The sequence below is a fragment of the Syngnathus typhle genome, unplaced genomic scaffold (assembly GCF_033458585.1).
Source record: "Syngnathus typhle isolate RoL2023-S1 ecotype Sweden unplaced genomic scaffold, RoL_Styp_1.0 HiC_scaffold_34, whole genome shotgun sequence".
NCBI classification, from domain to species: Eukaryota; Metazoa; Chordata; class Actinopteri; order Syngnathiformes; family Syngnathidae; genus Syngnathus; species Syngnathus typhle.
Window position 1 is genome coordinate 59,796 of NW_026871940.1, and position 72,089 is coordinate 131,884.

A 72,089-nucleotide genomic window follows, 5' to 3' on the forward strand; every position below is an offset into this window, starting at 1 on the left:
TTCCAACGCAACAATTTAACCTCAAAATGTCCATTGATTTTTCAACATAGGATGCGTTGTTTGTCTACTAAACATCAACATTTATTTATATTACAGTATGCGTAATAGTGAAAACCATTGTGTAAGATATATTTGTTGCATCCAAGTAAACGCAACGTAATAAAACTACAATGTGACGTCATATTTGGTCGCCGATTTGTGGCCTACAAGTAAACACGAGGGTGGGGAAAACTACAATGTGACGTCATATCCGGTCACCGTGCGCCACCGTAAAAGTCCCGATGAAATAAAGACATTTATAAACATACTATTGTGATTATTGAGAGAATCAAAGTTTAATATAAAATATTTAATTCGACACAGCAACCGCCTGTTTACACCTATTGAACTCCGGAGCCGAGCTCGACCAAGGTAGTTGCTATTGGACGTTTCGCTAATGCTAGCTAGCTAGCGGCAATGCTTCACTGAGAAAATAAACCAAATAAACGACTTCTTATGTAAAGCATCGCCGAAGCCACCAACCAACTGGCGCACACACGAAACAATCCGGGAGCAGACAAACAGCACAACAGTAAACAATGTAACACTTAAATGTCTACACTTACTTTTTGGCAAACACGCACACAATCACAGCAACAGTCTCTGTCGATAACCGCCCTCTGTGACTGACCACTGCGCGCGGGCTGCAACAATCGCGATAAGCGGGTATAACTCACGCGAGACTTGGCGCGGTGACGTCACTTTCCAACGCAACAATTTAACCTCAAAATGTCCATTGATTTTTCAACATAGGATGCGTTGTTTGTCTACTAAACATCAACATTTATTTATATTACAGTATGCGTAATAGTGAAAACCATTGTGTAAGATATATTTGTTGCATCCAAGTAAACGCAACGTAATAAAACTACAATGTGACGTCATATTTGGTCGCCGATTTGTGGCCTACAAGTAAACACGAGGGTGGGGAAAACTACAATGTGACGTCATATCCGGTCACCGTGCGCCACCGTAAAAGTCCCGATGAAATAAAGACATTTATATACATACTATTGTGATTATTGAGAGAATCAAAGTTTAATATAAAATATTTAATTCGACACAGCAACCGCCTGTTTACGCCTATTGAACTCCGGAGCCGAGCTCGACCAAGGTAGTTGCTATTGGACGTTTCGCTAATGCTAGCTAGCTAGCGGCAATGCTTCACTGAGAAAATAAACCAAATAAACGACTTCTTATGTAAAGCATCGCCGAAGCCACCAACCAACTGGCGCACACACGAAACAATCCGGGAGCAGACAAACAGCACAACAGTAAACAATGTAACACTTAAATGTCTACACTTACTTTTTGGCAAACACGCACACAATCACAGCAACAGTCTCTGTCGATAACCGCCGTCTGTGACTGACCACTGCGCGCGGGCTGCAACAATCGCGATAAGCGGATGTATCTAATCACTGCTCACGTTAAAGCGTCTTAAGGCTGGAAGACGCAAGGACTATATCGGTCAACGTTTGAAGAATATATGTCGTTTACACGCGCGCTAACAAGCTAACAGTAACAACCGCAGATGCTAGCGTGCTAACAATAGCAAGAAGACGCACGGACCGTTTGAGGCTAAGTTGCCAACACGCGCGGACAGACAAACACAAGATGGACATAAACATAATAGTGCTGTGAATGTTACCTTAATGAAGTCCCAATTTGTTAGAAAACCCAAAGGGATATCTTAATATTAGAATTTGAATAGGACACATATTCAAAGGTTAGCGCAAATGTAGCTATTTGGGTCACTTTCGGTGTAGCAGAGGTCACTTCCGGTTTAGCTGAGGTCACTTCCGGTTTATTTGGGGTCATTTCCGGTCTAAAAAGGTCACTTCCGGTTCATTTTGGGTCACTTCCGGTTTGATTTGGGGTCACTTCCGGTTTACCAGAGGTCACTTCCGGTCTATTTGGGGTCACTTCCGGTCTATTTGGGGTCACTTCCGGTCTATTTGGGGTCACTTCCGGTTTATTTGGGTCACTTCCGGTTTAAAACAGGTCACTTCCGGTTTAGCTGAGGTCACTTCCGGTTTATTTGGGGTCATTTCCGGTCTAAAAAGGTCACTTCCGGTTCATTTGGGGTCACTTCCGGTTTGATTTGGGGTCACTTCCGGTTTACCAGAGGTCACTTCCGGTCTATTTGGGGTCACTTCCGGTCTATTTAGGGTCACTTCCGGTTTATTTGGGTCACTTCCGGTTTAATTTGGGTCACTTCCGGTTCGTCTGTGGTCACTTCCGGTTTATTAGGGGTCATTTCCGGTCTGAAAGGGTCACTTCCGGTTCATTTGGGGTCACTTCCGGTTTGCTTTGGGGTCACTTCCGGTTTACCAGAGATCACTTCCGGTCTATTTGGGGTCACTTCCGGTCTATTTGGGGTCACTTTCGGTTTATTTGGGTCACTTCCGGTTTAAAACAGGTCGCTTCCGGTTTAGCTGAGGTCACTTCCGGTTTATCAGGGGTCATTTCCGGTCTAAAAAGGTCACTTCCGGTACATTTGGGGTCACTTCCGGTTTGATTTGGGGTCACTTCCGGTTTACCAGAGGTCACTTCCGGTCTATTTGGGGTCACTTTCGGTTTGATTTGGGGCACTTCCGGTTCATTCTGGGTTCATTGGTGGCACTTCAGGGTCATCCAAGATGGCCGCCACACTGGAATTGGGGGTCAAGGGTTGAATTGTGTAAGCATAGTGGAAGTGGGGGTGAATGGGAGTGAATGTGGGAATCATAGTGGAAGTGGGGGTGAATGGGAGTGAATGTGGTAAGCATAAGGTGAATAAGGGGAATAAATGTGGAATGGGTTGAATCGGTCGAAAAATGTAGAAATTAGAGTAGAAAAACGAAATTTTAGAGAATTTTGGTTGAATTTCAAATTTGAGAATTTGGAATTTTTGGTAAGTGGGAAGTTGTGGAATAGGTAGGCAAAAGATGAACAGTTGAAAGTTGGAACGGGTTGAATCGGTTGAAAAATGTAGAAATTAGAGTGGAATAACGGAATTTGAGAGAATTTTGGTTGAATTTCAAATTTTAAAATTTGGAATTTTTGGTAAGTGGGAAGTTGTGGAATAGGTAGGCAAAAGATGAACAGTTGAAAGTTGGAATGGGTTGAATCGGTTGAAAAATGTAGAAGTTAGAGGTGAAAAACGAAATTTTGTGAAATGTCGAATGTGCCATTAAGAATGGATGGGGAAAAATTTGTCGGAATTTTGGGAATTTTGCGGAATCGGAAAATTTTCGGAATGAGAAAAATACAAGCACCCCTTTCCTGAATATTTGGAATACGTGAAAAGTGGAATGGAGTGAATCGGATGAATTATGTGAAAGATGAAACGGGACAAAAAAGTGAGGAGAATAAAATAGAAGAATAATAATAACTAGAATTTTGCAATTTCTGGAGAAATTGCGTGTGAAGGCGAAATGTATGAATAACTTTTTCGGGGAATGCTGCCGAACGATGTTGAAACGTGTTGAATTACTTGAGAAATGTAGAATATTTGGAGAATTTGTGGTGAATTTCAAAATTGAAAGTTTGGAATATTTGGTAAGTGGGAAGTTGTGGAATAGGTAGGCAAAAGATGAACAGTTGAAAGTTGGAATGGGTTGAGTCGGTAGAAAAATGTAGAAGTTAGAGTAGAAAAACGAAATTTTGGAGAATTTGGTTGAATTTTAAATTTGGAATTGTTGGTAAGTGGGAAGTTGTGGAATAGGTAGGCAAAAGATGAACAGTTGAAAGTTGGAACGGGTTGAATCAGTTAAAAAATGTAGAAGTTAGAGCAAATGTTGAATCCCCATAGAGAATGAATGGGAAAATAAAAAAAAGCAATTGCGCCAAAATCTTTCTAAATTTGGAACAAAACCAAAAAAAACGGCCTCAGGAGGTTAACTTTTGGGGTAAAAATGTTGAAACGGGTTAAATCGGACAAAAACCGAAGACGTTAGCGCAAATGTAGCTATTTGGGGCACTTAGTGTTGAAATAAGGTCACTTCTGGCTTGATTCGGGTCATTTCCGGTCTAATTTGGGTCACTTCCGGTTTATTTGGGTCACTTCCGGTTTAAAACAGGTCACTTCCGGTTTAGCTGAGGTCACTTCCGGTTTATTTGGGGTCATTTCCGGTCTAAAAAGGTCACTTCCGGTTCATTTTGGGTCACTTCCGGTTTGATTTGGGGTCACTTCCGGTTCATTTGGGGTCACTTCCGGTTTGATTTGGGGTCACTTCCGGTTTACCAGAGGTCACTTCCGGTCTATTTGGGGTCACTTCCGGTCTATTTGGGGTCACTTCCGGTTTAATTTGGGTCACTTCCGGTTCGTCTGAGGTCACTTCCGGTTTATTAGGGGTCATTTCCGGTCTAAAAAGGTCACTTCCGGTACATTTGGGGTCACTTCCGGTTTGATTTGGGGTCACTTCCGGTTTACCTGAGGTCACTTCCGGTCTATTTGGGGTCACTTTCGGTTTGATTTGGGCCACTTCCGGTTCATTCTGGGTTCATTGGTGGCACTTCAGGGTCATCCAAGATGGCCGCCACACTGGAATTGGGGGTCAAGGGTTGAATTGTGTAAGCATAGTGGAAGTGGGGGTGAATGGGAGTGAATGTGGGAAGAATAAGGTGAATTAAGTGAATAAATTTGGAATGGGTTGAATCTGTTGAAAAATGTAGAAATGAGAAGGGAAAAAGGAATTGGGTGTGAATTTCAAAATAAAAGATGTGAAGTTTTTGGTAAGTGGGAAGTTGTGGAATAGGTAGAAAAATGATGAACAGTTGAAAGTTGGAATGGGTTGAATCGGTTGAAAAATGTAGAAATGAGAAGGAGAAACGGAAATATTGGAGAATTGGGTGTGAATTTCAAAATAAAAGATGTGAAGTTTTTGGTAAGTGGGAAGTTGTGGAATAGGTAGAAAAATGATGAACAGTTGAAAGTTGGAATGGGTTGAATCGGTTGAAAAATGTAGAAATGAGAAGGGAAAAGGAATTGGGTGTGAATTTCAAAATAAAAGATGTGAAGCTTTTGGTAAGTGGGAAGTTGTGGAATCAGTAGAAAAATAATGAACAGTTGAAAGTTGGAATGGGTTGAATCGGTTGAAAAATGTAGAAATTAGAGTAGAAAAACGAAATTTTAGAGAATTTTGGTTGAATTTCAAAATAAAAGATGTGAAGTTTTTGGTAAGTGGGACGTTGTGGAATAGGTAGGCAAAAGATGAACAGTTGAAAGTTGGAACGAGTTGAATCGGTTGAAAAATGTAGAAGTTAGAGGTGAAAAACGAAATTTTGTGAAAATTTGTCGGAATTTTTAACGTGAAAACGTGAAATTTTCGAATTTGGGAATTTTGGGAATGTCGAGAATCCTTCCGAATGTGATTAGAATGTGCTGAATGATGTGAATTTCAAATTGGAACGACGTAAATGTGAAATGTCGAATGTGCCATTAAGAATGAATGGGGAAAAATTTGTCGGAATTTTGGGAATTTTGCGGAATCGGAAAATTTTCGGAACGAGCAAAATACAAGCGCTCGTCGCGTGAATATTTGGAATACGTGAAAAGTGGAATGGAGTGAATCGGATGAATTATGTGGAAGATGAAACGTGTCAAAAAAGTGTGGAGAAACGTAGAGAATAACTAGAATTTTGCAATTTCTGGAGAAATTGCGTGTGAAGGCGAAATGTATGAATAACTTTTTCGGGGAATGCTGCCGAACGATGTTGAAACGTGTTGAATTACTTGAGAAATGTAGAATATTTGGAGAATTTGTGGTGAATTTCAAAATTGGAAGTTTGGAATATTTGGTAAGTGGGAAGTTGTGGAATAGGTAGGCAAAATATGAACAGTTGAAAGTTGAAATGGGTTGAATCTGTTGAAAAATGCAGAAATTAGAGTAGAAAAACGAAATTTTGGAGAATTTGGTTGAATTTCGAATTTGGAATTTTTGGTAAGTGGGAAGTTGTGGAATAGGTAGGCAAAAGATGTACAGTTGAAAGTTGGAACGGGTTGAATCAGTTAAAAAATGTAGAAGTTAGAGCAAATGTTGAATCACCATAGAGAGAATGAATGGGAAAATAAAAAAAAGCAATTGCGCCAAAATCTTTCTAAATTTGGAACAAAACAAAAAAAACGGCCTCAGGAGGTTCACTTTTGGGGTAAAAATGTTGAAACGGGTTAAATCGGACAAAAAACGAAGACGTTAGCGCAAATGTAGCTATTTGGGGAACTTAGTGTTGAAATAAGGTCACTTCCGGCTTGATTCGGGTCATTTCCGGTCTAATTTGGGTCACTTCCGGTTTATTTGGGTCACTTCCGGTTTAAAACAGGTCACTTCCGGTTTAGCTGAGGTCACTTCCGGTTTATTTGGGGTCATTTCTGGTCTAAAAAGGTCACTTCCGGTTCATTTGGGGTCACTTCCGGTTTGATTTGGGGTCACTTCCGGTTTACCAGAGGTCACTTCCGGTCTATTTGGGGTCACTTCCGGTCTATTTGGGGTCACTTCCGGTTTATTTGGGTCACTTCCGGTTTAATTTGGGTCACTTCCGGTTCGTCTGAGGTCACTTCCGGTTTATTAGGGGTCATTTCCGGTCTAAAAAGGTCACTTCCGGTACATTTGGGGTCACTTCCGGTTTGATTTGGGGTCACTTCCGGTTTACCTGAGGTCACTTCCGGTCTATTTGGGGTCACTTTCGGTTGGATTTGGGCCACTTCCGGTTCATTCTGGGTTCATTGGTGGCACTTCAGGGTCATCCAAGATGGCCGCCACACTGGAATTGGGGGTCAAGGGTTGAATTGTGTAAGCATAGTGGAAGTGGGGGTGAATGGGAGTGAATGTGGGAAGAATAAGGTGAATTAAGTGAATAAATTTGGAATGGGTTGAATCTGTTGAAAAATGTAGAAATGAGAAGGGAAAAAGGAATTGGGTGTGAATTTCAAAATAAAAGATGTGAAGTTTTTGGTAAGTGGGAAGTTGTGGAATAGGTAGAAAAATGATGAACAGTTGAAAGTTGGAATGGGTTGAATCGGTTGAAAAATGTAGAAATGAGAAGGAGAAACGGAAATATTGGAGAATTGGGTGTGAATTTCAAAATAAAAGATGTGAAGTTTTTGGTAAGTGGGAAGTTGTGGAATAGGTAGAAAAATGATGAACAGTTGAAAGTTGGAATGGGTTGAATCGGTTGAAAAATGTAGAAATGAGAAGGGAAAAGGAATTGGGTGTGAATTTCAAAATAAAAGATGTGAAGCTTTTGGTAAGTGGGAAGTTGTGGAATCAGTAGAAAAATAATGAACAGTTGAAAGTTGGAATGGGTTGAATCGGTTGAAAAATGTAGAAATTAGAGTAGAAAAACGAAATTTTAGAGAATTTTGGTTGAATTTCAAAATAAAAGATGTGAAGTTTTTGGTAAGTGGGACGTTGTGGAATAGGTAGGCAAAAGATGAACAGTTGAAAGTTGGAACGAGTTGAATCGGTTGAAAAATGTAGAAGTTAGAGGTGAAAAACGAAATTTTGTGAAAATTTGTCGGAATTTTTAACGTGAAAACGTGAAATTTTCGAATTTGGGAATTTTGGGAATGTCGAGAATCCTTCCGAATGTGATTAGAATGTGCTGAATGATGTGAATTTCAAATTGGAACGACGTAAATGTGAAATGTCGAATGTGCCATTAAGAATGAATGGGGAAAAATTTGTCGGAATTTTGGGAATTTTGCGGAATCGGAAAATTTTCGGAACGAGCAAAATACAAGCGCTCGTCGCGTGAATATTTGGAATACGTGAAAAGTGGAATGGAGTGAATCGGATGAATTATGTGGAAGATGAAACGTGTCAAAAAAGTGTGGAGAAACGTAGAGAATAATAATAACTAGAATTTTGCAATTTCTGGAGAAATTGCGTGTGAAGGCGAAATGTATGAATAACTTTTTCGGGGAATGCTGCCGAACGATGTTGAAACGTGTTGAATTACTTGAGAAATGTAGAATATTTGGAGAATTTGTGGTGAATTTCAAAATTGGAAGTTTGGAATATTTGGTAAGTGGGAAGTTGTGGAATAGGTAGGCAAAATATGAACAGTTGAAAGTTGAAATGGGTTGAATCTGTTGAAAAATGCAGAAATTAGAGTAGAAAAACGAAATTTTGGAGAATTTGGTTGAATTTCGAATTTGGAATTTTTGGTAAGTGGGAAGTTGTGGAATAGGTAGGCAAAAGATGTACAGTTGAAAGTTGGAACGGGTTGAATCAGTTAAAAAATGTAGAAGTTAGAGCAAATGTTGAATCCCCATAGAGAGAATGAATGGGAAAATAAAAAAAAGCAATTGCGCCAAAATCTTTCTAAATTTGGAAAAAAACAAAAAAAACGGCCTCAGGAGGTTCACTTTTGGGGTAAAAATGTTGAAACGGGTTAAATCGGACAAAAAACGAAGACGTTAGCGCAAATGTAGCTATTTGGGGCACTTAGTGTTGAAATAAGGTCACTTCCGGCTTGATTCGGGTCATTTCCGGTCTAGTTTGGGTCACTTCCGGTTTATTTGGGTCACTTCCGGTTTAAAACAGGTCACTTCCGGTTTAGCTGAGGTCACTTCCGGTTTATTTGGGGTCACTTCCGGTCTAAAAAGGTCACTTCCGGTTCATTTGGGGTCACTTCCGGTCTATTTGGGGTCACTTCCGGTCTATTTGGGGTCACTTCCGGTCTATTTGGGGTCACTTCCGGTTTATTTGGGTCACTTCCGGTTTAATTTGGGTCACTTCCGGTTCGTCTGAGGTCACTTCCTGTTTATTAGGGGTCATTTCCGGTCTAAAAAGGTCACTTCCGGTACGTTTGGGGTCACTTCCGGTTTGATTTGGGGTCACTTCCGGTTTACCTGAGGTCACTTCCGGTCTATTTGGGGTCACTTTCGGTTTAATTTGGGTCACTTCCGGTTCGTCTGAGGTCACTTCCGGTTTATTAGGGGTCATTTCCGGTCTAAAAAGGTCACTTCCGGTACATTTGGGGTCACTTCCGGTTTGATTTGGGGTCACTTCCGGTTTACCTGAGGTCACTTCCGGTCTATTTGGGGTCACTTTCGGTTATATTTGGGCCACTTCCGGTTCATTCTGGGTTCATTGGTGGCACTTCAGGGTCATCCAAGATGGCCGCCACACTGGAATTGGGGGTCAAGGGTTGAATTGTGTAAGCATAGTGGAAGTGGGGGTGAATGGGAGTGAATGTGGGAAGAATAAGGTGAATTAAGTGAATAAATTTGGAATGGGTTGAATCTGTTGAAAAATGTAGAAATGAGAAGGGAAAAAGGAATTGGGTGTGAATTTCAAAATAAAAGATGTGAAGTTTTTGGTAAGTGGGAAGTTGTGGAATAGGTAGAAAAATGATGAACAGTTGAAAGTTGGAATGGGTTGAATCGGTTGAAAAATGTAGAAATGAGAAGGAGAAACGGAAATATTGGAGAATTGGGTGTGAATTTCAAAATAAAAGATGTGAAGTTTTTGGTAAGTGGGAAGTTGTGGAATAGGTAGAAAAATGATGAACAGTTGAAAGTTGGAATGGGTTGAATCGGTTGAAAAATGTAGAAATGAGAAGGGAAAAGGAATTGGGTGTGAATTTCAAAATAAAAGATGTGAAGCTTTTGGTAAGTGGGAAGTTGTGGAATCAGTAGAAAAATAATGAACAGTTGAAAGTTGGAATGGGTTGAATCGGTTGAAAAATGTAGAAATTAGAGTAGAAAAACGAAATTTTAGAGAATTTTGGTTGAATTTCAAAATAAAAGATGTGAAGTTTTTGGTAAGTGGGACGTTGTGGAATAGGTAGGCAAAAGATGAACAGTTGAAAGTTGGAACGAGTTGAATCGGTTGAAAAATGTAGAAGTTAGAGGTGAAAAACGAAATTTTGTGAAAATTTGTCGGAATTTTTAACGTGAAAACGTGAAATTTTCGAATTTGGGAATTTTGGGAATGTCGAGAATCCTTCCGAATGTGATTAGAATGTGCTGAATGATGTGAATTTCAAATTGGAACGACGTAAATGTGAAATGTCGAATGTGCCATTAAGAATGAATGGGGAAAAATTTGTCGGAATTTTGGGAATTTTGCGGAATCGGAAAATTTTCGGAACGAGCAAAATACAAGCGCTCGTCGCGTGAATATTTGGAATACGTGAAAAGTGGAATGGAGTGAATCGGATGAATTATGTGGAAGATGAAACGTGTCAAAAAAGTGTGGAGAAACGTAGAGAATAATAATAATAACTAGAATTTTGCAATTTCTGGAGAAATTGCGTGTGAAGGCGAAATGTATGAATAACTTTTTCGGGGAATGCTGCCGAACGATGTTGAAACGTGTTGAATTACTTGAGAAATGTAGAATATTTGGAGAATTTGTGGTGAATTTCAAAATTGAAAGTTTGGAATATTTGGTAAGTGGGAAGTTGTGGAATAGGTAGGCAAAAGATGAACAGTTGAAAGTTGGAATGGGTTGAATCGGTAGAAAAATTTAGAAGTTAGAGTAGAAAAACGAAATTTTGGAGAATTTGGTTGAATTTTAAATTTGGAATTGTTGGTAAGTGGGAAGTTGTGGAATAGGTAGGCAAAAGATGAACAGTTGAAAGTTGGAACGGGTTGAATCAGTTAAAAAATGTAGAAGTTAGAGCAAATGTTGAATCCCCATAGAGAATGAATGGGAAAATAAAAAAAAGCAATTGCGCCAAAATCTTTCTAGATTTGGAACAAAACCAAAAAAAACGGCCTCAGGAGGTTCACTTTTGGGGTAAAAATGTTGAAACGGGTTATATCGGACAAAAAACGAAGACGTAAGCGCAAATGTAGCTATTTGGGGCACTTAGTGTTGAAATAAGGTCACTTCCGGCTTGATTCGGGTCATTTCCGGTCTAATTTGGGTCACTTCCGGTTTATTTGGGTCACTTCCGGTTTAAAACAGGTCACTTCCGGTTTAGCTGAGGTCACTTCCGGTTTATTTGGGGTCATTTCCGGTCTAAAAAGGTCACTTCCGGTTCATTTTGGGTCACTTCCGGTTTGATTTGGGGTCACTTCCGGTTTACCAGAGGTCACTTCCGGTCTATTTGGGGTCACTTCCGGTTTATTTGGGTCACTTCCGGTTTAATTTGGGTCACTTCCGGTTCGTCTGAGGTCACTTCCGGTTTATAAGGGGTCATTTCCGGTCTAAAAAGGTCACTTCCGGTACATTTGGGGTCACTTCCGGTTTGATTTGGGGTCACTTCCGGTTTACCTGAGGTCACTTCCGGTCTATTTGGGGTCACTTCCGGTTTAATTTGGGTCACTTCCGGTTCGTCTGAGGTCACTTCCGGTTTATTAGGGGTCATTTCCGGTCTAAAAAGGTCACTTCCGGTACATTTGGGGTCACTTCCGGTTTGATTTGGGGTCACTTCCGGTTTACCTGAGGTCACTTCCGGTCTATTTGGGGTCACTTTCGGTTTGATTTGGGCCACTTCCGGTTCATTCTGGGTTCATTGGTGGCACTTCAGGGTCATCCAAGATGGCCGCCACACTGGAATTGGGGGTCAAGGGTTGAATTGTGTAAGCATAGTGGAAGTGGGGGTGAATGGGAGTGAATGTGGGAAGAATAAGGTGAATTAAGTGAATAAATTTGGAATGGGTTGAATCTGTTGAAAAATGTAGAAATGAGAAGGGAAAAAGGAATTGGGTGTGAATTTCAAAATAAAAGATGTGAAGTTTTTGGTAAGTGGGAAGTTGTGGAATAGGTAGAAAAATTATGAACAGTTGAAAGTTGGAATGGGTTGAATCGGTTGAAAAATGTAGAAATGAGAAGGAGAAACGGAAATATTGGAGAATTGGGTGTGAATTTCAAAATAAAAGATGTGAAGTTTTTGGTAAGTGGGAAGTTGTGGAATAGGTAGAAAAATGATGAACAGTTGAAAGTTGGAATGGGTTGAATCGGTTGAAAAATGTAGAAATGAGAAGGGAAAAGGAATTGGGTGTGAATTTCAAAATAAAAGATGTGAAGCTTTTGGTAAGTGGGAAGTTGTGGAATCAGTAGAAAAATAATGAACAGTTGAAAGTTGGAATGGGTTGAATCGGTTGAAAAATGTAGAAATTAGAGTAGAAAAACGAAATTTTAGAGAATTTTGGTTGAATTTCAAAATAAAAGATGTGAAGTTTTTGGTAAGTGGGACGTTGTGGAATAGGTAGGCAAAAGATGAACAGTTGAAAGTTGGAACGAGTTGAATCGGTTGAAAAATGTAGAAGTTAGAGGTGAAAAACGAAATTTTGTGAAAATTTGTCGGAATTTTTAACGTGAAAACGTGAAATTTTCGAATTTGGGAATTTTGGGAATGTCGAGAATCCTTCCGAATGTGATTAGAATGTGCTGAATGATGTGAATTTCAAATTGGAACGACGTAAATGTGAAATGTCGAATGTGCCATTAAGAATGAATGGGGAAAAATTTGTCGGAATTTTGGGAATTTTGCGGAATCGGAAAATTTTCGGAACGAGAAAAATACAAGCGCTCGTCGCGTGAATATTTGGAATACGTGAAAAGTGGAATGGAGTGAATCGGATGAATTATGTGGAAGATGAAACGTGTCAAAAAAGTGTGGAGAAACGTAGAGAATAATAATAATAACTAGAATTTTGCAATTTCTGGAGAAATTGCGTGTGAAGGCGAAATGTATGAATAACTTTTTCGGGGAATGCTGCCGAACGATGTTGAAACGTGTTGAATTACTTGAGAAATGTAGAATATTTGGAGAATTTGTGGTGAATTTCAAAATGAAAGTTTAGAATATTTGGTAAGTGGGAAGTTGTGGAATAGGTAGGCAAAAGATGAAGAGTTGAAAGTTGGAATGGGTTGAATCGGTTGAAAAATGTAGAAATTAGAGTAGAAAAACGAAATTTTGGAGAATTTGGTTGAATTTCAAATTTGGAATTTTTGGTAAGTGGGAAGTTGTGGAATAGGTAGGCAAAAGATGTTCCGTTGAAAGTTGGAACGGGTTGAATAAGTTAAAAAATGTAGAAGTTAAAGCAAATGTTGAATCCCCATAGAGAATGAATGGGAAAATAAAAAAAAGCAATCGCGCCAAAATCTTTCTAAATTTGAAACGAAACCAAAAAAAACGGCCTCAAGAGGTTCACTCTTGGGGTAAAAATGTTGAAACGGGTAAAATCGGACAAAAAACGAAAAGGTTAGCGCAAATGTAGCTATTTGGGGCACTTAGTGTGGAAATGAGGTCACTTCCGGTTTGATCCGGGTCATTTCCGGTCTAATTTGGGTCACTTCCGTTTTATTTGGGTCACTTCCGGTTTAAAACAGGTCACTTCCGGTTTAGCTGAGGTCACTTCCGGTTTAGCTGAGGTCACTTCCGGTTTATTCGGGGTAATTTCCGGTCTGAAAAGGTCACTTCCGGTTCATTTGGGGTCACTTCCGGTTTGATTTGGGGTCACTTCCGGTTTACCAGAGGTCACTTCCGGTCTATTTGGGGTCACTTCCGGTTTATTTGGGTCACTTCCGGTTTAATTAAGTCACTTCCGGTTCGTCTGAGGTCACTTCCGGTTTATTAGGGGTCATTTCCGGTCTAAAAAGGTCACTTCCGGTACATTTGGGGTCACTTCCGGTTTGATTTGGGGTCACTTCCGGTTTACCTGAGGTCACTTCCGGTCTATTTGGGGTCACTTTCGGTTTGATTTGGGCCACTTCCGGTTCATTCTGGGTTCATTGGTGGCACTTCAGGGTCATCCAAGATGGCCGCCACACTGGAATTGGGGGTCAAGGGTTGAATTGTGTAAGCATAGTGGAAGTGGGGGTGAATGGGAGTGAATGTGGGAAGAATAAGGTGAATTAAGTGAATAAATTTGGAATGGGTTGAATCTGTTGAAAAATGTAGAAATGAGAAGGGAAAAAGGAATTGGGTGTGAATTTCAAAATAAAAGATGTGAAGTTTTTGGTAAGTGGGAAGTTGTGGAATAGGTAGAAAAATGATGAACAGTTGAAAGTTGGAATGGGTTGAATCGGTTGAAAAATGTAGAAATGAGAAGGAGAAACGGAAATATTGGAGAATTGGGTGTGAATTTCAAAATAAAAGATGTGAAGTTTTTGGTAAGTGGGAAGTTGTGGAATAGGTAGAAAAATGATGAACAGTTGAAAGTTGGAATGGGTTGAATCGGTTGAAAAATGTAGAAATGAGAAGGGAAAAGGAATTGGGTGTGAATTTCAAAATAAAAGATGTGAAGCTTTTGGTAAGTGGGAAGTTGTGGAATCAGTAGAAAAATAATGAACAGTTGAAAGTTGGAATGGGTTGAATCGGTTGAAAAATGTAGAAATTAGAGTAGAAAAACGAAATTTTAGAGAATTTTGGTTGAATTTCAAAATAAAAGATGTGAAGTTTTTGGTAAGTGGGACGTTGTGGAATAGGTAGGCAAAAGATGAACAGTTGAAAGTTGGAACGAGTTGAATCGGTTGAAAAATGTAGAAGTTAGAGGTGAAAAACGAAATTTTGTGAAAATTTGTCGGAATTTTTAACGTGAAAACGTGAAATTTTCGAATTTGGGAATTTTGGGAATGTCGAGAATCCTTCCGAATGTGATTAGAATGTGCTGAATGATGTGAATTTCAAATTGGAACGACGTAAATGTGAAATGTCGAATGTGCCATTAAGAATGAATGGGGAAAAATTTGTCGGAATTTTGGGAATTTTGCGGAATCGGAAAATTTTCGGAACGAGCAAAATACAAGCGCTCGTCGCGTGAATATTTGGAATACGTGAAAAGTGGAATGGAGTGAATCGGATGAATTATGTGGAAGATGAAACGTGTCAAAAAAGTGTGGAGAAACGTAGAGAATAATAATAATAATAATAGAGAATGGTGTAGAATAACATATGTGTGAAGGCCTTCGCCTTCACACAATAATAATAGAGAATGGTGTAGAATAACATATGTGTGAAGGCCTTCGCCTTCACACAATAATAATAGAGAATGGTGTAGAATAACATATGTGTGAAGGCCTTCGCCTTCACACAATAATAATAATAGAGAATGGTGTAGAATAACATATGTGTGAAGGCCTTCGCCTTCACACAATAATAATAAAGTAAATGGAGTAGAATAACATATGTGTGAAGGCCTTCGCCTTCACACAATAATAAAGTAAATGGAGTAGAATAACATATGTGTGAAGGCCTTCGCCTTCACACAACTAGAATTTTGCAATTTCTGGAGAAATTGCGTGTGAAGGCGAAATGTATGAATAACTTTTTCGGGGAATGCTGCCGAACGATGTTGAAACGTGTTGAATTACTTGAGAAATGTAGAATATTTGGAGAATTTGTGGTGAATTTCAAAATTGAAAGTTTGGAATATTTGGTAAGTGGGAAGTTGTGGAATAGGTAGGCAAAAGATGAACAGTTGAAAGTTGGAATGGGTTGAATCGGTAGAAAAATGTAGAAGTTAGAGTAGAAAAACGAAATTTTGGAGAATTTGGTTGAATTTTAAATTTGGAATTGTTGGTAAGTGGGAAGTTGTGGAATAGGTAGGCAAAAGATGAACAGTTGAAAGTTGGAACGGGTTGAATCAGTTAAAAAATGTAGAAGTTAGAGCAAATGTTGAATCCCCATAGAGAATGAATGGGAAAATAAAAAAAAGCAATTGCGCCAAAATCTTTCTAAATTTGGAACAAAACCAAAAAAAACGGCCTCAGGAGGTTCACTTTTGGGGTAAAAATGTTGAAACGGGTTAAATCGGACAAAAAACGAAGACGTTAGCGCAAATGTAGCTATTTGGGGCACTTAGTATTGAAATAAGGTAACTTCTGGCTTGATTCGGGTCATTTCCGGTCTAATTTGGGTCACTTCCGGTTTATTTGGGTCACTTCCGGTTTAAAACAGGTCACTTCCGGTTTAGCTGAGGTCACTTCCGGTTTATTTGGGGTCATTTCCGGTCTAAAAAGGTAACTTCCGGTTCATTTTGGGTCACTTCCGGTTTGATTTGGGGTCACTTCCGGTTTACCAGAGGTCACTTCCGGTCTATTTGGGGTCACTTCCGGTCTATTTGGGGTCACTTCCGGTTTATTTGGGTCACTTCCGGTTTAATTTGGGTCACTTCCGGTTCGTCTGAGGTCACTTCCGGTTTATTTGGGGTCATTTCCGGTCTAAAAAGGTCACTTCCGGTACATTTGGGGTCACTTCCGGTTTGATTTGGGGTCACTTCCGGTTTACCTGAGGTCACTTCCGGTCTATTTGGGGTCACTTTCGGTTTGATTTGGGGCACTTCCGGTTCATTCTGGGTTCATTGGTGGCACTTCAGGGTCATCCAAGATGGCCGCCACACTGGAATTGGGGGTCAAGGGTTGAATTGTGTAAGCATAGTGGAAGTGGGGGTGAATGGGAGTGAATGTGGGAAGCATAGTGGAAGTGGGGGTGAATGGGAGTGAATGTGGGAAGCATAAGGTGAATAAGGGGAATAAATGTGGAATGGGTTGAATCGGTCGAAAAATGTAGAAATTAGAGTAGAAAAACGAAATTTTAGAGAATTTTGGTTGAATTTCAAATTTGAGAATTTGGAATTTTTGGTAAGTGGGAAGTTGTGGAATAGGTAGGCAAAAGATGAACAGTTGAAAGTTGGAATGGGTTGAATCGGTTGAAAAATGTAGAAAGTAGAGTGGAATAACGGAATTTTAGAGAATTTTGGTTGAATTTCAAATTTGAAAATTTGGAATTTTTGGTAAGTGGGAAGTTGTGGAATAGGTAGGCAAAAGATGAACAGTTGAAAGTTGGAATGGGTTGAATCGGTTGAAAAATGTAGAAAGTAGAGTGGAATAACGGAATTTTAGAGAATTTTGGTTGAATTTCAAATTTGAAAATTTGGAATTTTTGGTAAGTGGGAAGTTGTGGAATAGGTAGGCAAAAAATGAACAGTTGAAAGTTGGAATGGGTTGAATCGGTTGAAAAATGTAGAAGTTAGAGGTGAAAAACGAAATTTTGTGAAATGTCGAATGTGCCATTAAGAATGGATGGGGAAAAATTTGTCGGAATTTTGGGAATTTTGCGGAATCGGAAAATTTTCGGAATGAGAAAAATACAAGCCACCCTTTCCTGAATATTTGGAATACGTGAAAAGTGGAATGGAGTGAATCGGATGAATTTTGTGAAAGAAGAAGCGGGACAGAAAAGTGAGGAGAATAAAATAGAATAATAATAATAATAATAATAATAATAATAAAGTGAATGGAGTAGAATAACATATGTGTGAAGGCCTTCGCCTTCACACAATAATAATAATAAAGTAAATGGAGTAGAATAACATATGTGTGAAGGCCATCGCCTTCACACAACTAGAATTTTGCAATTTCTGGAGAAATTGCGTGTGAAGGCGAAATGTATGAATAACTTCTTCGGGGAATGCTGCCGAACGATGCTGAAACGAGTTGAATTACTTGAGAAATGTAGAAAATTTGGAGAATTTGTGGTGAATTTCAAAATTGAAAGTTTGGAATATTTGGTAAGTGGGAAGTTGTGGAATAGGTATGCAAAAGATGAACAGTTGAAAGTTGGAATGGGTTGAATGGGTTGAAAAATGTAGAAATTAGAGTAGAAAAATGAAATTTTGGAGAATTTGGTTGAATTTCAAATTTGGAATTTTGGTAAGTGGGAAGTTGTGGAATATGTAGGCAAAAGATGAACAGTTGAAAGTTGGAATAGGTAGAATCGGTTGAAAATTGTAGAATTTAGAGTAGAAAAACGAAATTTTAGAGAATTTCAAATTATTGGTAAGTGAGAAGTTGTGGAATAGTTAGGCATAAGATGCATGAGCTAAATGTTGAAACGGGTTGAATTGGTGGCAAAATGAATAAGTTAGAAAGGAAAAACGCTGTTAAATGACACTGAATGATGTAGACATGAAGTGGGATTGAGCTGAACCTGTTGATGTTGGGACAATACAAATAGGTTAAAAAAATTTGGAAACTGCAGGTGAATATGTACATTTTAGAAAAAGCAGTAAGCAAGAAAACCAATAAGCGAGTAAAAACAGTACATACGCAAGAAGTATTAGTCAACAAGAAACAGTCAGCAAGATAACTACTAAGAATCAAATCTGAATCTGTTCTTATTAGGCATAACAACATCTGCATGACAACATAACGTCCACCAGGTGTCAGTGCTGAGTGACAATTATTAGGCATGAGATGAACAGTTTAAAGTTGGAACATGTCGAAAAAGACATTCCTGTCCACAAAGCCCAGTGGAAAATAAGGATGCTGAGGCCAAAGATACTGCTGCTTTGACGTTGGGGATGTCTGGATAATCTGCAGTAAAATCAAAAACACCAAAAATAAATCCTCTATCCACATTAAAAGTAAAATAACATAGTTTATTTAAAAGTTGACAGAATTACATTGCATGTCCAATGAAAAAATATGCACATCTCTTGAAACTTGTTACAAATGTAAGGCTGTGTGTGCAATTGTTACAGACAGAAATGATTAAGACAGCTCATCCGCTATGCAACATATTTATTTTCAGCGTCCTCTGCTGGCAAAAATACATATTGCACTTGGGCGCATGCATTTCTTCCTCTAAATAGAAAACAAACCTTCCTATAAACCAAAAGTTCTGGGGAGGCAAGTGGCACATAATGTTGATCTTTCATTTATCAATGTATGCAAACGAATGGTTTTTATGTATTATCTATCCATTTACCTGGTCGTTTATTACACCCAAAATGTATAATAGCTTTTTCTATACGATAGACATCCATTGTACATTCTCATATTAACCTTGAGAGGGTTTAAAAAAATATTTACATACCATCTTTGTCGTTGCCTGATGGATCTGTCCAGGTTCCCCCTTGCTTAGTTGTGCGTTTTTTTGTTCGTGTCCACCGTGTTGCTTAAGGTGAGACATGGACAATGAAAATGTGAGTCGGCAGACAGTGCATATTTTCCTCACACTTTTTGACAAATCTATTTTCTGATTCACTGTCCACTCGGCAAGTTTGAAACTTGTGTGCTTTTTTTAGTAATACTTACCCCCTTGCGGTCGCAGTAAGTGCCTGGAACGCGTCCATGCTGCTGAGTTAACTTCTGCAATCTACTTTGTGGTGCCACCGCACATGAGATGATCGCATTCCGTATTGTTTTCTATGTTCTTTGGACAGCAGGCCAAAGAACGCTACCGTAAATTCTATCTATCAATCTAGAATGGGAAAACATGCGACATCTGAGAAACATTTTCGAAATAAACCATAGTATTCCAGAATACTAAGATAAAGACAGCAGAAGTTACAAATATCCCAAAATAAGGCATGGGTAAAATACCATTACTATAGATTAAAATAGATTAAAATCATATACTATACATTAATACCATTAACTACACATTGAAACAATATATTTGCAACTGTATTTGCTATAAACAAAATAATAAACTGGGTCACCTAAATCGACGTTGCCTCTCTCTCTCTCTCTCACGTGTAACGTCAGTGTTCCAACTTGGTGTCGTGGAGCCACGCCAGCATCTCTGGTTGCAAGTCGAAGAGGCCGGCCTCTGAGGGTGGTCTCTATAGGGGGCAGATGTTGATGAAGTGGTGAAATATATTATCATAATGTAATAAAAATGAATAAAATAAACAATTATTATTTTGTGCATTTAACTTTAAACTTTAATAGTAGAACATTTTAAACAGAACAAACAAGTAACACAAAATACAAACAACAGAACAAAAAAAAAAATTTACCACAAAAACCCCTCTAGGGGAAGATTAGGGCCATCGGGGAATTTTTGGTTCCACTCCTCTAATGGAACCATTCTGGTGGCATTGGTGGCGTCCACAAGCTCCACCTGTTCACCTTTGATTTTAAAGCCCACAAAGCGAAAGGGCTCTTCTTCCAGTTCCTGCGCAAAGAAATTTCATGACAATTTATGTTTGAAACACCACGAGAAAACATGATGGATGGATATGTATGTATGGATGGATGGATGTATGGATGGATGTATGGATGGATGGATGGATGGATTGATTGATGGATGGGGTTGGGTAGGTAGGTAGGTATGTAGGTTGGTTAGATATAGATATATACAGACAGACAGACAGACAGACAGACAGACAGACAGACAGACAGACAGACAGACAGACAGACAGACAGACAACTGTATCTGAGACAATATCCTACAAAGTTGGTGATCCAGATTTTGAGAAAACTCCTAAAGCATGAATCTGACTTCAACCTTAATGATGATGAGCCACTGATAGCAGTGCATCCCAAGTAAATAACAGTATTGATTCAATTGAGAACACCTTTGTTTATACACATAAAAAACTGCTTGCTTTAGGTACCTTTTATTACAGTATTTTCTGATGATGTTGTCATGTGTGTCATGGACAGCCGCTGTCCAAGTTTGACATGGAAAAAGTTGGTTTCGCGCCATGTGAGGACCTTAATTTCTCTTTGATCCTGTAATGAAAATGTCAAATTAGTACTAGTTGTTGAAATGTGGATCTAGGCTTCAATTACTAAGGCAACATGATGCCCTAAGGGACCTTACTCAGGTGAAATGAGAGTGTGACAGATATCTTTACTGAGACTCTCTCTCTCTCTCTCTCTCTCTCTCTCTCTCTCTCTCTCTCTCTCTCTCTCTCTCTCTCTCTCTCTCTCTCTCTCGACACAATCAACAGATTAGCATTAGCAATACGGTATCGCAATACAACAACAAAAATCTGCTATAAAACTGCTCCTCAACCAATTGTTTCTTTGCAATTGTGATTGCAATACCGTAATTATTCTAATTATCGCCCAAATTCTAATAACCGCCCTGTGTGTGTTAGCGATGGCATAAATAAAACATTGATACCTCTAATTATCGCCCATGCTGCTAAAAAAATCCCCCCAAAACTTACGTTTTCCTCCGCGACCACATGCCGACGTCATTGCGCAAGTTTAAATATGACTGATTTGACAGCGCGTTGAACGTCCCTTTTAAATTGTTTTTCTCCATAAACTATGATACAATTACACTCGTCACTCCGCAACAATATCCTCACACAATTACGTTCTCGGGGCATGGGCTCGAACAAGACGATCGCGTTAATATGACGTGTACAACACGTGATGCGCGACGGTAGCGTGTCGCATCGATGGAGCGTCAATTGACGCACCCCGCTGTTAGAGGTAGCTCAAAACAGCCGCTGTCCTCGTGTTAAGAACACCAGTGAGATACTACATAAGGAAAATATACATATTATCGCCTTTAATTTGGAGGCCACAACGTGAAACGCTTCTTCCAGTTCCTGCGCAAAGAAATGTTTTGACAATTTATTATGGGTTTAAAACACCACGAGAAAACATGATGCATGGATGGCAGACAGGCAGACAGATAATAAACGTAAAACCTAAAACAATTCGATTAATTTCATGACCATAATCACAACCACAATGATTTTATACAGTCAGGGAAGCAAGTGAAATTGTATGTCTTCCTGATAGAGCTGTATCTGAGACAAAATCTTACAAAATTGGTGATCCAGATTTAGAGAAAACTCTAAAGCATGATTCTGACTTCAGCCTTGATGATGATGAGCCACTGATAGCAGTTTATCTCAAGTATGTATTTACCGGGTCGTTTACTACACCCAAAATGTATAATAGCTTTTTCCATACGATACAGACATCCATTGTACATTCTCATATTAACCTTGACCAGAGGATGTAAAAAAAATATTTACATACCATCTTTGTCGTTGCCTGATGGATCTGTCCAGGTTCCCCCTTGCTTAGTTGTGCGTTTTTTCATTCGTGTCCACCGTATTGCGTGTTGCTTAAGGTGAGTCAGTTCCACATGGACTATGAAAAATGTGCGTCGGCAGACAGTGCATATTTTCCTCACACTTTTTGACACATCTATTTTCTGCTTCACTGTCCACTAGGCAAGTTTGAAACTTGAGTGCTTTTTTTTTTTAGTAATACTTACCCCCTTGCGGTCGCAGCAACTGCCTGGAACGCGTCCATGCTGCTGAGTTAACTTCTGCAATCCACTTTGTGGCGCCACCGCACATGAGATGATCGCATTCCGTATCGTTTTCTATGTTCTTTGGACAGCGGGCCAAAGAACGCTTTGACAGCACGTCGAATGTCCCTGTTAAATTGTTTTTCTCCATAAACTATGATACAATTACACTCGTCACTCCACTACAATAGCCTCACACAATTACGTTATAGGTGTGTGCGCTCGAACAAGACGCATTCATATGACGTAAGCAACACGTGATGTGCGACGGTAACGTGTCGCATCGATGGAGCGTCAATTGACGCATTTGATTGTAAAATAAAGGTTTAAAAAGTTAAAAAGTCTCCTCTCAACCATAAGTTAATTTAAAAATGTAAAAAGTTAAAAGTTTTAAAAGTTATCATTTTAAAAAGTAAAAGTAACATTTTTAAAAATTAAAACGTTGAGTTAAGCTAGCATTTAAGTTAGTTAAGCTTATCACCCAATATAGTGCCAATATAGTGCACATTTAACAATGTTTAGTAAAAACCTAGTTACTTTTTTCCTGGTTTTGTTGTAGCTTATGTGGTTATCAAGCCAGACCATGAAAGGAAAACTAAATATGTAAGTTGTATTTTGGTGTAGCAATTGTCAATAATAATTTATCATAATTTTAAAAAATAGTTGGAAAAATATGGGGAGAAAAAAAAGGAAAGCATCTATTGAATTGATACAACTAATACATTTAATATAATGACTCAACACACAATTTATACACGGACAACTAAATATAACTAAGAGGTGAAATATATTATCATAATTTAGATTAAATTAATTCAATTTAATACAAAATAAATAAACAATGACTATTTTGTGCATTTAACTTTAAACTTTAATAATAGAACATTTTAAACAGAACAACAAACAAGAAATACAAACAATAGAACAAAAGAAAAAAATTACCACAAAAGCCCCTCTGGGGTAAGATTAGGGCCTTCGGGGAATCTTTCTTTCCACACTGTCAATGGAACCTTTTTGGTGGCATTGGTGGCGTCCAAAAGCTCCACGTCTTCACCTTTTATTTTAAAGGCCACAAATCGAAATGGCTCTTGTTCCAGTTCCTGCGCAAAGAAATTTCATGACAATTTATTGTGTTTAAAACACCACGAGAAAACATGATGGGCAGATAGATAGATAGATAGATAGATAGATAGATAGATAGATAGATAGATAGATAGATAGATAGATAGATAGATAGATAGATAGATAGATAGATAGATAGATAGATAGATAGATAGATAGATAGATAGATAGAAAACCTAAAACAATTTGATTAATTTCATGACCATAATCACAACCACAATGATTTTATACAGTCAAGGAAGCAAGTGAAATTGTATGTCTTCCTGATAGAGCTGCATCTGAGACAAAATCTTATAAAGTTGATGATCCAGATTTTGAGAACACTCCCAAAGCGTGAATCTGACTTCAACCTTAGTGATGATGAGCCACTGATAGCAGTGCATCCCAAGTAAATAACAGTGTTGATTCAATTTAGAATACCTTTGTTTATACACATGGGAAAAACAGCTTGCTTTAGGTACCTTGATCTCAGTATTTTCGGTGGAGTGGAGCTCCAGGCCACCGGAACACGATGTTTTCAGGTGCGTAAGAGACACCCGCTGTCCAACCGTTAGGACAAAAATGTTCGCCTCTCGCCACCTGACCACCTTTATTACCATTTGATCCTGTAATGAAAATGACAAATTAGTACTAGCTGTTGAAATGTCGATCTAGGCTACAATGACTAAGACAATAAAGCTAGAGAAATACTCAAGAAACTGGTGTCAAATTTCTGTCCTACAAAACCAGTGTCTTGCAGGTTTAGACGTCTCCCTCCTCTAATATGCATGATCGTCAGCAAACTTTGCACGGGTGATATTAGAGTGAGCTATCAAAAGCTTGGAAAGGATCAGGCCTTGAAGGCACCTTACTCAGGTGAAATGTGAGTGTGTGTGATGTATCTATATTTAGACACGCACATGCACACATACGCACACACATGCATGCACACGCACGCGCACACACACAAACACACACAGATAGTGTGACAGAGAGAGAGAGAACAATCAGTTTACTTTTTTTAAATAAATGATGCCTAATGGGACGACAGACCCACGTGACATCGCCATCCTCATGGGGCGGATCTAAAAATGAAAAACAGATTAATCATCACTACTTCATGAAAGAGAGGGAGCGGAAAGAGAGAGAGATTGATCTTACAGCAGAGACAATGCCGTCTGTCGTGAAAAGGACACCCTCCTCATGGCGGATGTCCTTTAAGGCTCTGGCAATGCTTGGAGGGTACAGCAGAGCTGTCCCCCTCACCTCCAAATCTGGGGTCACTTCTATCGCCCCAGCCACATAAATGCCGGTGTTGTGCCGGGAGAGGAGGACCCCTTGTTCTTTTCCCCGGCCAAAATTAATAATTCGAAAAGTGCCTCCAACGGAGACATCAGAGGCTAAATTTTCAAAAAGAATCATTTTACACAAATGGTGGCCATCACAGAGGGCCACCACTGTATTACAGTGGGAAGCCTTAGCCTCCACCGTGCCATCCTCTTTAAGGGCCCATCTGGAATATCTTGTTGATGTTTTTAAGGCCACCACTTTGGCCGTGACCGCCGCTGGCATTTGGTGGAGCGTCCACAGGTTTTCCATTCTGACAAAAAAAATGAAAATAATAACTGATCATCAGAGACATAATTACTATAGCACTTATATATGGTTGAATTAGTCTACATGATGACAGAAATCGGTTATAAAATAGCAGCCCTACCCTTTTAGAAGGACTATGGTTAATGTCCTAAATGGCTATTGTTTAATTGTTTTTGTCCTAAATGGCTATTGTTTAATTGTTTTTTGTTGGTTTTATTTATCTATCTATCTATCTATCTATCTATCTATCTATCTATCTATCTATCTATCTATCTATCTATCTATCTATCTATCTATCTATCTATCATATATTTATTTATTTATTTATTTATTTATTTATTTATTTATTTATTTATTTATTTATTTATTTATTTATTTATTTATTTATTTATTTATTTATTTATTTATTTATTTATTATTTCCAATGAACTACTTCCAGTTTTGTGTATTTTGGAAGATGTTAAGAGTTGACTCCTTTGATCTACAATTTCATCCCCTACATAATTTGGGAAACTCATATGTTGGCACCTGTGCATTTGTTCCAACGGTAAGCAAAGATTGATTTTCTATTTGTTATAGTGAAATAAACATCTGCAGCCAGAAACGGTGCTGAGAGTTGACTGATCTAGCCGCGACACTCGCATGATTGACAGCGCCACGGTTTTTTTTTTCTGGCCGCTCACTAGTTCCCAGGCTTTTTTCCCACATGCGGTATAGATCAAAAAAGGTGTCTATGCAGCCTTGTTAAGGCGGCATCACAATGTTAAATCACGTATACAACAATATTGCCAATTTATAATTGTACAAATAAGTTTATACAATATGACTCGGAATATTTGCTCATTTGGTTTAAGAGTACGCACTACTGAATGATATTTAGTCATCGTCGTCTCAAAAACTAAACCATTTGAAGAAATATATTGTTCGAGAGATGCTTACTAATGGATCAATTTTTTTGAGGACATAGGTATAATATATATTATAATATACATTTTTAAGGTCATAGGACTCATTTAATACACTTTTTACAATTTTACACTTGCCGTCGTGCGCGAGGTTTATTTCGTTTTTTTTCTTGAATATCAGCTCTTCTTCAACCAAATCGGTGCAATTGTTATTAAACATTAAGAAACGGACCTGAAGACCTCTTACTCAAATTCGCGTGTACAGGCCTTTTAAGAAACATTTTAAAAGGCCTGTCTGTACACGCGGAAAAGTGAGGATGTTACTTAATTTTCACCCAGTTTAAAGTAGTAAATACTAATTTACAGAGTAACACAATGGTCTACAGTACAACACTAGACTACAAAGTGTTTATAAATGTTTTGGGAAAATCAAATTTCGGACTGGGTTGAGCGAGCTACTTACCTCTTTCGACGTCTGGGAAAGTCTGATGCGAACTTGTGTGCGCCCCAATATCTTTGCGGGTAGTGGGAAATTTAAGTGCAGCTAGGCTAAACAGATATGCAACATTTGGATATGCAATATTTGGATATGCAATCGATAAAAAGAGTGTCAGACACACATATCCCTGTAAATTCGTCTGAAATGTGACTAAACGATTGAGTGAACATGTTTCAGCACTTTAAGATTTTGTTCATGATATACTACGATCACAGTCCTTGTGAATTCAGATTTCTATGAACGTAGCACAACCCCGCCCCCATTCAACATTAATAAGATATTAATTACACACGGAAGAAAGAAAAATAATAACTGCTAAACACATCATGTGAATTGTGATTATACAATTGAGAGCTGTCAGTCATGGTCAAAACATATTTTCGACCATGATCGCGGTTCTAGAATAGAATAGAATACAATAGATCTTTATTTGTCATTGTCACCTGTACAACGAAATTTAAAAAGTGCCAACCGATCCGCGCATGAGATAAAAAAAAAAAAAAATAGAATAAATAGAATAATTTAAAAAAAGTGTTTAGGAGCAGATTGTTCTCTCCGCACCACTCCGATAGCCGGACCACTTCGTCCTTGTAGGCAGACTCATCCCCCTTTGAGATGAGTCCCACCACGGTTGTGTCATCCGCAAATTTCACAATGATGTTGCTACGGTGGGCGGGGGTGCATGCATGTGTGTAGAGCGTGTAAAGCAGTGGGCTCAGTACGCAGCCCTGTGGGGAGCCGGTACCGAGACTGAGAGGTGTGGATGTATGACGGCCCACTCTCACCGTCTGGCTGCGACCCGTCAGGAACGTCATTCTCTGCAGCCAATTGTCGTTCACCAAATATAAATTGGCAATTACTAAGTGGTGAAATACATGGGCATATGAACATAATGAATTAGTATTCTTAAACGAATAGATGTCTGATTTGTGTATTTTGTAAGATGCTGAATGTTGACTCTTATCTAGCAGCGCAAATCTGCGTGTACGCGACTTTTCTAAAATTTAGAAAATGTATGTACACGCAAATGTCTAGTAAATGAAATGTGAGGATATTGGAATACTTAATAATTTTCACAAAGTTTAAAGTGGCGAGTAATAATTTCCACAATAACACCGAACCGCAATAGTTTACAGAGCACCGGCTCTGATTGGCTACCATAACGCTGCCTTAGCCAACCGCTCACATAATTGGGCGCTGGCTTAGACAACCGCTCACGTAATTGGGCGCTGCCTTAGCCAATCGCTCACCGATTTATTACGTTAACCCGGAAACTCCTGATTTTGGGAGGAATTAGTTTTTTTTTTTTTTATTGAATCAAAGAAGTAATACATGAAATAATATAAATAACTTTCGGAAAGTATGAATAAATTGGGCTTGACTCGAAAGTGTTCAAATTCATGTTAAAAAAGTTAAAGTTAAAGTCCCAATGATGGTCACACACACATCTGGGTGTGGTGAAATTTGTCCTCTGCATTTAACCCATCCCCGTGTGATTTTAATCCATCCCCTGGGGGAGAGGGGAGCAGTGAGCAGCAGCGGTGCCGCGCTCGGGAATCAGTTGGTGATCTAACCCCCCAATTCCAACCCTTAATGCTGAGTGCCAAGCAGGGAGGCAATGGGTCCCATTTTTATAGTCTTTGGTATGACCCGGCCAGGGTTTGAACCCACAACCTTCCAGTCTCAGGACGGACACTCTACCACTAGGTCACTGAGCTGTTTAAATATTGGAAACAAAATATAATAAATCACACACAAGAGAAGGAAAAAAATAGTGCCTTTTGGGACAAAATACAGTTTTTTTAATTGAGTCAAAGAAGTAATGCAAGAAATAATATAAATAACTTTCAAAAACGCTGAAGACATAACAAATAAAAACATATCAAGTATTTTACTGATTCAATAGATAATAATCGCTGTGTGCCCTGCGATTGGCTGGCAACCGGTTCAGGGCGTCCCCCACCTACTGCCCGATGACGGCTGGGATAGGATCCAGCACACCTGCGGCCCGCGTGGGGACTAAGCGGTTCAGAGAATGAATGGATGGATGGATGTTATGTTAATTTCAGTGTTATTTTTTAAGAGTTTAAGTGCAACATGATTGAAGACGCTGTTATACAAAAGATAATGCAAACATAATTTGAGGCAAAAAATATAATAAATAAATAAATAAATAAATAAATAAATAAATAAATAAATAAATAAATAAATAAATAAATAAATAAATGAATAAATGAATAAATGAATGAATGAATGACTGAATGAGAACAGAAAACAGACTGTATCTGAGGCTTAGTAGAGTAAAATCAGAGGCTTCCGACTGTTAAAGGCCAAGCTGTTCTTTGTCTGCATTTCTGGATGCGTGTAGAACCACAGGCAAGACCCAAGAACATACTAAAAAAAAACATGAAAGATGTGTTGAGGAAAAGGAGCAAAATGCTTCATGAAAATATTCCTTGATGGTTACTCACAGAAGAATCAGAAGAAGTCCTGTGTGTTACCATGCTGGTTTGGGAGTTTGTGTTTCATGTTACCGTGCTGGTTTGGGAGTTTGTGTTTCATGATGCTGGCCTCCGTTGTACAGGTCTTTTGGAAAGTCTTGGCTCTCCCTGTGCTATAATATAACATCATAATTAATTCATTTTGAAAAATCACATTACAATACAGTCATAAATCAAGCATATGTACAACTTGTGTCCATCTTGAGTGAATGATATGAACACATTCAATTTGGAATCACAATTACTTACCTGTTGCTTGGAGTCAATAGAAAAGGAGAATAACACTGGTCCCATGGATCTTCTTAAAATGTCGGTCATTTTTTTGGCGAGACAGGCCAGGTCTCATCAAGGCTGAGTACCAAGGTGGCCAAACAAATGGTCTATACAAATGGAGCATGTGGAGCCACACGCAACATAGAAAACTGAAGAAGAAAAAACATAGAGGTGGTTGAGGACATGAGTTGAAAAAGACATTCAAAATTAAAGAGAGTGTTTTGTAACAATAGTCAATAATAATTGGCTACTTACAGAGGAATGAGAAGTCCTGCTTCTTGCCACCCTGGTTTGGGAGTCTCTCTCTCTCTCTCTCTCTCTCTCTCTCTCTCTCTCTCTCTCTCTCTCTCTCTCTCTCTCTCTCTCTCGTGTAACGTCAGCGCTCCAACTTGGTGTCGTGGAGCCACGCCAGCATCTCTGGTCCCAGGTCGAAGAGGCCGGCCTCTGAGGGTGGTCTATATGTTGGTGTAGGTGTTGATGGTGTGGTCGGCTGTCTGCTCGAGGGCTCCGCACTCGCATGCCGCACTGTCCGCCAGACCCCACTAGACATGTTGAAGCGCCCAACACCAGTTCTTAAGCGGTTCAGTGTGGTCCACTGCTGGCGAGGTAGTTCGTCTCCTCCTATGGCGCCGTCTCCTGGTTCCCAGACATAACTGTGCATGAGGGAGGGGCCAGCTGCCTCCCACTCCTGCTTCCAAGCTGCTGCCAGCCAGGCATCTCTGGAGATGTCTTCAGGGATGGAATTGAGCATCTCTTGTGCTGCCATGTTGTAGGGGTGGCGTGCCTTGAGTCTGCTTGGGAGTCATTTGTCCATGATGAATGTTTTTGCATGCTCAAGGTCTTTGTGGAGAAAAAAGGACAATCCAGCAAAGTTGATTGAAAATGTATGATTGTACAGAGGGCTTACACAAGCTTAACTATAAATTACAACATGTTACAATTTTATAATTACATTACAATAAGGTGATATGTCATGCCTACCTCTGGCCTCCATTCTGGGATGAACTGCTTTCGCCAGATAAAAACTGTTAAAATACAAAGGAGTGAAATAGCAGCATTTACTCTCTTTAGAAAGAAAGGAAAAAACATGTTTCATGACGAGCAACTTACCTCATCTGTTTTCTGTTCTCGCCTGGTGATTATGACATTCAAAAAAATTCAAAATAAAAGTTCAAAACAATTAAAAAATTAAAATGTAAAAGGCCTTCCCTTAACTCATCTTTAAAATTTGATTGTAAAATAAAGGTTTAAAAGGTTAAAATTTGATTGTAAAATAAAGGTTTAAAATTTTAAAATTTGATTGTAAAATAAAGTTTTAAAAGGTTAAAATTTGATTGTAAAATAAAGGTTTAAAAGGTTAAAATTTGATTGTAAAATAAAGGTTTAAAAAGTTAAAAAGTCTCCTCTCAACCATAAGTTAATTTAAAAATGTAAAAAGGTAAAAGTTTTAAAAGTTAAAATTTAAAAAAAATAAAAGTAACATTTTTAAAAATTAAAACGTTAAGTTAAGGGAAGGCTTTTTAAAAATAAAAAGTTGAGTTAAGGGAAGGCTTTTTAAAAATTAAAAAGTTGAGTTAAGGGAAGGCTTTTTGAAATTTTAATAAGCCTCTGCCTTCCCTTAACTCAACGTGATTCCTCACCGACCCCCAACCACTATTCCAGCAGGTTTCTTTCATTTGTCATTTTGAGCAACTTTCGCCCCAGATCCCATCTCACCTAAAGGCAACAAATCACCCACCACATCCCACCACTAATAATATACACTTACGACAACGTTCACGTTCTGATTTCCATCCTTTTTGCAAATGCTGAACCACATGATTTAGCTGTGACTTACCTTTCAGTGGCCAAAACACAGAAAACAGGATTGTGATAGCTGTAGTACGTTTGCAAGACACCTGAATGAAGAGCACACTGAGGTCGAGAGACAAAAATTAAGTCAAGCAATGTGTTTTTGTCAGTGGTAGCAGTGGTTATGAGTTGCGTGTAACCTGTTGAGCGAAACAAATCGAGAATGGGCTTGAATGAGGCAGATAGCATATCTTCATTAAAATCTCCACAAACCAAGATCTGATGATGGTCCATTACTTCAAGGTACCGCAAGAGATTTCCCAAGCTTGGCAGAAAAGTGCGCAGACTGTTGCCTGGAGGCCTGTAAACGGCAGCAATCAACACATTGAGGGGAGCTTCAAGTTTCACCACAACAAATTCAATGTCGGTCACACCCTGTATGTATTTCTTTTCCTGGGCTGCAATGTGACTTTTGACACAAATACCTACGCCGCCACCAAGTTTTGTTGCCAAGTCAGGACAGTTTGTGTAAGAATCTCTTCGGTTCCTGTGAAACATTGTGAAGCCTTCCAAGCAGGCACGTCCATCAGCCACAGATCCTTGAAGGTGTGTCTCTGTGAAGCACAAAACATCAGCAAAGTGCAGCTCGTGGTGGCACCTGATGTCCTGCACATGACAAGACAGCCCTTCGGTGTTATGATGGACGACAACCAGGTGATTTGCTCGATCTACCGACGGCATCACGTGAAGGAGTGGCATGACGCTCTCCAAAGAATCCTCTGCCATCTCAGCAAGAGCAGCAGTGATTTCTGGATTTGCATGAAGTCTTCTCTCGTCCATATGCAGAATATGCAGACCGCTGAGCGAGGTCACTCTACTCAGAGCTACGTACCCCATGCCGTGTTCGAAAACGCCTTTCAGCGAAACAGCAGCCTCTGACGTTGTCATGCCTTGTACCTTGTGGATCGTGCAGGCAAAAGCAAGCTTGATGGGAAACTGTCGGCGCGTCACTCCAGGCTTTTTCAGCTTCTCCTCCTGTCTGTCAATGTACACACGGTTAGCGGCACGCGCTGTGTTACTCACATGATCAAGTTCCAACCCAACTTTCTTTACGCGGGCTTCATTCGGATAGTTGACCAATTCCACAATTTTTCCAAACGTCCCGTTGCACAGACCTGCTTGAACATCAAAATTACGCGTGAGCATAACACGAGCACCGAGGGCAACTCTGATCGAGTCCGGGAGCTCGCTCTTAGCGCCTTGCACAGGGAAAGTTTGCCTCGCCATTCTGCCGGTTTGTTTGTCCTTCTTGTAGTCATCTGCATCAATTTGTACAATGTCCTTATGAAGCAGATCCAGCATCGCAGAGTTATGGCCATCTACCTGTTTATTGGTGGCAAAAACATGCAGAATATGACTTGGACACATTTCTGGAGAAGTGTACCTCGTAGCAAGAAGAGCTCTGTCCAGTTCCGAAAGTTCATCAGACTTTTCTTTCACCCGGAGTCGGTTCAGCAGTTCGGCAAAGGCAACATCGTCTTTCTGCCTCATGATGGCGGTGAGCGTGATCTTTTTGAAGTTGTCACGCCAGTGGTCCAGCCGAGTGGGATCGTACACGCATAGCGGTTTGGACTGTCTCACGGGAGGGAGCTGAAAGAAATCTCCAACAGCAAGAACAGACATGCCACCAAAAGGTAAATTGATGCCTTTGATTTGTATCAACCTGGCATTCACGTAGGCAAAGAGGTCTTTGGACACCATGGAAATCTCGTCGATGATGAGTATTTGGGCGATCGACAGCTCGGCTCTGACTTCGTCCAGTTTATTGCCCAGGCCGTGGTACGGGGGTTTGAGACTTCTCGGCAGTTTGAGCAGACAATGCAAAGTTGTCCCAGAAATGTTGAATGCCGCCGTGCCAGTGAAGGCTGCGAGAACGACCGTCTGTTTGGAAATGTCGGCCTCCTCAGCCAGTCGTGGTAGTCTTTGCAGTATTTTGGTAGCCTCGGTGTGGATACACTTAATGAGATGCGATTTGCCGGTCCCGGCGCCACCGTTGATGTGGTAGAAGAACTGCTCGATGGGCTTTGAGCTACACACACGTTTTATGCACCAATCTCTGACCTTGTAGAAAACAGACGCTTGCTTTTGGTTCAGGTTCCGATACATGTCACGTAACACTGCGGGATCGATGGCAGCAGCTTCTGTCGCAATGGAAATTTCAGACGTTTCTGACCTTACGTTATAGTCCGGGACATTGTCCTCCACGTTGTCATTTGGTTCATCTCTTGCGTTGTTTTCCTCAATGCATTCGAGTCTTTGCAACTCGCTCTCAGGAGCCAGGTGGCACCATTCGTTTATGACGAGCCCGCTCTCCTCCACCTCTTGGATGGCATCGTCAATGTCTTTACTGTGCTTCTCATACCTTTCTCTGTTCCTGTTGACAATTTCGCACACACGCTCCACAGAGTCGTTATATGGTAACTGTACACAGGCATGATCATGAAACAACTGATATGAGGGACAGCGTTCAGATTTTAACTGGCAATTAGCACGATGAGGCAGGTACAGCTTGAGCAAGGAGCAGTAATATTCCTCTGGATTCTTTTGTTCAGAGAATTTGCAGTATTTGATGACCGCAGCTTTTTCTTTTCTTTTCTGGACAAAGCCCATGTCGTTCAGCAGAGGCAAAACATTTTTGCCTTTTACCTGTTTTCCATAAACAATTCTGCATGTTGATGCAAAATCGGCCAAGCACATCACTTCAAAGTCCTTCGTTTGGGGTCTGCTTTTATATTTGTCTGGCAGGCCAGTCATCCACACTTCATGAGACTCCTGCGTTTTGCCCTCAAGGAGCGAGAGAGGATAACTCATTTTCAGCGGATTGTCACTCGTTTGTACAAATACCACACTGCGAGAGGACTGTTTCATATGCAAGCCGCACGCGCGTGCGGCACACTCCTGAGCACTCACTTCTCTTTTCTTTGAGTACGCTTGCATGATTTGTTTCATTTCATCGCTCTCATTGACATTTTCATTGCGTGAGTTTTCAATAACAGACTTCAGGTATTGACTCAGACCGTGTTCAGCTTTGCTGATGTAGCTGCAGATGTACGAGATGCACGAAAAGGCATTCAGAATGTACTGGATGTCCAAGTTGGCATCCCAGGCAAGAAGCAAATGGCGGTTGTAGTTGTTCACCCAGCAGTCTTTTGGATCTCGCTTGAGCACAACAGAACTCTTTGAGGCGGTCATGTACAAACATTCCACGTACTCGGCGTCAGTGAGCTCGCATTTAGCCAAAAGCTGCGGCAAAGTCAGGGATGAGGTTTCGGGTTCATTCAGCAAACGCTGCACACGAACAAGCTTGTCATTTGCCACCACCTGCTTCTCCTTGTGTTGATCTTGATTTTCACAGGCTACAGGTGTGATGATCATTGTGGTTTCGCACGGTGGTCTGGGAAAACCAAATCGGCAGTTTGCACCTTGGTGTTTGACGCACGTTTTGGTGTGACCTTTGCTGTGCATCTGAACTTCTGTGACTTTTTTATACAACTCGGGTTCCTTTTCTGGGTCCGGCAGCTGAGCCGAGATGTAGCGGGACACAAAATCGCAGATGGCTCCTTCTGAGGCTTCCTCAAATACAGGGGCATCTTTAACCCATATGAGGCAATGAATGTGAGGACTTCCTCTGTGCTGAAACTCCAATCGGTAAAAGTAGTCGACGACTTCACCAATCGGTCGTGCCGGAGAGAGGATCAAATCTCTGAACAGAGCTTCCACACGTTTGTCAAACATGCGCATTGTCGTCACAGGATTGCTGCGCAGAATTTCACACTTCGTGGCCCAGTCAAGTTCAGCAAAATTCACCACCTCACCTTGTTGCGCTTTAATGGCAGTGATAACCTCTTCCCAACGCATTTCGGCAGCAGAAAATGTGCAAAAGAATGTGGGTGTACCCAGCTGTCGGATCATTGCAAAAAGATCTTTGGTGGTTCTTTCCCAATAGGCTGGCGTGCCTCTCAGGGGCGTCATGAAACGGACTGCATCTTTGCTGCGCACCAGCTTTTCAACTTCACGTTTGTCCTGCAGCATAGCATTGTTTATCCTCCGACCATCCCTGGTAAAAGGTTTACCTTTGCGTAGCTGGATTCTCATGCTTGATGTTGCCAGGTAAATTTCAATCACAAACTGAGCAAAAAACAAATAGTTTGTATCACGAGCAAAACGTTCATCCACACAACACAGACGTGTTTTGAAATATTTGCTTGGTGTGACTTTTATTTGTCTCTCTTCATCAAGGGTGTTTTTTCCGGTTGGAAACTGAACTGGAAATGCCATGGCCTCAAGTTTGGGAGTCCTGAAAAAGCTTACAGGGTTATTTCTTTCTGCAGGAGCCACACAGTAAATGCCTTGAGTAAAACTCATAATTTCCTCTGACACATCATTTGGTTGGAGACATGACTCCAGGATAACCCCACCGTTTGGTGCATCACCTTCGTCCACATTTTCAGCACACTGTTGTTGCTGCACATTACCACGTGCATCGTTCTGTGAGTCACTGTTCAATTCACAGAGAGCATCCCTCTCAAATGCGTGGATTGCCTCGAGGTCTTCCTCATTGTAGTCACTTTCGTTCATTTCGTCTTCATCAGAGCTGCTCTCATCATCAGTGAGCGTCGGGTCACAAAGGTCAGCATCGTCGCGAATGGTTATGTTTCTGTACTGCGGATGAATTTGTTTCAGTTTTATCAGGGCACTCATTAACTTGGACCAAGTGACAGTTTGGAATATCTGATGTCCTTTGTAACAAAGTCGTCTTTTCAGTTTCACTCTCAACACCTGAGACCTACTTCTTAGTCTGGGCAAGACATTGACCGTTTCTTCCACTTCTGATGGTACACACACAACATTCCCACGGATGGCTCGTTGTTGACCCTTTGGCAGAGGCACAATTTTGGCAAATGAAATGCATTTTGAAACAAGATGTCTTTCCAGAATATTCAGATCACACAGTTCAGTGGGAATGTCTGCAAGTTGGAGATGGTTAGTTACAGCAAGTGCTGGCATTTTACCATCTTTGAGATGTGCATGGCAGGTGTGACATATCCACTCCATTTTTCTCTCATCCGGTACTTTGCAGCATGTGTTACATTCACGATTACAAATATGAACAAACCTTCGTGTGAGACAACTTGCAACAACGTCCTTGTTTTTCTTATATTTGGTCAGCTGGCGTACTTGATTGGGAAATAATGCTCTGTGGCAAACTGTGCAAACAAAAGTCGGTCCATTTTTTACCTGAACTTTGAATAGCGCAACAGCTTTCATGATTGCGCAATTGTTTCTCTCTTTACATAATCTGTTAATGACTCTGTATTTTTGTAGTACTTTCATTGCAGTGCGATGAGCATTTGCCTTCATTGATGAATCATGTTTGGCTTTCCAAAGCAAACTTGAGTTCTCCTTCTGCTTGGATCTGAATGCAGGATCAAGTGCGTAACGGTCTTTGATATAAGAACGTTGTTTACGCCTAAATTCATCATCATGAACATATCTGTGCTTGATATAGGAACGTTGTTTGTTCCGAAATTGATCATCATGACTATATCTCTGCTTGATATAGGAACGTTGTTTGTTCCGAAATTGGTCGTCATGACCATATCTCTGATTGATATAGGAACGTTGTTTGTTCCGAAATTGGTCGTCATGACCATATCTCTGATTGATATAGGAACGTTGTTTGTTCCGAAATTGTTCGTCATGATCATATCTCTGATTGATATAGGAACGTTGTTTGTTCCGAAATTGTTCGTCATGATCATATCTCTGATTGATATAGGAACGTTGTTTGTTCCGAAATTGTTCGTCATGACCATATCTCTGATTGATATAGGAACGTTTTTTGGTCCGATACTCAACATCATGACTATATTTCTGTTTGGTGTAAGAACGCTGTTTCATCTTAATTGTGTCATGTTTGCAATAGCGGTCGACTGCAAACGACTTCTGTTTTACACGGAAATTAGGATCTTGCTGGTAGCGAGTCAATATGTAAGACTTTTTACGTTGTCTAATCTCTGGAGTTTGGCTGTAACGTTCCTTCTTTTTCAGGTTTGCGTTTATTCGCCTTGTTTCTTGTTTTGTGACTGTTGCCATAGCTTTATCAATTATATTGTGGGCTTGAATTCGTCTTGCAAATGTTTTCCTTTTGGATTTCGCAATTTTCAACACATCTCGTGTTTTTTGTTGTGCACATACCACCTTACTGTTGTCATGTACTCCTTCAATGGACTCGTGTTTGCTCGCACATGGCCTGGACTCACGCGTCACCATAGGATGTGTCATCATAGCAGCAGACTGGCTTAACATTGCGTCATCATTGTGTGTTGTCGTAAGAGAAGATTCTGCATCAGTCGCCATTTCACGGTCACTTGCATTGTCAAGAGGTTGAAAACCTACCGGCATCAATTCATATTGAGTAGTGGGAGCGGCACCAGCCAGAGTGAACACCTGTATGAGCTTATCTATCAGATCGTTCAAACATGTAAAAAGCATCATGACAGCTGTACCATGTGGTGCACCGGAGGGCAGAGGGAGACCATCCCTTTCTCTGGTGTGTGGATCAAAATAGCCATATCTTCCTTGTTGGTTTCGGAAAACAGCAATAAACAATGAATTCATAACCAAAAGAGCAAAATTTACCTCTGACACCAGGCACTGAAGTCCATCACAGAGCATCATAAATGCCACATCAGCAATAGGGGAATTGAAAAGACCATACATTGACTGATACTTTATTAACACATGTTGTTTGTAAAAGCCATTCACAATAGATGGAATTTCATCGGTTGCCAAATGAGGATGTTCGTATCGTCCTTCTGCTTTCAGCACAGCCACGGTGGCCACATAGAGCTCATTGCCTCGATCGAGTACAAGGTCCAGGTGAGCACTGGTCACATTGTCTGTCTCCTGCAGGAAAGCTAGAAATGTAGCAGAGTTTGCAGCACACTGACTGTTTCTGGAATCAGCATACTTTGGATGATCTTGACTGTAGGATGCCAAAACACATGTTACAAGATCATGAGACGTAGACATCATTACCTCCGTAGAGTTTCCAGGTTCAATGGCCAGCAATTCTTTAGCAGGTGTTGGTTTATCTGCACTTCCACAGTCAGTGGTTTGTTTACGTTGTTGCCAGCTTATCTTGACAGCTTGCGCCTTCTTGCTTTTGCGCGGCATGGCTCGTGTCTTGCACTTTTGTCAATTGGATCTCGCACAAGAGGTAGTAATATTTCACAGTTAGACCCAGGTCCGACAAGTTATATTTCAATGCACAGCCCACAACAGGTTATATTTTGAATGCACAGCCCACAACAGGGTTATATTTCAATGGCAATCCCAAGGCAGGGTTTTTTTTCAATCAGATCCCGCACCGCAAGGGATCAAGTCAAGGTCCGATCCAGGTAAGGATCAAGTCAAGGTCTGATCCAGATACCAGGGATCAAGTCAACGTCTGATCCACACCACAAGGATCAAAAATAAAAAAAAGATCAAAGTCCACGTCTGATTCGTCAATGTCTGATCCAGCCCACAGGGATCAGTCAACGTCCACCACAATGCGTCTTGTCAATCCAAGATAGACAGTGAGTGAAAGAAGTCAGAGACAAAAAGTGGAGCAGCAATAAAGAGGGTTGGGGGGGGGGACTCAGTCGGCAGCCTGGGGAGAAGGGGTACAAAAAGCATAAAAGCATTAATTAAAGTCAACCACAGTGTTCAAATAGTTGTTACAACATTACCATCTTTCTACTTCTCTTGTAATTCACGTCAGCTTTAAAAAATGGTGGCACGGCAACCTTATTTTTACTGTCACTGCAGACCCGCCGTATACTAGAAATGGTTTTTGAATTAAGTAAATAATTAAAAAAATAAGTAATGAAATTAAATTTGCATGACAATTTATAATAAAATATGAAAATCGGTTAGCAATTCTGTGCAGAAAATCATGTGTTTATTATGTGGCCACAAAATGAATGATAAATGGCACAGCAGTAAATGATAAAAGATTGTAATATTCCTAACAATAGCATTTGTACATGAAATGTATAAACGCATTTGCAAACAGGTGACAGGATCTCTGCATCTAATTGTATGTTGTACAAAGAACAAACAGCATTTTTTACAGTTAAACATCACTATGAAACTTTTATTGCATAATGGGTGGAAGCATGGTTAGCTGGCTGGATATAATCCGCACTTCACCTTTGGTCAAAGCGAATGAACTCTGCAAACAGAGAAAAAGAGAATCAGTTATTGAACTTGAACATACATCTGCGTACAAAAACTGTACAAAATGTTGCAGGACTATTTAAAATATACACATTTTGATATTTTAAATATTTTTAGCACACAATCTACTTAACCAAAATTAAGCAAAATCAGAACATAAACATTTTAATATGATTCACTTCAAACACATCCACACAGTGGTCACAACTGGGGATGCTCCTGTCACCATACAAACCCATCCAAACCAATGAAAAATCAATTTGAGGACTAGTCGCTATTTGCACACAACACGACTGAAAAGTCACAATGTTAGAAACAGCATCTCAAAGAAAAAACCCTAGAACGTATTTATATATGCTTTGTAATGATAGCAGAAGTAAAAAGACTGCCTCATGAAAGTCGTTGAAAATTGAACAAGCTACCACTTGTTTTTGAAGGACATGCAGTGGCGATGAAAAAAGCATTGCAGTCTAGCTCGGCAGGTATTCAAAGGCCGTAAAATGTTTCAAAATGTGAGGGATTGATGTATGAAATTATAATGTTGACAAACAAGTTTGACTCTTGCAGTAATTTGGATAATCGATTTTATATTTATTTTTTCTTTTATTGTTTACACTGCAACGAAGCATCAGCATCACATCAGTTTTTTAATGTCACTTGGGTGACACCTAGTGTTCAAATTGGGAAGTAACAGTTTGGACAATGTGTAAAGCACCACCACAACAACAAACGTTGTAATGTATGCCAAATCTCTCCCACAAAAAAAAAACCTCGAATCTTTGTTGAGGTATTTTTTCAGGGTTTTTTCTATGTAACACCAAAACCTACTTTCCAATCTCCTTTAGTCTTGTATTTTCAAAATCCAGTAAAAATCAAGAGCATGAAGAAAGAATTATTTTGTTGCTGCAAAAATTATGAATCTGTCTGATGCCATTAGTGAAATTAAATAATCATAATCCACACCTTACCTGATCAAAGCAATTCAACTGCATAGAGAGGAAGAGAGAGAGAGAGAAATCAGTTACTATACTTGAACATACATTTCTGACAAATGTAAAATTTTTAAAAATATATTATTTTTAAATACAAACAAATATTTTGGTTTGAGAATTTAAAATATTTCTTGCACACAAACTCTACCAATCAAAAATAAGATACAATACAGCATGCAAACGTGAATCTTCTTATGTTTGGAGAAAATGTTCAAACTTCCACAGAACCCACAACACACTTTTTACACATCCGCAAAATGGTCAGAACCAGAGATGCTCCTCTCATGATCAGCCAATTTTCATGAAAAATGGTGTAATTCAAACATATTATCAAACAACTCAATCACGGCCGTCAGGGTTCTCACGGTGACAATGTATGTGTGCAGTGAGATCACATACAAACCACTCATACAGATTGCAATGCCTTATTGAGGCATACAAAAATACATTTTTCGAACATTAAACAGACTTCCAAATCCCCCGAGGCTCGTATTTTCAGAAAATCAGTCAACCAAAAACGTGCATGTAAAAAGAAATCGTTTGTAATGACTCAAAAACTGTGTGTATTCATATGCATATGAATAAGTAATAATAAGTACAGCCACTGAACATTTTCATTAAATATGAATACATGACTGAGTTAGCAAGCCTCAAATACATCATTTTCTAAACAGGGAGAAAGACGCCATGCATTTCTGCCGTAAAGAAATTAAAATGGCGGCCGTAGGTTTATTGACTTTATAAACGTAACGACTTAAACGAAACAAATCTTAACACTTTTCAAACATGCGGCCTATCGTCCTAATTTGGTTATATCTCAATGACCGCCAACGTCAGAACGTCTCAACGCTAGAAGACGCACTAACTATATTACCTCAACGTTTGAATATATGTCGTTACCACGCGCGATAACGAGCTAACAGTAGCAAGCGCAGATGCTAGCGTGCTAACGATAGCAAGAAAACGCAAGGACCGTTTGACGCTACTTGCCTACACGCGCGGACATAAACATGGTAGTTTATAGTAGAGTAGAGTTTATAGTAGATTAGACCATTAAAGAACACATTTGGCCATTTGAATTCTTATGAGGACGACGTGTTGCTACTTACCTTGGTCACCCAATTCACGGCCGCACCGGAATGAATGTGTTCACCTCGTGACGCGTACATGCTCTCGTGATGCATTTACGACAATCGGAAAATCTAAATTTCAAGTCCCTGGGGTAAGTAGTTTATTAAATTATCGTGTTTTGAGCCACGTACCTAGTCAGAAAAATGACGATGTGCTGCTGGTTGAATATCAAAAGTAGAGTTTGGATTCATAAAATCAGTCAATTGCAGTCTAGCTCGGCAGGTATTCAATGGCCGTTGAATGTTTCAAAATGTGAGGGTTGATGTATGGAACTATAATGTTGACAAACAAGTTTGACTCTTGCAGTAATTTCGATAATCGATTTCATACTTCTTTTTTCTTTTATTGTTTACACTGCAACGCAGCGACAGCACCACGTCAGTTTTTAATGTCACTTGGGTGACACCTAGTGTTCAAATTGGGAAGTAACAGTTTGGACAATGTGTCAAGCACCACCACAACAGACGTTGTAATGTATGCCAAATCTCTCCCACAATAAAGACCTCGAAACTTTGTGACAGCAATTCATCAAAGCAATTCAACTGCATAAAGAGGATGAGAGCGTGAGAGAAAGAGAGAGAGATAAATAAGTTACTAAAAATTTTAAAATGTTATTTCTAAATACAAAAAAAGTAAGTAAAAGTACACGCACATGTGCTTCGAATGAGGACATTGTGGATACGCTGCATGTTTACTGTCTGCATTCAGAGATGAATGCAAATGGAGCGCTTTTTGCTTCTTGGAACAAATCTGAATGCGTCTTACAGCTTGCTCGCAAACTAACATACCGTATTTTTTCATGTATAATGCGCAAAATGTAACTAATTTATTGTCATAAAATCTGGGGTGCGCATTATACATGGATACAATTTTTGTTTTTTATCCGGATATCATACGGAGGCCGCCATTACACATGCGCTTTCTTCTCTGCTGTTCACTTCAAACACGCTCCATACGAACACAATGCTCTCATATCAGACGCTTGCTAAATCACCTGCTCGTTTGCTGTCACAATACACAAAAAATCCATTAGAAAGTTGAAATGCAATAATGCAGAAATTAGAGTAAAAAAAAAGGTAGAAGTTAGAGCAAATGTTGAATCCCCGTAGAGAATGAATGGGAAAATAAAAAAAAGCAATTGCGCCAAAATCTTTCTAAATTTTGAACAAAACAAAAAAAACGGCCTCAGGAGGTTCACTTTTGGGGTAAAAATGTTGAAACGGATTGAATCGGACAAAAAACAAAAACGTTAGCGCAAATGTAGCTATTTGGGGCACTTAGTGTTGATATAAGGTCACTTCCGGCTTGATTCGGGTCACTTCCGGTCTAGTTTGGGTCACTTCCGGTTTATTTGGGTCACTTCCGGTTTAAAACAGGTCACTTCCGGTTTAGCTGAGGTCACTTCCGGTTTATTTGGGGTCATTTCCGGTCTAAAAAGGTCACTTCCGGTTCATTTGGGGTCACTTCCGGTTTGATTTGGGGTCACTTCCGGTTTACCAGAGGTCACTTCCGGTCTATTTGGGGTCACTTCCGGTCTATATGGGGTCACTTCCGGTTTATTTGGGTCACTTCCGGTTTAAAACAGGTCACTTCCGGTTTAGCTGAGGTCACTTCCGGTTTATTTGGGGTCATTTCCGGTCTAAAAAGGTAACTTCTGGTTCATTTTGGATCACTTCCGGTTTGATTTGGGTTCACTTCCAGTTTACCAGAGGTCACTTCCGGTCTATTTGGGGTCACTTCCGGTCTATTTCGGGTCACTTCCGGTTTATTTGGGTCACTTCCGGTTTAATTTGGGTCACTTCCGGTTCGTCTGAGGTCACTTCCGGTTTATTAGGGGTCATTTCCGGTCTAAAAAGGTCACTTCCGGTACATTTGGGGTCACTTCCGGGTTGATTTGGGGTCACTTCCGGTTTACCTGAGGTCACTTCCGGTCTATTTGGGGTCACTTTCGGTTTGATTTGGGGCACTTCCGGTTCATTCTGGGTTCATTGGTGGCACTTCAGGGTCATCCAAGATGGCCGCCACACTGGAATTGGGGGTCAAGGGTTGAATTGTGTGAGCATAGTGGAAGTGGGGGTGAATGGGAGTGAATGTGGTAAGCATAAGATGAGTAAAGAGAATAAATGTGGAATGGGTTGAATCGGTCAAAAAATGTAGAAATTAGAGTGGAAAAACGAAATTTTGGAGAATTTGGTTGAATTTCAAATGTGAAAGTTCGGAATTTTTGGTAAGTGGGAAGTTGTGGAATAGGTAGGCAAAAGATGAACAGTTGAAAGTTGGAATGGGTTGAATCGGTTGAAAAATGTAGAAATTAGAGTGGAAAAACTGAATTTTGGAGAATTTTGGTTGAATTTCAAATTTGAAAATTTGGAATTTTTGGTAAGTGGGAAGTTGTGGAATAGGTAGGCAAAAGATGAACAGTTGAAAGTTGGAATGGGTTGAATCGGTTGAAAAATGTAGAAATTAGAGTAGAAAAACAGAATTTGAGAGAATTTTGGTTGAATTTCAAATTTGAAAATTTGGAATTTTTGGTAAGTGGGAAGTTGTGGAATAGGTAGGCAAAAGATGAACAGTTGAAAGTTGGAATGGGTTGAATCGGTTGAAAAATGTAGAAGTTAGAGGTGAAAAACGAAATTTTGTGAAATGTCGAATGTGCCATTAAGAATGGATGGGGAAAAATTTGTCGGAATTTTGGGAATTTTGCGGAATCGGAAAATTTTCGGAACGAGAAAAATGGAAGCGCTCATCGCGTGAATATTTGGAATACGTGGAAAGTGGAATGGAGTGAATCGGATGAATTATGTGGAAGATGAAAGTGGACAAAAAAGTGTGGAGAATAAAAGAGAATAATAATAATAACTAGAATTTTGCAATTTCTGGAGAAATTGCGTGTGAAGGCGAAATGTATGAATAACTTTTTCGGGGAATGCTGCCGAACGATGTTGAAACGTGTTGAATTACTTGAGAAATGTAGAATATTTGGAGAATTTGTGGTGAATTTCAAAATTGAAAGTTTGGAATATTTGGTAAGTGGGAAGTTGTGGAATAGGTAGGCAAAAGATGAACAGTTGAAAGTTGGAATGGGTTGAATCGGTTGAAAAATGTAGAAATTAGAGTAGAAAAACGAAATTTTGGAGAATTTGGTTGAATTTCGAATTTGGAATTTTTGGTAAGTGGGAAGTTGTGGAATAGGTAGGCAAAAGATGTACAGTTGAAAGTTGGAACGGGTTGAATCAGTTAAAAAATGTAGAAGTTAGAGCAAATGTTGAATCCCCATAGAGAATGAATGGGAAAATAAAAAAAAGCAATTGCGCCAAAATCTTTCTAAATTTGGAACAAAACAAAAAAAACGGCCTCAGGAGATTCACTTTTGGGGTAAAAATGTTGAAAGGGGTTAAATCAGACAAAAAACGAAAAAGTTAGCGCAAATGTAGCTATTTGGGCCACTCAGTGTTGAAATAAGGTCACTTCCGGTTTGATTCGGGTCACTTCCGGTCTAGTTTGGGTCACTTCCGGTTTATTTGGGTCACTTCCGGTTTAAAACAGGTCACTTCCGGTTTAGCTGAGGTCACTTCCGGTTTATTTGGGGTCACTTCCGGTCTAAAAAGGTCACTTCCGGTTCATTTGGGGTCACTTCCGGTTTGATTTAGGGTCACTTCCGGTTTACCAGAGGTCACTTCCGGTCTATTTGGGGTCACTTCCGGTTTATTTGGGTCACTTCCGGTTTAATTTGGGTCACTTCCGGTTCGTCTGAGGTCACTTCCTGTTTATTAGGGGTCATTTCCGGTCTAAAAAGGTCACTTCCGGTACGTTTGGGGTCACTTCCGGTTTGATTTGGGGTCACTTCCGGTTTACCTGAGGTCACTTCCGGTCTATTTGGGGTCACTTTCGGTTTGATTTGGGGCACTTCCGGTTCATTTTGGGTTCATTGGGGGCACTTGAGGGTCAATCCAAGATGGCCGCCACACTGGAATTGGGGGTCAAGGGTTGAATGTGTAAGCGTAGTGGAAGTGGGGGTGAATGGGAGTGAATGTGGTAAGCATAAGATGAATAAAGGGAATAAATGTGGAATGGGTTGAATCGGTCGAAAAATGTAGAAATTAGAGTGGAAAAACGAAATTTTGGAGAATTTGGTTGAATTTCAAATGTGAAAGTTCGGAATTTTTGGTAAGTGGGAAGTTGTGGAATAGGTAGGCAAAAGATGAACAGTTGAAAGTTGGAATGGGTTGAATCGGTTGAAAAATGTAGAAATTAGAGTGGAAAAACTGAATTTTGGAGAATTTTGGTTGAATTTCAAATTTGAAAATTTGGAATTTTTGGTAAGTGGGAAGTTGTGGAATAGGTAGGCAAAAGATGAACAGTTGAAAGTTGGAATGGGTTGAATCGGTTGAAAAATGTAGAAATTAGATTAGAAAAACGGAATTTGAGAGAATTTTGGTTGAATTTCAAATTTGAAAATTTGGAATTTTTGGTAAGTGGGAAGTTGTGGAATAGGTAGGCAAAAGATGAACAGTTGAAAGTTGGAATGGGTTGAATCGGTTGAAAAATGTAGAAATTAGATTAGAAAAACGGAATTTGAGAGAATTTTGGTTGAATTTCAAATTTGAAAATTTGGAATTTTTGGTAAGTGGGAAGTTGTGGAATAGGTAGGCAAAAGATGAACAGTTGAAAGTTGGAATGGGTTGAATCGGTTGAAAAATGTAGAAGTTAGAGGTGAAAAACGAAATTTTGTGAAATGTCGAATGTGCCATTAAGAATGGATGGGGAAAAATTTGTCGGAATTTTGGGAATTTTGCGGAATCGGAAAATTTTCGGAACGAGAAAAATGGAAGCGCTCATCGCGTGAATATTTGGAATACGTGGAAAGTGGAATGGAGTGAATCGGATGAATTATGTGGAAGATGAAAGTGGACAAAAAAGTGTGGAGAATAAAAGAGAATAATAATAATAATAATAATAATAGAGAATGGTGTAGAATAACATATGTGTGAAGGCCTTCGCCTTCACACAATAACTAGAATTTTGCAATTTCTGGAGAAATTGCGTGTGAAGGCGAAATGTATGAATAACTTTTTCGGGGAATGCTGCCGAACGATGTTGAAACGTGTTGAATTACTTGAGAAATGTAGAATATTTGGAGAATTTGTGGTGAATTTCAAAATTGAAAGTTTGGAATATTTGGTAAGTGGGAAGTTGTGGAATAGGTAGGCAGAAGATGAACAGCTGAAAGTTGGAATGGGTTGAATCGGTTGAAAAATGTAGAAATTAGAGTAGAAAAACGAAATTTTGGAGAATTTGGTTGAATTTCGAATTTGGAATTTTTGGTAAGTGGGAAGTTGTGGAATAGGCAGGCAAAAGATGTACAGTTGAAAGTTGGAACGGGTTGAATCAGTTGAAAAATATAGAAGTTAGAGCAAATGTTGAATCCCCATAGAGAATGAATGGGAAAATAAAAAAAAGCAATTGCGCCAAAATCTTTCTAAATTTGGAAAAAAAACAAAAAACGGCCTCAAGAGGTTCACTTTTGGGGTAAAAATGTTGAAACGGGTTAAATCGGACAAAAAACGAAAAAGTTAGCAATTGTAGCTATTTGGGGCACTTAGTGTTGAAATAAGGTCACTTCCGGTTTGATTCGGGTCATTTCCGGTCTAATTTGGGTCACTTCCGGTTTATTTGGGTCACTTCCGGTTTAAAACAGGTCACTTCCGGTTTAGCTGAGGTCACTTCTGGTTTATTTGGGGTCACTTCCGGTCTAAAAAGGTCACTTCCGGTTCATTTGTGGTCACTTCCGGTTTGATTTGGGGTCACTTCCGGTTTACCAGAGGTCACTTCCGGTCTATTTGGGGTCACTTCCGGTCTATTTGGGGTCACTTCCGGTTTATTTGGGTCACTTCCGGTTTAATTTGGGTCACTTCCGGTTCGTCTGAGGTCACTTCCGGTTTATTAGGGGTCATTTCCGGTCTAAAAAGGTCACTTCCGGTACATTTGGGGTCACTTCCGGTTTGATTTGGGGTCACTTCCGGTTTACCTGAGGTCACTTCCGGTCTATTTGGGGTCACTTTCGGTTTGATTTGGGGCACTTCCGGTTCATTCTGGGTTCATTGGTGGCACTTCAGGGTCATCCAAGATGGCCGCCACACTGGAATTGGGGGTCAAGGGTTGAATTGTGTAAGCATAGTGGAAGTGGGGGTGAATGGGAGTGAATGTGGTAAGCATAAGATGAATAAAGGGAATAAATGTGGAATGGGTTGAATCGGTCGAAAAATGTAGAAATTAGAGTGGAAAAACGAAATTTTGGAGAATTTGGTTGAATTTCAAATGTGAAAGTTCGGAATTTTTGGTAAGTGGGAAGTTGTGGAATAGGTAGGCAAAAGATGAACAGTTGAAAGTTGGAATGGGTTGAATCGGTTGAAAAATGTAGAAATTAGAGTGGAAAAACTGAATTTTGGAGAATTTTGGTTGAATTTCAAATTTGAAAATTTGGAATTTTTGGTAAGTGGGAAGTTGTGGAATAGGTAGGCAAAAGATGAACAGTTGAAAGTTGGAATGGGTTGAATCGGTTGAAAAATGTAGAAATTAGAGTAGAAAAACAGAATTTGAGAGAATTTTGGTTGAATTTCAAATTTGAAAATTTGGAATTTTTGGTAAGTGGGAAGTTGTGGAATAGGTAGGCAAAAGATGAACAGTTGAAAGTTGGAATGGGTTGAATCGGTTGAAAAATGTAGAAGTTAGAGGTGAAAAACGAAATTTTGTGAAATGTGGAATGTGCCATTAAGAATGGATGGGGAAAAATTTGTCGGAATTTTGGGAATTTTGCGGAATCGGAAAATTTTCGGAATGAGAAAAATACAAGCGCTCATGTCGTGAATATTTGGAATACGTGAAAAGTGGAATGGAGTGAATCGGATGAATTTTGTGGAAGAAGAAGCGGGACAAAAAAGTGGCGGGAATAAAATAGAATAATAATAATAACTAGAATTTTGCAATTTCTGGAGAAATTGCGTGTGAAGGCGAAATGTATGAATAACTTTTTCGGGGAATGCTGCCGAACGATGTTGAAACGTGTTGAATTACTTGAGAAATGTAGAATATTTGGAGAATTTGTGGTGAATTTCAAAATCGAAAGTTTGGAATATTTGGTAAGTGGGAAGTTGTGGAATAGGTAGGCAAAAGATGAACAGTTGAAAGTTGGAATGGGTTGAATCGGTTGAAAAATGTAGAAATTAGAGTAGAAAAACGAAATTTTGGAGAATTTGGTTGAATTTCGAATTTGGAATTTTTGGTAAGTGGGAAGTTGTGGAATAGGTAGGCAAAAGATGTACAGTTGAAAGTTGGAACGAGTTGAATCAGTTAAAAAATGTAGAAGTTAGAGCAAATGTTGAATCCCCATAGAGAATGAATGGGAAAAAAAAAAAAAGCAATTGCGCCAAAATCTTTCTAAATTTGGAAACAAAAAAAAAAAACGGCCTCAGGAGGTTCACTTTTGGGGTAAAAATGTTGAAACGGGTTAAATCAGAAAAAAAACGAAAAAGTTAGCGCAAATGTAGCTATTTGGGCCACTCAGTGTTGAAATAAGGTCACTTCCGGTTTGATTTGGGTCACTTCCGGTCTAGTTTGGGTCACTTCCGGTTTATTTGGGTCACTTCCGGTTTAAAACTGGTCACTTCCGGTTAAGCTGAGGTCACTTCCGGTTTATTTGGGGTCATTTCCGGTCTAAAAAGGTCACTTCCGGTTCATTTGGGGTCACTTCCGGTTTGATTTGGGGTCACTTCCGGTTTACCAGAGGCCACTTCCGGTCTATTTGGGGTCACTTCCGGTCTATTTGGGGCCACTTCCGGTTTATTTGGGTCACTTCCGGTTTAATTTGGGTCACTTCCGGTTCGTCTGAGGTCACTTCCGGTTTATTAGGGGTCATTTCCGGTCTAAAAAGGTCACTTCCGGTACATTTGGGGTCACTTCCGGTTTGATTTGGGGTCACTTCCGGTTTACCTGAGGTCACTTCCGGTCTATTTGGGGTCACTTTCGGTTTGATTTGGGGCACTTCCGGTTCATTCTGGGTTCATTGGTGGCACTTCAGGGTCATCCAAGATGGCCGCCACACTGGAATTGGGGGTCAAGGGTTGAATTGTGTGAGCATAGTGGAAGTGGGGGTGAATGGGAGTGAATGTGGTAAGCATAAGATGAGTAAAGGGAATAAATGTGGAATGGGTTGAATCGGTCGAAAAATGTAGAAATTAGAGTGGAAAAACGAAATTTTGGAGAATTTGGTTGAATTTCAAATGTGAAAGTTCGGAATTTTTGGTAAGTGGGAAGTTGTGGAATAGGTAGGCAAAAGATGAACAGTTGAAAGTTGGAATGGGTTGAATCGGTTGAAAAATGTAGAAATTAGAGTGGAAAAACTGAATTTTGGAGAATTTTGGTTGAATTTCAAATTTGAAAATTTGGAATTTTTGGTAAGTGGGAAGTTGTGGAATAGGTAGGCAAAAGATGAACAGTTGAAAGTTGGAATGGGTTGAATCGGTTGAAAAATGTAGAAATTAGAGTAGAAAAACAGAATTTGAGAGAATTTTGGTTGAATTTCAAATTTGAAAATTTGGAATTTTTGGTAAGTGGGAAGTTGTGGAATAGGTAGGCAAAAGATGAACAGTTGAAAGTTGGAATGGGTTGAATCGGTTGAAAAATGTAGAAGTTAGAGGTGAAAAACGAAATTTTGTGAAATGTCGAATGTGCCATTAAGAATGGATGGGGAAAAATTTGTCGGAATTTTGGGAATTTTGCGGAATCGGAAAATTTTCGGAACGAGAAAAATGGAAGCGCTCATCGCGTGAATATTTGGAATACGTGGAAAGTGGAATGGAGTGAATCGGATGAATTATGTGGAAGATGAAAGTGGACAAAAAAGTGTGGAGAATAAAAGAGAATAATAATAATAATAACTAGAATTTTGCAATTTCTGGAGAAATTGCGTGTGAAGGCGAAATGTATGAATAACTTTTTCGGGGAATGCTGCCGAACGATGTTGAAACGTGTTGAATTACTTGAGAAATGTAGAATATTTGGAGAATTTGTGGTGAATTTCAAAATTGAAAGTTTGGAATATTTGGTAAGTGGGAAGTTGTGGAACAGGTAGGCAAAAGATGAACAGTTGAAAGTTGGAATGGGTTGAGTCGGTAGAAAAATGTAGAAGTTAGAGTAGAAAAACGAAATTTTGGAGAATTTGGTTGTATTTTAAATTTGGAATTGTTGGTAAGTGGGAAGTTGTGGAATAGGTAGGCAAAAGATGAACAGTTGAAAGTTGGAACGGGTTGAATCAGTTAAAAAATGTAGAAGTTAGAGCAAATGTTGAATCCCCATAGAGAATGAATGGGAAAATAAAAAAAAGCAATTGCGCTAAAATCTTTCTAAATTTGGAACAAAACAAAAAAAAACGGCCTCAGGAGGTTCACTTTTGGGGTAAAAATGTTGAAACGGGTTGAATCGGACAAAAAACGAAGACGTTAGCGCAAATGTAGCTATTTGGGGCACTTAGTGTTGAAATAAGGTCACTTCCGGCTTGATTCGGGTCATTTCCGGTCTAATTTGGGTCACATCCGGTTTATTTGGGTCACTTCCGGTTTAAAACAGGTCACTTCCGGTTTAGCGGAGGTCACTTCCGGTTTATTTGGGGTCATTTCCGGTCTAAAAAGGTCACTTCCGGTTCATTTGGGGTCACTTCCGGTTTGATTTTGGGTCACTTCCGGTTTACCAGAGGTCACTTCCGGTCTATTTGGGGTCACTTCCGGTCTATTTGGGGTCACTTCCGGTTTATTTGGGTCACTTCCGGTTTAGCTGAGGTCACTTCCGGTTTATTTGGGGTCATTTCCGGTCTAAAAAGGTAACTTCCGGTTCATTTTGGGTCACTTCCGGTTTGATTTAGGGTCACTTCCGGTTTACCAGAGGTCACTTCCGGTCTATTTGGGGTCACTTCCGGTCTATTTGGGGTCACTTCTGGTTTATTTTGGTCACTTCCGGTTTATTTTTGGGTCACTTCTGGTTCGTCTGAGGTCACTTCCGGTTTATTAGGGGTCATTTCCGGTCTAAAAAGGTCACTTCCGGTACATTTGGGGTCACTTCCGGTTTGATTTGGGGTCACTTCCGGTTTACCTGAGGTCACTTCCGGTCTATTTGGGGTCACTTTCGGTTTGATTTGGGGCACTTCCGGTTCATTTTGGGTTCATTGGGGGCACTTGAGGGTCAATCCAAGATGGCCGCCACACTGGAATTGGGGGTCAAGGGTTGAATGTGTAAGCGTAGTGGAAGTGGGGGTGAATGGGAGTGAATGTGGGAAGCATAAGGTCAATGCATTTGGAATGGGTTGAATCGGTCGAAAAATGTAGAAATTAGAGTAGAAAAACGAAATTTTAGAGAATTTTGGTTGAATTTCAAAATAAAAGATGTGAAGTTTTTGGTAAGTGGGAAGTTGTGGAATAGGTAGAAAAATGATGAACGGTTGAAAGTTGGAATGGGTTGAATCGGTTGAAAAATGTAGAAATGAGAAGGGAAAAGGAAATTGGGTGTGTATTTCAAAATAAAAGATGTGAAGTTTTTGGTAAGTGGGAAGTTGTGGAATAGGTAGAAAAATGATGAACAGTTGAAAGTTGGAATGGGTTGAATCGGTTGAAAAATGTAGAAATGAGAAGGGAAAAGGAATTGGGTGTGAATTTCAAAATAAAAGATGTGAAGCTTTTGGTAAGTGGGAAGTTGTGGAATCGGTAGAAAAATAATGAACAGTTGAAAGTTGGAATGGGTTGAATCGGTTGAAAAATGTAGAAATTAGAGTAGAAAAACGAAATTTTAGAGAATTTTGGTTGAATTTCAAAATAAAAGATGTGAAGTTTTTGGTAAGTGGGAAGTTGTGGAATAGGTAGGCAAAAGATGAACAGTTGAAAGTTGGAATGGGTTGAATCGGTTGAAAAATGTAGAAGTTAGAGGTGAAAAACAAAATTTTGTGAAATGTCGAATGTGCCATGAAGAATGGATGGGGAAAAATTTGTCGGAATTTTGGGAATTTTGCGGAATCGGAAAATTTTCGGAACGAGAAAAATGGAAGCGCTCATCGCGTGAATATTTGGAATACGTGGAAAGTGGAATGGAGTGAATCGGATGAATTATGTGGAAGATGAAACTGGACAAAAAAGTGTGGAGAATAAAAGAGAATAATAATAATAATAATAATAGAGAATGGTGTAGAATAACATATGTGTGAAGGCCTTCGCCTTCACACAATAATAGAGAATGGTGTAGAATAACATATGTGTGAAGGCCTTCGCCTTCACACAACTAGAATTTTGCAATTTCTGGAGAAATTGCGTGTGAAGGCGAAATGTATGAATAACCTTTTCGGGGAATGCTGCCGAACGATGTTGAAACGTGTTGAATTACTTGAGAAATGTAGAATATTTGGAGAATTTGTGGTGAATTTCAAAATTGAAAGTTTGGAATATTTGGTAAGTGGGAAGTTGTGGAATAGGTAGGCAAAAGATGTACAGTTGAAAATTGGAATGGGTTGAATCGGTTGAAAAATGTAGAAATTAGAATAGAAAAATGAAATTTTGGAGAATTTGGTTGAATTTCAAGTTTGGAATTTTGGTAAGTGGGAAGTTGTGGAATAGGTAGGCAAAAGATGAACAGTTGAAAGTTGGACTAGGTAGAATCGGTTGAAAATGGTAGAAATTAGAGTAGAAAAACCAAATTTTAGAGAATTTCGAATTATTGGTAAGTGAGAAGTTGTGGAATAGTTAGGCATAAAATGCATGAGCTAAATGTTGAAACGGGTTGAATTGGTGGCAAAATGAATAAGTTAGAAAGGAAAAACGCTGTTAAATGACACTGAATGATGTATACATGAAGTGGGATTTAGCTGAACCTGTTGATGTTGGGACAATACAAATAGGTTAAAAAAATTTGGAAACTGCAGGTGAATATGTACATTTTAGAAAAAGCAGTAAGCAAGAAAACCAATAAGCGAGTAAAAACAGTACATACGCAAGAAGTATTAGTCAACAAGAAACAGTCAGCAAGGTAACTACTAAGAATCAAATCTGAATCTGTTCTTATTAGGCATGATAACATCTGCATGACAACATAACGTCCACCAGGTGTCAGTGCTGAGCGACAGTTATTAAGCATGAGATGAACAGTTTAAAGTTGGAACATGTCGAAAAAGACATTCCTGTCCACAAATCCCATTGGAAAATAAGGATGCTGAGGCCAAAGATACTGCTGCTTTGACGTTGGGGATGTCTGGATAATCTGCAGTAAAATCAAAAACACCAAAAATAAATCCTCTATCCACATTAAAAGTAAAATAACATAGTTTATTTAAAAGTTGACAGAATTACATTGCATGTCTAATGAAAAAATATGCACATCTCTTGAAACTTGTTACAAATGTAAGGCTGTGTGTGCAATTGTTACAGACAGAAATGATTAAGACAGCTCATCCGCTATGCAACATATTTAGTTTCAGCGCCCTCTACTGGCAAAAATACATATTGCACTTGGGCGCATGCGTTTCTTCCTCTAAATAGAAAACAAACCTTCCTATAAACCAAAAGTTCTGGGGAGGCAAGTGCCACATAATGTTGATCTTTTATTTATCAATGTATGCAAACGAATGGTTTTTATGTATTATCTATCCATTTACCTGGTCGTTTATTACACCCAAAAGCAAATATAGCTTTTTCTATACGATAGACATCCATTGTACATTCTCATATTAACCTTGAGAGGGTTTAAAAAAATATTTACGTACCATCTTTGTCGTTGCCTGATGGATCTCTCCAGGTTCCCCCTTGCTTAGTTGTGCGTTTTTTCGTTCGTGTCCACCGTGTTGCTTAAGGTGAGTCAGTTCCACATGGACTATGGAAAATGTGAGTCGGCAGACAGTGCATATTTTCCTCACACTTTTTGACAAATCTATTTTCTGCTTCACTGTCCACTCGGCAAGTTTGAAACTTGTGTGCTTCTTTTTAGTAATACTTACCCCCTTGCGGTCGCAGTAACTGCCTGGAACGCGTCCATGCTGCTGAGTTAACTTCTGCAATCTACTTTGTGGTGCCACCGCACATGAGATGATCGCATTCCGTATTGTTTTCTATGTTCTTTGGACAGCGGGCCAAAGAACGCTACCGTAAATTCTATCTATCAATCTAGAATGGGAATACATGCGACATCTGAGCAACATTTTCAAAATAAACCATAGTATTCCAGAATACTAAAATAAAGACAGCAGAAGTTACAAATATCCCAAAGTAAGACATGGGTAAAATACCATTACTATAGATTAAAATAGATTAAAATCATATACTATACAATACATTAATACCATTAACTACACATTGAAACAATATATTTGCGACTGTATTTGCTATAAACAAAATAATAAACTGGGTCACCTGACGTTGCCTCTCTCTCTCTCTCTCTCTCTCTCTCTCTCTCTCTCTCTCTCACGTGTAACGTCAGAGTTCCAACTTGGTGTCGTGGAGCCACGCCAGCATCTCTGGTCGCAGGTCGAAGAGGCCGGCCTCTGAGGGTAGTCTCTATAGGGGGCAAATGTTGATGAAGTGGTGAAATATATTATCATAATTTAATAAAAATGAATAAAATAAACAATGATTATTTTGTGCATTTAACTTTAAACTTTAATAGTAGAACATTTTAAACAGAACAAACAATTTACGCGATTTACACCCAGTATGCACACTGGCTCTTATTTGTTGTGTTATCTGTTTATTTATTATTTATTATTACTCTTATTATTTATTGTTTGTGCCTTTTTGTTTATGATGTTTTTTACTTTTGCGCTATGCTTGCTGGCTCCGTTTTGCTCCTCTTATTTATTGTGTTATCTGTTTATTTATTCATCACTCATATTATTTACTGTTTGAATTTTTGCCTTCTTGTTTTTATATTGTGTCGCGTACTTGTATGTCTATCGTGTTATGTGTCTCGTCACCGTGGGATAGAGAAAAACGTCATTTCGGTCTCTTTGTGTGTTGTGACGTGGAGAGATTGACAATAAAGCTGACTTTGACTTTAGTAAGTAGGTATGTAGCTTGGTTAGATATAGATATATAAACAGACAGACAGACAGACAGACAGACAGACAGACAGACAGCCAGCCAGCTGTATCTGAGACAATATCCTACAAAGTTGGTGATCCAGATTTTGAGAAAACTCCTAAAGCATGAATCTGACTTCAACCTTAATGATGGTGAGCCACTGATAGCAGTGCATCCCAAGTAAATAACAGTATTGATTCAATTGAGAACACCTTTGTTTATACACATAAAAAACTGCTTGCTTTAGGTACCTTTATTACAGTATTTTCTGTGGAGTGGAGCTCTACGCCACTAGAAGATGATGTTGTCATGTGTGTCATGGACAGCCGCTGTCCAAGTTTGACATGGAAAAAGTTGGTTTCGCGCCATGTGAGGACCTTAATTTCTCTTTGATCCTGTAATGAAAATGATAAATTAGTACTAGTTGTTGAAATGTATATCTTTACTGAGACACACACACACACTCTGACTCTCTGACTCTCTGACTCTCTCTGACTCTCTCTCTCTCTCTCTCGACACAATCAACAGATTAGCATTAGCAATACGCTATCGCAATACAACAACAAAAATCAGCTATAAAACTGCTCCTCAACCAATTGTTTCTTTGCAATTGTATTTGCAATACCGTAATTATTCTAATAATTATCGCCCATATTCTAATAACCGCCCTGTGTGTGTTAGCGATAGCATAAATTAAACATTGATACCTCTAATTATCGCCCATGCTGCTAAAAAATTCCCCCCAAAACTTACGTTTTCCTCCGCGACCACATGCCGACGTCATTGCGCAAGTTTAAATATGACTGATTTGACAGCGCGTTGAATGTCCCTTTTAAATTGTTTTTCTCCATAAACTATGATACAATTACACTCGTCACTCCGCAACAATATCCTCCTCACACAATTACGTTCTCGGGGCATGGGCTCGAACAAGACGATCGCGTTAATATGACGTGTACAACACGTGATATGCGACGGTAGCGTGTCGCATCGATAGAGCGTCAATTGACGCACCCCGCTGTTAGAGGTAGCTCAAAACAGCCGCTGTCCTCGTGTTAAGAACACCAGTTAGATACTACATAAGGAAAATATACATATTATCGCCCTTTTCAGTGCCCCTTGGCAATCGGACAATAATGGGTGATAATTGGAATAAATACGGTAATTTAATAAAACGGGTACCTTAAATGCACGGAAGACTTTGCTTGTAATGATTTTATACAGCCGCTAAGTGTCAGTGTCGAGCAACTGAATCAAGATCGCGATCGTATTTGCAATAGAAATATAATAAAACTAGGTCACTTAAATACGAAATATGACTTTGCTGGTAATGATTTTCAACATCCACCAGTGCTGAGCAACAGAATCAACAGAACTGTACTGCTTATCACTCATCATATTGCACATTTAGCAAAGTTTAGTAAAGACCTACTTACTTTTTTTCTGGTTTTGTTGTACCTTATGTGGTTATCAAGCCAGCCTATGAAAGGAAAACTAAATATGTCCAAATAAGTTGAATTTTGGTGGAGGAATATTCAATAATAATTGATCATAATTAAAAAAAAAAAACAGTTGGAAAAATATGGGGAGAAGAAAAATTAAAGTATCTATTGAATTGATACAACTAATACATTTAATATAATGATGCAATACACAATTTATACACGGACAACAAAATATAACTAAGTGGTGAAATATATTATCATAATTTATAGGGGTGTAAATCGCGGGTTTTCTCACGATACGATATAATATCGATATAAAGAACTACGATACGATATTTGCCGATATCTTAAAGCCTGCTGTGATTCATTCACGATATATCGCGATATAGTGCTCTACGATCGATTTTTTTTTTTTTTTAATAAAAAATATAGAACAATATCCTGATTTATAACAATTCATACGCAAAATCAACAAGGTACTGCAAACTCTTTATTTAGGAAATTACAAGAGTATTGTAGTATACAAAGTGCTTATTTTAACACTGAACTTTGATGTCGTGTTTTTTCTTTAAATGTGCGGCGAGATTTGTGCTCCCTGAATATTTGATCACCGCATGGCAGGATTTACAAACTGCACGTGTCTTGTCCGTTGAGCCATCTTTTCTTTGGAATCCATAGTGCTTCCAAACGAATGACTTGAAGCCTAAAGGGGAGCAAATTTCCTCGTCTCTTTGGACACTAGCCATAGCACCAGCCCAGGAGCCGCGTACTAGTTGTCGCCTCCCCTTTCACGCGCGTGCTCTGCTCACAACACAACAACGCCGGGCGCACTGCTCCCGGAGAGAGGAAGCAAGCAACAATGAACTGGATTTCAAAATAAAGTCGCGTCTAATGTCCGAGGTCAAACACGGCGATATAAATCGATGTTTACCTTTAGCATCGATGCCAATAAATCGTAGAGCATTATATCGATTAATCGATGTGTATCGATGTATCGTTACACCCCTAATAATTTAGATTAAATTAATTCAATTTAATAAAAATAACTAAAATAAACAATGACTATTTTGTGCATTTAAATTTAAACTTTAATCATAGAACATTTTAAACAGAACAACAAGAAATACAAACAATAGAACAAAATATAAAACAAAATTACCACAAAAACCCCTCTGGGGGAAAATTAGGGCCCTCGGGGAATCTTTGGTTCCAGTCAACCAAAGGGACGCTTTTGGTGGCATTGTTGTCATTGACAAGCTCCACGTTGTCGCCTTTTATTTTGAAGGCCACAACGTGAAACACTTCTTCCAGTTCCTGCGCAAAGAAATGTTTTGACAATTTATTATGGGTTTAAAACACCACGAGAAAACATGATGCATGGATGGCAGACAGGCAGACAGATAAAAAACGTAAAACCTAAAACAATTTGATTAATTTCATGACCATAATCACAACCACAATGATTTTATACAGTCAGGGAAGCAAGTGAAATTGCATGTCTTCCTGATAGAGCTGTATCTGAGACAAAATCTTACAGAATTGGTGATCCAGATTTAGAGAAAACTCTAAAGCATGATTCTGACTTCAGCCTTGATGATGATGAGCCACTGATAGCAGTTTATCTCAAGTAAATAACAGTATTGTTTAAATTTAAAATACCTTTGTTTATACACGGGAAAAACCTGCTTGCTTTAGGTACCTTTATCAGAGTATTTTCTGTGGAGTGGAGCTCCACGCCATCAGAACATGATGTCATCATGTGCGTCAGGGATAGCCGCTGTCCAACTCTTACTTGGAAAAAGTTGGTCTCCCGCCACCTGAGCACCTTTATTTCCCTTTGATCCTATAATGAAAATGTCAAATTAGTACTAGGTGTTGGAATGTAGATTTACACTGCAATTACAAAGGCAACATGATGCCCTAAGGGACCTTACTCAGGTGAAATGAGAGTGTGATCTATATCTATATTTAGACACACACATGCGCACGCACGCACTCACACATAGTGTGAGAGAGAAAGAACAGTCAGTTTACTTTTTTCAAATAAAAGATGCCCAATGGGACCGGCATCGCGCGTGTCAGCACCATCCTAATGGGGCGGATCTAAAAACCAAAGACAGATTAAACATCAATACTTCATGACGGAGAGGGAACAAAAAGAGAGAGCGTGATCTTACAGCAGAGACAATGCCGTCTGTCGTAAACAGGACACCCTCCTCATGGCTGATGTCCTTTAATGCTCTGGTCATACTTAAAGGGTACAGCAGAGCTGTCCCCTTCGCCTCCAAATCAGGCGTCACCTCCATCCCCCCAGCCACGTAAATGGTGGTGTTGTGCCGGGAGAGGAGGACCCCTTCTTCCCTTCCCCGGCCGAAATTAATGAAGCGAAATGTACCTCCGACAAAGACGTCGGAGGCTAAATTTGCAAAGAGTACAAATTTGCACACACGGTGGCCATCACAGAGGGCGGCCACTGTGTTAGAGTGGGAAGCCCCAGCCTCCACCGTGCCATCCTCTTTCAGGACCCACCGAGAATGTTTCTCCTTGGTTTTCAAGGCCACCACTTTGGCCGTGAGCGCCGCTGGTACTTGATGGACGGTCCAAAGCTTTTCCATTCTGAAAAAAATAAATGAAAACAATAACTGATCGGCAGAGACGTTATTACCACAGCACTTATATGTGGTTTAATTAGTCTACATGATGACAGAAACTGATTTCATAAAAGAGCAGCCCTACCCCTTTGGAAGGATTATGGTAAGTGTGTATACCCTTCCCCAAATGGCTATTGTTGAATTGTTTTTTGTTGGTTTTATCTATCTATCTATCTATCTATCTATCTATCTATCTATCTATCTATCTATCTGTCTGTCGGTCGGCCGATCGATCGATCGGCCGGCCGGCCGGCCGATCGATCGATCGATCGATCTATCTATCTATCTATCTATCTATCTATCTATCTATCTATCTATCTATCTATCTATCTATCTATCTATCTATCTATCTATCTGTTTATTTATTTATGTATTTATTTATTTATGTATTTATGTATTTATTTATTTATTTATTTCCAATGGACTACTTCCAGTTTTGTGTATTTTGGAAGATGTTAAGAGTTGACTCTTTTGATCTACAATTTCATCCCCTACATATTTTGGAAGCTCATATGTTGGCACCTGTGCATTTGTTCCCACGGTAAGCAAAGACTGATTTTCTATTTGTTATAGTGAAATAAACATCTGCATACTACTGCCAGAAACGGTGGTTGAGAGTTGACTCTGATCTAGCCGCACAACTCGCATGATTGACAGCGCCACGTTTTTTTTTTTCTGGCCGCGCACTAGTTCTCAGGCTTTTTTTCCCACACGCGGTACAGATCAAAAGAGGTGTCCACGGCCTTGTTAAGGCGGCATCACAATGTTAGAACACGGATAGAACAATATTGCGCATTTTTTAATTGTACAATTAAGTTTATACAATATGACTCGGATTATTTGCTCATTTCGTTTTAGAGTCCGTCTTGATATTTATTCAAGACAAGATGTACATTCACTGTCTGTCTCAAAAACTAAACCATATGAAGAAATATATTGTTCGAGAGATGTTTACTAATGGATCCATTTTTTTGAGGACATAGGTATAATAGATATAATAATATAGATTTTTAAGGTTATAGGGCTCATTTAATCGTTTTACACTTGCCGTCGTGCGCGAGGTTTATTTCGTTTCTTTTTCTTTCCTTGAAATCCAGCTAGCTGTTCTTCAACCAAATCGGTACAATTGTTATTAAACATTGTAAGAAACGGACCTGAAGACGTCTGACTCAAATTCGAATTTGAGTCAGACGTCTTCACGCGGAAAAGTGAGGATGTTACTTAATTTTCACCCAGTTTAAAGTAGTAAATACTAATTTACACAGTAACACAATGGTCTACAGTACAACAATAGACTACAAAGTGTTTATAAATGTTTTGGGAAAATCGTATTTCGGATTGGGCTGACATTGTTAAAAAGCGACTTACCTTTTCGACGTGTGGGAAAGTCTGATGGGAACTTGTGTGCGCCCCAATATCTTTGCGGGTAGTGGGAAATTTCAGTTACAGTGCACGCTAAACAGATATGCCACATTTGCATATGCAATCGATAAAAAGAGTGTCAGACACACATTCGATAAAAAGAGTGTCAGACACACATATCCCTGTAAATTCGTCTGAAATGTGACTAAACGATTGAGTGAACATGTTTCAGCATTTTAAGATGATGTTAATGATATACTACGATCACAGTCCTTGTGAATTCCGATTTCTATGAACGTAACACAACCCCCAACTCCGCCCCCATGCATCGTTAATATGATATTAATTACACACGGAAGAAAGACAAATACTAACTGCTAAACACATCATGTGAAATGTGATTATACGATCGAGAGCTGTCAGTCATGGTGAAAACATATTTTCGACTACAATTCTGATCGCGATTCTAAATGTCATTCTCTGCGGCCAGATGTCGTTCACCAAATATAAATTGGGAATTACTACGTGGTGAAATACATGGGCATATGAACATAATGAATTAGTATTCTTAAACGAATAAATGTCTGATTTGTGTATTTTGTAAGTTGCTGAATGTTGACTCTTATCTAGCAGCGCAAATCTGCGTGTACGCGACTTTTCTAAAATTTAGAAAAGGTATGTAGACGCAAATGTCTAGTAAATGAAATGTGAGGATATTGGAATACTTAATTAATTTTCACAAAGTTTAAAGTGGCGAGTAATAATTTCCACTGTAACACAGAAACGCAATTGTTTACAGATTACCGGCCCTGATTGGCTACCATAACGCTGCCTTAGCAACCGCTCACATAATTGGGCGCTGCCTTAGACAACCGCTCACGTAATTGGGCGCTGCCTTAGCCAATCGCTCACCGATTTATTACGTTAACCCGGAAAGTCCTGATTTTGGGACGAAATAGTTTTTTTTTTTTTTTTTAATCAAAGAAGTAATACAAGAAATAATATAAATAACCTTCAGAAACTCTGAAAAAGTATGATAAATTGGGCTTGACTCGAAAGTGTTCAAATTCATGTTTAAATATTGGAAACAAAATATAATAAATCACACACGAGAAGAAAAAAAATTGTGCTTTTTGGGACGAAATACAGTTTTTTTTAATCGAATCAAAGAAGTAATGATAACTTTCAGAAACGCTGAAGACATACAAATAAAAACATATCAAGTATTTTACTGATTCAATAGATAATAAACATAAAAATGATTAACGACAACGAACAAAGAGTTGAATGAGTTCAAACTTATGTTTAAATATTTTCGGACTGAATACAATGTTGATGGTTTTTTGCTGAATCAAACATGTAATGCTAGAAATAATGTAGATAACTTTTAGAAACTCTCAAGAAATAACAAAAATAATAATTAATAAACATAAAAATGATAAACGACAACAAACAAAGAACAAGAACAAACAAAAACAGAAAACATATCAAATGTTTTACTGATTAAATAAATAAACACAGTGATGATAAACAATAATGAATTAAGACTTAAATGTGTTCAAATTTTCGTGTAAACATTTGACACACTAAACATAATGAACCAAACGCAAGAAAAGAAAAAGTGTGCTTTTTAGGACAAAAATGCAGTATGATTCTTTTTCCAGCTGAATCAAAGACGGCAGTGGGGCAAAAATATGCCATAAAGGAAGTCATGCTTGTGCATGGGGATGCTATTTTGTATTTTGAATGTTATGTGAAGGGGCACTGGGTAGCACGTCCGCCTCACAGTTAGGAGGGTGCGGGTTCGATTCCACCTCCAGCCCTCCATGTGTGGAGTTTGCATCTTCTCCCCGGGGTGCGTGGGTTTTCTCCGGGCACTCCAGTTTCCTCCCACATCCCAAATACATGCTTGGTAGGCCGATTGAAGACTGAAGTGCACACCCGCGACCCCGTGGGGACTAAGCGGTTCAGAAAATGGATGGATGGATGTTATGTTAATTTCAGTGTTGTTTTTTAAGAGTTTAAGTGGAACATGATTGTAGACGCTGTTATACAAAAGATAATGCAAACATAATGTGAGGCAAATATATAATAAATAAATAAATAAATAAATGAAAAAATAAATAAATAAATAAATAAATGAGAACAGAAAACAGACTGTATCTGAGGCTTAGTAGAGTAAAATCAGAGGCTTCCGACTGTTAAAGGCCAAGCTGTTCTTTGTCAGCATTTCTGGATGCGTGTAAAACCACAGGCAAGACCCAAGAACATACTAAAAAAAACATGAAAGAGGTGTTGAGGAAAAGGAGGAAAATGCTTCATGAAAATGTTCCTTGTTGGTTACTCACAGAAGAATCAGAAGAAGTCCTGTGTGTTACCATGCTGGTTTGCGAGTTTGTGTTTCATGATGCTGGCCTCCCTTGTACAGGTTTTTTTTGAAAGGCTTGGCTCTCCCTGTGCTATAATATAACATCATAATTAATTCATATTTAAAAATCACATTACAATACAGTCATACATCAAGCATATGTACAACTTGTGTCCATCTTGAGTGAATGATATGAACACATTCAATTTGGAATGACAATTACTTACGTGTCGCTTGGAGTCAATAGAAAAGGAGAATAACACTGGTCCCATGGATCTTCTTAAAATTTCGGTCATTTTTTTGGCGAGACAGGCCAGGTCTCATCAAGGCTGAGTACCAAGGTGGCCAAGGTGGTCTAGACATGTGGAGCCACACGCAACATAAAAAACTGAAGAAGAAAAAACATAGAGGTGGTTGAGGACACGAGTTGAAAAAGACATTCAAAATTAAAGAGAGTGTTTTGTGACAATAGTCAATAATAATTGGCTACTTACAGAGGAATAAGAAGTCCTGCTTCTTGCCACCATCTCTCTCTCTCTCTCTCTCTCTCTCTCTCTCTCTCTCTCTCTCTCTCTCTCTCTCGTGTATCATCAAAGCTCCAACTTGGTGTCGTGGAGCCACACCAGCATCTCTGGTCCCAGGTCGAAGAGGCCGGTCTCTGAGGGTGGTCTATAAAGGGGGCAGGTGTTGATGATGTGGTCGGCTGTCTGCTCGGGAGCGCCGCACTCGCATGCCGCACTGTCCGCCAGTCCCCACTAGACATGTTGAAGCGCCCAACACCAGTTCTTAAGCGGTTCAGTGTGGTCCACTGCTGGCGAGGTAGTTCGTCTCCTCCTATGGCGCCGTCTCCTGGTTCCCAGACATAACGGTGCATGAGGGAGGGGCCAGCTGCCTCCCACTCCAGCTTCCAAGCTGCCACCAGCCAGGCATCTCTGGAGATGTCTTCAGGGATGGAATTGAGCATCTCTTGTGCTGCCATGTTGTAGGGGTGGCGTGCCTTGAGTCTGCTTGGGAGTCATTGGTCCATGATGAATGTTTTTGCATGCTCAAGGTCTTTGTGGAGAAAAAAGGACAATCCAGCTAAATTGATTGAAAATGTATGATTCTACAGAGGGCTTACACAAGCTTAACTATAAATTACAACATGTTACAATGTTATAATTACATTACAATAAGGTGATATGTCATGCCTACCTCTGGCCTCCATTCTGGGATGAACTGCTTTCGCCAGATAAAAACTGTTAAAATACAAAAGAGTGAATAGCAGCATTTACTGTCTTTAGAAAGAGAGGAAAAAACATGTTTCATGACGAGCAACTTACCTCATCTGTTTTCTGTTCTCGCCTGGTGATTATGACATTCAAAAAAATTCAAAATAAAAGTTCAAAACAATTAAAAAATTAAAATGTAAAAGGCCTTCCCTTAACTCATCTTTAAAATTAGATTGTAAAATAAAGGTTTAAAAGGTTAAAATTTGATTGTAAAATAAAGGTTTAAAAGGTTAAAATTTGATTGTAAAATAAAGTTTTAAAAGGTTAAAATTTGATTGTAAGATAAAGGTTTAAAAGGTTAAAATTTGATTGTAAAATAAAGGTTTAAAAAGTTAAAAAGTCTCCTCTCAACCATAAGTTAATTTAAAAAGTTAAAAAGTTAACAAGTTAAGAGTTTTAAAAGTTAAAATTTTAAAAAAATAAAAGTAACATTTTTAAAAATTAAAACGTTAAGTTAAGGGAAGGCTTTTTAAAAATAAAAAGTTGAGTTAAGGGAAGGCTTTTTAAAAATTAAAAAGTTGAGTTAAGGGAAGGCTTTTTGAAATTTTAAAAAGTCTTTGCCTTCCCTTAACTCAACGTGATTCCTCACCGACCCCCAACCACTATTCCATCTCAACCTATAGGACTATCTTCCCACCATAGACATGAGGTCCTATCTGCAGGTTTCTTTCATTTGTCATTTTGAGCAACCTTCGCCCCAGATCCCATCTCACCTAAAGGCAACAAATCACCCACCACATCCCACCACTAATATTATACACTTACGACAACGTTCACGTTCTGATTTCCATCCTTTCTGCAAATGCTGAACCACATGATTTAGCTGTGACTTACCTTTCAGTGGCCAAAACACAGAAAACAGGATTGTGATAGCTGTAGTACGTTTGCAAGACACCTGAATGAAGAGCACACTGAGGTCGAGAGACAAAAATTAAGTCAAGCAATGTGTTTTTGTCAGTGGTAGCAGTGGTTATGAGTTGCGTGTAACCTGTTGAGCGAAACAAATCGAGAATGGGCTTGAATGAGGCAGATAGCATATCTTCATTAAAATCTCCACATACCAAGATCTGATGATGGTCCATTATTTCAAGGTACCGCAAGAGATTTCCCAAGCTTGGCAGAAAAGTGCGCAGACTGTTGCCTGGAGGCCTGTAAACGGCAGCAATCAACACATTGAGGGGAGCTTCAAGTTTCACCACAACAAATTCAATGTCGGTCACACCCTGTATGTATTTCTTTTCCTGGGCTGCAATGTGACTTTTGACACAAATACCTACGCCGCCACCAAGTTTTGTTGCCAAGTCAGGACAGTTTGTGTAAGAATCTCTTCGGTTCCTGTGAAACATTGTGAAGCCTTCCAAGCAGGCACGTCCATCAGCCACAGATCCTTGAAGGTGTGTCTCTGTGAAGCACAAAACATCAGCAAAGTGCAGCTCGTGGTGGCACCTGATGTCCTGCACATGACAAGACAGCCCTTCGGTGTTATGATGGACGACAACCAGGTGATTTGCTCGATCTACCGACGGCATCACGTGAAGGAGTGGCATGACGCTCTCCAAAGAATCCTCTGCCATCTCAGCAAGAGCAGCAGTGATTTCTGGATTTGCATGAAGTCTTCTCTCGTCCATATGCAGAATGTGCAGACCGCTGAGCGAGGTCACTCTACTCAGAGCTACGTACCCCATGCCGTGTTCGAAAACGCCTTTCAGCGAAACAGCAGCCTCTGATGTTGTCATGCCTTGTACCTTGTGGATCGTGCAGGCAAAAGCAAGCTTGATGGGAAACTGTCGGCGCGTCACTCCAGGCTTTTTCAGCTTCTCCTCCTGTCTGTCAATGTACACACGGTTAGCGGCACGCGCTGTGTTACTCACATGATCAAGTTCCAACCCAACTTTCTTTACGCGGGCTTCATTCGGATAGTTGACCAATTCCACAATTTTTCCAAACGTCCCGTTGCACAGACCTGCTTGAACATCAAAATTACGCGTGAGCATAACACGAGCACCGAGGGCAACTCTGATCGAGTCCGGGAGCTCGCTCTTAGCGCCTTGCACAGGGAAAGTTTGCCTCGCCATTCTGCCGGTTTGTTTGTCCTTCTTGTAGTCATCTGCATCAATTTGTACAATGTCCTTATGAAGCAGATCCAGCATCGCAGAGTTATGGCCATCTACCTGTTTATTGGTGGCAAAAACATGCAGAATATGACTTGGACACATTTCTGGAGAAGTGTACCTCGTAGCAAGAAGAGCTCTGTCCAGTTCCGAAAGTTCATCAGACTTTTCTTTCACCCGGAGTCGGTTCAGCAGTTCGGCAAAGGCAACATCGTCTTTCTGCCTCATGATGGCGGTGAGCGTGATCTTTTTGAAGTTGTCACGCCAGTGGTCCAGCCGAGTGGGATCGTACACGCATAGCGGTTTGGACTGTCTCACGGGAGGGAGCTGAAAGAAATCTCCAACAGCAAGAACAGACATGCCACCAAAAGGTAAATTGATGCCTTTGATTTGTATCAACCTGGCATTCACGTAGGCAAAGAGGTCTTTGGACACCATGGAAATCTCGTCGATGATGAGTATTTGGGCGATCGACAGCTCGGCTCTGACTTCGTCCAGTTTATTGCCCAGGCCGTGGTACGGGGGTTTGAGACTTCTCGGCAGTTTGAGCAGACAATGCAAAGTTGTCCCAGAAATGTTGAATGCCGCCGTGCCAGTGAAGGCTGCGAGAACGACCGTCTGTTTGGAAATGTCGGCCTCCTCAGCCAGTCGTGGTAGTCTTTGCAGTATTTCGGTAGCCTCGGTGTAGATACACTTAATGAGATGCGATTTGCCGGTCCCGGCGCCACCGTTGATGTGGTAGAAGAACTGCTCGATGGGCTTTGAGCTACACACACGTTTTATGCACCAATCTCTGACCTTGTAGAAAACAGACGCTTGCTTTTGGTTCAGGTTCCGATACATGTCACGTAACACTGCGGGATCGATGGCAGCAGCTTCTGTCGCAATGGAAATTTCAGACGTTTCTGACCTTACGTTATAGTCCGGGACATTGTCCTCCACGTTGTCATTTGGTTCATCTCTTGCGTTGTTTTCCTCAATGCATTCGAGTCTTTGCAACTCGCTCTCAGGAGCCAGGTGGCACCATTCGTTTATGACGAGCCCGCTCTCCTCCACCTCTTGGATGGCATCGTCAATGTCTTTACTGTGCTTCTCATACCTTTCTCTGTTCCTGTTGACAATTTCGCACACACGCTCCACAGAGTCGTTATATGGTAACTGTACACAGGCATGATCATGAAACAACTGATATGAGGGACAGCGTTCAGATTTTAACTGGCAATTAGCACGATGAGGCAGGTACAGCTTGAGCAAGGAGCAGTAATATTCCTCTGGATTCTTTTGTTCAGAGAATTTGCAGTATTTGATGACCGCAGCTTTTTCTTTTCTTTTCTGGACAAAGCCCATGTCGTTCAGCAGAGGCAAAACATTTTTGCCTTTTACCTGTTTTCCATAAACAATTCTGCATGTTGATGCAAAATCGGCCAAGCACATCACTTCAAAGTCCTTCGTTTGGGGTCTGCTTTTATATTTGTCTGGCAGGCCAGTCATCCACACTTCATGAGACTCCTGCGTTTTGCCCTCAAGGAGCGAGAGAGGATAACTCATTTTCAGCGGATTGTCACTCGTTTGTACAAATACCACACTGCGAGAGGACTGTTTCATATGCAAGCCGCACGCGCGTGCGACACACTCCTGAGCACTCACTTCTCTTTTCTTTGAGTACGCTTGCATGATTTGTTTCATTTCATCGCTCTCATTGACATTTTCATTGCGTGAGTTTTCAATAACAGACTTCAGGTATTGACTCAGACCGTGTTCAGCTTTGCTGATGTAGCTGCAGATGTATGAGATGCACGAAAAGGCATTCAGAATGTACTGGATGTCCAAGTTGGCATCCCAGGCAAGAAGCAAATGGCGGTTGTAGTTGTTCACCCAGCAGTCTTTTGGATCTCGCTTGAGCACAACAGAACTCTTTGAGGCGGTCATGTACAAACATTCCACGTACTCGGCGTCAGTGAGCTCGCATTTAGCCAAAAGCTGCGGCAAAGTCAGGGATGAGGTTTCGGGTTCATTCAGCAAACGCTGCACACGAACAAGCTTGTCATTTGCCACCACCTGCTTCTCCTTGTGTTGATCTTGATTTTCACAGGCTACAGGTGTGATGATCATTGTGGTTTCGCACGGTGGTCTGGGAAAACCAAATCGGCAGTTTGCACCTTGGTGTTTGACGCACGTTTTGGTGTGACCTTTGCTGTGCATCTGAACTTCTGTGACTTTTTTATACAACTCGGGTTCCTTTTCTGGGTCCGGCAGCTGAGCCGAGATGTAGCGGGACACAAAATCGCAGATGGCTCCTTCTGAGGCTTCCTCAAATACAGGGGCATCTTTAACCCATATGAGGCAATGAATGTGAGGACTTCCTCTGTGCTGAAACTCCAATCGGTAAAAGTAGTCGACGACTTCACCAATCGGTCGTGCCGGAGAGAGGATCAAATCTCTGAACAGAGCTTCCACACGTTTGTCAAACATGCGCATTGTCGTCACTGGATTGCTGCGTAGAATTTCACACTTGGTGGCCCAGTCAAGTTCAGCAAAATCCACCACCTCACCTTGTTGCGCTTTAATGGCAGTGATGACCTCTTCCCAACGCATTTCGGCAGCAGAAAATGTGCAAAAGAATGTGGGTGTACCCAGCTGTCGGATCATTGCAAAAAGATCTTTGGTGGTTCTTTCCCAATAGGCTGGCGTGCCTCTCAGGGGCGTCATGAAACGGACTGCATCTTTGCTGCGCACCAGCTTTTCAACTTCACGTTTGTCCTGCAGCATAGCATTGTTTATCCTCCGACCATCCCTGGTAAAAGGTTTACCTTTGCGTAGCTGGATTCTCATGCTTGATGTTGCCAGGTAAATTTCAATCACAAACTGAGCAAAAAACAAATAGTTTGTATCACGAGCAAAACGTTCATCCACACAACACAGACGTGTTTTGAAATATTTGCTTGGTGTGACTTTTACTTGTCTCTCTTCATCAAGGGTGTTTTTTCCGGTTGGAAACTGAACTGGAAATGCCATGGCCTCAAGTTTGGGAGTCCTGAAAAAGCTTACGGGGTTATTTCTTTCTGCAGGAGCCACACAGTAAATGCCTTGAGTAAAACTCATAATTTCCTCTGACACATCATTTGGTTGGAGACATGACTCCAGGATAACCCCACCGTTTGGTGCATCACCTTCGTCCACATTTTCAGCACACTGTTGTTGCTGCACATTACCACGTGCATCGTTTTGTGAGTCACTGTTCAATTCACAGAGAGCATCCCTCTCAAATGCGTGGATTGCCTCGAGGTCTTCCTCATTGTAGTCACTTTCGTTCATTTCGTCTTCATCAGAGCTGCTCTCATCATCAGTGAGCGTCGGGTCACAAAGGTCAGCATCGTCGCGGATGGTGATGTTTCTGTACTGCGGATGAATTTGTTTCAGTTTTATCAGGGCACTCATTAGCTTGGACCAAGTGACAGTTTGAAATATCTGATGCCCTTTGTAACAAAGTCGTCTCTTCAGTTTCACTCTCAACACCTGAGACCTACTTCTTAGTCTGGGCAAGACATTGACCGTTTCTTCCACTTCAGATGGTACACACACAACATTCCCACGAATGGCTCGTTGTTGACCCTTTGGAAGAGGCACAATTTTGGCAAATGAAATGCATTTTGAAACAAGATGTCTTTCCAGAATATTCAGATCACACAGTTCAGTGGGAATCTCTGCAAGTTGGAGATTGTTACTTACAGCAAGTGCTGGCATTTTACCATCTTTGAGATGTGCATGGCAGGTGTGACATATCCACTCCATTTTTCTCTCATCCGGTACTTTGCAGCATGTGTTACATTCACGATTACAAACATGAACAAACCTTCGTGTAAGGCAACTTGCAACAATGTCCTTGTTTTTCTTATATTTGGTCAGCTGGCGTACTTGATTGGGAAATAATGCTCTGTGGCAAACTGTGCAAACAAAAGTCGGTCCATTTTTTACCAGAGCTTGGAATAGCGCAACAGCTTTCATGATTGCATGGTCGTTTCTCTCTTTGCATAATCTGTTGATGACTTTGTATTTTTGTAGCAGTTTCATTGCAGTGCGATTCGCATTTACCTTCATTGATGAATCATGTTTGGCTTTCCAGCGCAAACGCATGTTTTCCTTCTGCTTGGCTCTGAAGGCAGGGTCCTGTGCGTAACGTTCTTTGATGTAGGAACGCTGTTTGCGCCTAAATTGATCGTCATGTGCATATTTCTGCTTGATATAAAAGCGCTGTTTGCCCCTAAATTCACCATCATGACCATACCTTTCCTTGATATAGGAACACATTTTGGTCCGAAATTTATCATCGTGACTGTATCTCTGCTTGATATATTTGCGCTGTTTCATCTTAATTGTGTCATATTTGCAATAGCGGTCGACTGCGAACGACTTTTGTTTTACACGGAAATTAGGGTCTTGCTGGTAGCGAGTCACGATGTAAGACTTTTTACGTTGTTTAACCTCTGGAGTTCGGCTGTATCTTTCCTTCTTTTTCATGTTTGCGTGTATTCGCCTTGTTTCTTGTTTTGTGAGTCTCGCCATAGCTTTATCAATTATCTTTTGTTGGGCTTGAGTTCGTCTTGTAAATGTTCTCCTTTTGGACTTCGCAATTTTAAACACATCTCGTGTTTGTTGTGTCGATACCACCTTACTGTTTTCTTGTACCCCTTCAATGGACTCGTGCTTGCTCGCACATGGTTTGGCCTCACCCGTCACCATACGTGTCATCTCAGCAGCAGACTGGCTTACCATAGCATCATTGTGTGTTGTCATAAGAGTTGATTCTCCATCAGTCGCCATTTCACGGTCACTTGCATTGTCAACTGGTTGAAACCTTACCGGCATCAATTCATATTGAGTAGTGGGAGCGGCACCGGCCAGAGTAAAAACCTGTATGAGCTTATTTATCAGATCGTTCAAACATGTAAAAAGCATCATTACAGCTGTACCACGTGGTGCACCGGAGGGCGGAGGGAGCCCATCACATTCTCTGGCATGTGGATCAAAATAGCCATATCTGCCTTGGTGGTTTCGGAATACAGCAATAAACAATGAATTCATAACCAAAAGAGCATAATTTACCTCTGACACCAGGCACTGAAGTCCGTCACAGAGCATCATAAATGCCACATCAGCAATAGAGGATTTGAAAAGACCATACATTGACTGATACTTTATTAACACATGTTGTTTGTGAAAGCCATTCACAATGGATGGGATTTCATCGGTTGCCAAATGATGATGTTCATACCGCCCTTCTGTTTTCAGCACAGCCACAGTAGCCACATAGAGCTCATTGCCTCGATCGAGAACAAGGTCCAGGTGAGCACTGGTCACATTGTCTATCTCCTGCAGGAAAGCTAGAAATGTAGCAGAGTTTGCAGCACACTGACTGTTTCTGGAATCAGCATACTTTGGATGCGCTTGACTGTAGGATGCCAAAACACATGTTACAGGATCATGAGATGTAGACATCATTACCTCCATAGAGTTTCCAGGTTCAGTGGCCATCAATTCTTTGGCAGTTGTTGGTTTATCTGCACTTCCAGAGTCTGTGTTGTTTTTACGCTGTTGCCAGCTTACCTTGGCAGCTTGCGCCTTCTTGCTTTTGCGTGGCATGGCTCGCGTCTTGCACTTTTCTCAATTGGATTCCACACAACAGGTAATAAAGAAGTCTCAACAGT

At 39.9% G+C, this 72,089-nt stretch overlaps 3 long non-coding RNA genes across 4 annotated transcripts; all 3 read right to left on the reverse strand.

The window, feature by feature from the left end:
- Nucleotides 1-17,968: 17,968 nt before the first annotated feature.
- On the reverse strand, nt 17,969-19,421 carry LOC133147170 (uncharacterized). Its single transcript, XR_009711542.1, has 3 exons — nt 19,026-19,421; nt 18,805-18,885; nt 17,969-18,302 (listed from the first exon to the last, which is right to left on the reverse strand). It is a non-coding gene; the product is annotated as an uncharacterized LOC133147170 (long non-coding RNA).
- Nucleotides 19,422-22,895: 3,474 nt separating this feature from the next.
- LOC133147171 (uncharacterized) lies at nt 22,896-23,988 on the reverse strand. 2 transcript variants are annotated; one of them, XR_009711544.1, is made up of 3 exons: nt 23,812-23,988; nt 23,583-23,726; nt 22,896-23,099 (listed from the first exon to the last, which is right to left on the reverse strand). It is a non-coding gene; the product is annotated as an uncharacterized LOC133147171 (long non-coding RNA). The 2 variants fall into 2 exon arrangements; XR_009711543.1 differs by having other exon boundaries at nt 23,583-23,988.
- Nucleotides 23,989-28,351: 4,363 nt separating this feature from the next.
- LOC133147172 (uncharacterized) lies at nt 28,352-29,668 on the reverse strand. Its single transcript, XR_009711545.1, has 4 exons — nt 29,130-29,668; nt 28,851-29,023; nt 28,572-28,714; nt 28,352-28,494 (listed from the first exon to the last, which is right to left on the reverse strand). It is a non-coding gene; the product is annotated as an uncharacterized LOC133147172 (long non-coding RNA).
- Nucleotides 29,669-72,089: the final 42,421 nt, after the last annotated feature.